The sequence below is a fragment of the Macaca fascicularis genome, chromosome 9, assembly GCF_037993035.2.
Source record: "Macaca fascicularis isolate 582-1 chromosome 9, T2T-MFA8v1.1".
Lineage (NCBI taxonomy): Eukaryota > Metazoa > Chordata > Mammalia > Primates > Cercopithecidae > Macaca > Macaca fascicularis.
In genome coordinates this window covers 93,640,097-93,712,185 of record NC_088383.1, presented here as the reverse complement: position 1 = coordinate 93,712,185, position 72,089 = coordinate 93,640,097, and positions in this window count along the sequence as shown.

Here is a 72,089-nt window from a genome sequence, read left to right as displayed (position 1 = left end):
CAGTGGTGTAATATTGGCTCACTGCAACCTCTGCCTCCTGAGTTCAAGCAACTCTCCTGCCTCAACCACCCAACTAGCTGGGATTACAGGTGTATGCCACCATGCCCACCTAATTTTTGTATTTTTAGTAGAGATGGGAATTCACCATGTTGGCCAGGCTGATCTGGAACTCTTGGCCTTAAGTGATCCACCTGCCTGGGCCTCCCAAAGTGCTGGTATTACAAGTGTGAGCCACTGAGTCCCACCAAACTTTCTTTCAAGTCTTATTATTTAAGAAATACATTTTTTAAGTCTATAGTTACCATAGATTGTGATGGATTTGGGCAAATTAAATTGAAAACCTTCTGGAAAGGATTTACCTTTCTGGACACCATTTAAGAGCATTTATGGTGCATTGAAGGAGGTCAAAATATCAACAATAATGAGACTTTGGAGGATGTTAATTCTAACCTTAATGGATAACTTTGAGGGGTCAAGACTTCAATGCAGGTATGGTGAAAATAGCAAGAAAACCATAATTAGAAGTAGAACCTGAAAATGTGACTGAATTGCTGCAGTCTCACGATAAAACTTGCATGGATGAAGAGTTACTTCTTGCGGATGAGCAAAGAAAGTAATTTCTGGAAAGGAAATCTATGCTTGGTAAGGAAGCTGCAAATATTGTTGAAATGACAACAAGGGATTTAGAATATTACATAAACTTAGTTGATAAAAGTTGTCAGGTTTGAGAGCATAGACTCCAATTTTGAAAGAAGTTCTACTGTGGGTAAAATGCTAACAAACAACATCACATGCCCAGGTGCGGTGGCTCACTTCTGTAATCCTAGCACTTTGAGAGGCCAAGGCAGGTGGATAACTTGAGCTCAGCAGTTTGAGACCAGCTGGACAACATAGAGGAACCCTGTCCTTACAAAAAATACAAAAATTATACAGGTGTGGTGGTGTGCACCTGTAGTCCCAGCTACTTGGGAGGTTGAGGTGGGAGGGTGTCTTGAGCCCAGGAGGCAGAGGTTGCATTACGCCACTGCATTCTAGCCTGGGTAACAGAGCCAGACCCTGTCTCAAAAAGACAAACAACAACAAAAAATCCAAAACAAATAAACATAAAAAGCACAGCATCACATCACATGCTACAAAGAAATCTTTCATAAAAGGAAGAGTCAATGGATGTGCCATACTTTATGTGTTTTATTTAAAGAATAATACACATTATTATTAACCTTCAGCAACCTTCAGCAACCACCATCCCGATTAATCAGCGGTTGTCGACATCAAGCCTCAGCTCCCTTTCAACATGCCAATCTCATAAAAGCTCAATCTTAAATAAATCCAGCACCATTGCTAAACTAAGCATGATGAACCCTGCTTGTGAAAATTGCGAAATTATGTTGATTTCTGTTCTGACAAATTCATAGCCTCCAACCTCAACAAGAAAAGACCCTCCACCTGCAGAAAAATCATGATTTGCTGAGGGCTCACATAATTGTTAGCACTTTCTAGTGATAAAATATTTTTAAATTATGTATATACATTGTTTTTTAAGATACAATGCTACTGCATACTTAATAGATTACAGTATAGTATAAAAATAACTTATATATGTACTGGGAAACAAAAGACATTAATGTGACTCAGTTTATTGTGATAGTTTAGAATTGAACCCACAGTGTTTCTGAGGTATGCCTGGATCTATGATTGGCTACAAGGTATTCCATTGTGGGGGACTACCAAAACATTTTGAGATATTTGTACTTATTGACCATTATATTTTCTACTATTTTCCCATATATCATCCCTTTATTGTTTTCTGTCAACAATTATTTATTGAGCATGTATTATGTTCCAGGCATTGTGGATAATGATGGAGAAATCATGGAGAACAGGACAAACAAAGACCCTATCTATGGAACTGCAGTGTAGTGGAAGAAAGTATAAATCTCTAACTCATCATATCTGAAACTTATTATCATCTCCTCCAACATACTCCCTCTGAATTCCCATGAGTCATGTAGACTTTTGAAGTCAAGCTGAACTGCTTCCCTTTCCTCACTCCTCACAGCCAAAAATTCACTAACTGTATCAATTATTATTTGTATTACAAATCTTATCTACAGATTTTGTGAAATTTTATTACCCAGTCCCTCTATTTCTATTCAGCATAGACACTGTATGTAAGTTTTTAAGCCTCAGCTCTCTTTCAGCATGCCACGCCCGTAAAAGCTCAATCTTAAATCAATCCAGCACCACTGCTAAGCTGTGATGAATCCTGCTTGTAAAAATTGCATAATTGTGTTGATTTCTGTTCTGATAAATTAATGGCTTCCAACCTCGTTTAGGACGTCCCTGCTACCAAGGTATCTCTGTCTCAGTAACCTGTTTCCTTTTCTGTTTCTCAACACAGCTATTCTAAAACAATACAACTCTTCCTTGAATGGCACTTTATTCTCCCTCAGAACAGGATAACTCTTGGGGACGCTCAACAAAATGAGAGAAGCAAAGGCAATAGAGTTCATCAAATAGAATTTGTATTCTTTATGACTTATACTCCTGTATTCTTGTACTCTTTGTAACTATTTAGACACATCTGAATTCAGATTTTTTTCCTAAGTTCTCATCTCAAGGAGTATGGGGAAATTAATAAATACTTCATAAAGTGAAATGAACAGACATATATCCCAATAACAGGGAATTTGCTTTCTTTGCAAACACTCAAGAAATAATCTTCTAAATGTTAACATTGAAACCCCATAATACTGTGTTTCCTGATAATATTGTAATAAAACTGTAAATTAATAATACAAACAAGTAAAATATAATCATTTTAAAATTTTCAAAATTATGCATTGGAAAAAATAAAATTATAAAATAGAGATAAAAGTAGTGAAAAGGCACATAGTAACATGTTTGAGATAAAGTTGAACTGGGAGGAAAACTCAGTTTTAAACATTCACAATGAAAAAGAAAGAAAGAAAGAAAGAAAGAAAGAGAAAGAAAGAAAGAAAGAAAGAAAGAAAGAAAGAAAGAAAGAAAGAGAGAGAAAGAAAGAAAGAAAGAAAGAAAGAAAGAAAGAAAGAAAGAAAGAAAGAAAGAAAGAAAGAAAGAGAAAGAAAGAAAGAAAGAAGGAAGGAAAGAGAGAGAGAGAGAGAGAAAGAAAGAAAGAAAGGAAAGAAAGAAAGAAAGAAAGAAAGAAAGAAAGAAAGAAAGAAAGAAAGAAAGAAAGAAAGAAAGAAAGAAAGGAAGGAAGGAAGGAAGGAAGGAAAGAAGGAAGGAAAGAAGGAAGGAAGGAAGGGGGAGAGAGAGAGAGAGAAAGAAAGAGAGAGAGAGAGAGAGAAAGAAAGGAAGGAAAAGAAAGGAAAAGAAAAGAAAAGAGAGAAAACAAAATAATGAGGAAAAAATAAACATTCTAACAGAAGGTTGGAAAAAGAATAACAGATGTCAGCTGGGCAATGGGTTGATTGTAAGTGACCACACATTTAAGCATACAGTTTTACTTATTTGGTGTGAGTAGTCAGTTATACCTAATGCAACATGCTTGAGGTGGGTACATAGATCAAGAAGAAAAGCAGCACACTTTGATCAATTTTTTCTTGTCCCTAGTTTTTGTACAAGGTTTTTACACTGGTGATACTTTTTATGCGGTCAACAACTTTAAAGGGTTGAGAAAAACAGCTAAATTTTTGCTGAGTTCCCTCCTTTATATCCTCAGGTCTTCATATCCATCCTGGAAGTGCTTGTACAACCAGTATAAGTGCTTCTGCTTGGAGGAATGTTTAAAAGTATCGGGATAACTCAGTCATGTCCTGATAGGTAAAGACAGCTGTACATATCTTAAGTATCCCTGATTAACAAGTCTAATAATAGGCCTGGAGCCACCTCGTTAGTGTTCATAAAAGCTGCTCTCCCTATAATTGCAAGAAAATCAGGAAACAATAGCAATAAACCTGAAAATTAATTACTTAACAAATAGAAAACTAAAATTGATAATTGGATTTTTAAAAGCGCCAATAAAACAGTGTAGCCTAATCAAGAAAAAAGAAAACTGGGAAATAAAGACAGTGGAGAAAACATAATATCTGAAATGTTTAAATAGGGTTATGGCTGTAACTAAGAATTGTGAAGTTTAATTTTTTTTTCTTCTGCTTTATTGTCCAACTCCCTCCACTTTCTGGATACCCATACTTTGCCAGTATTTGCTTTCTCAGCTTCTCAAGAGTTTATTTTCCGTAAGTAGGTTGTATCTATGTATTAGCTCAGATAAGAAGTTATCTTGTGCTCAGTAAATCTGTGCAATGAGGTGCTGTCGCTGGGCTTCCCTCAGTTACCTGGTCAGAGAGGAGCATGGTGAAAATAATTGTCCTTCCAACTTAATGCTCCAGGCTACTTCTACCACATTGGGCCTAAGAGCTGGTTACAGGTGTTCATTGTGCTTGTTCAGACTATGTCCTGTGGCTGAAGTCATGTACAGAACAAGAACCTCAAATTATGGCAGCATTGTCCATTTGCTTGCTTTTGATTTCCTTTTCTCCCAAGACCTGAGAAAGAGTGGAGTTGAAGAGAATTAATGCAGATTTTCTGGTGGCAAAGTTTACTCATTTCTGTCATCTTCATATGTCTTCCCCCATTTAACAATTTATATGGTTTTATGAAATCCATTATGTATCCCTAATTTTAGCACCGAGAAATTAAATCTCCTGACTTATAGCCCATTGCTTTTTTATTTATATTTTAGAGAATTAGGACTGAAGATGAGAGAAAATCTTTGTATTCCTTGGCAGGACCTAAATGTATTAAGAATATTATTTTAAAAGCAGATCGTTATTAAAGTGTGCAAAACTCTGTAAGACAGGAATAATTCAAAAGTTTTGGAAGACATCTGTTTTATCTCTTCTTAATGATAACATTAATCAATAATCTGCCATAACCTTCACTGCTCTTTCAGCTTTTGGTTGTTGAAGTCCTTTTCACTGAAATATTTTAAGCATCAGAGCAGGGGAGACTATGCACCTGAATTAGGAAGAACAGATAGTCTGCGGGTCTTCATAGTCCACCTCTATGAGCATGGCCATAGATGACTCACCAATGTCCAGATGACCTCCTCTTGAAAAGTCAATCTAGTTGAAAATGATGGCATCAAGTGGAAACATTTTTTTTGCATTTACAAATAAAAATATTCCAGTGTGGAAAGCAGGCAAAATCCTTATGATGTCAAATAGAGCTGAATAGATTGAAGTGACTCCTATGTTTCTGTTTCCTTCCATTATTTTAATTTATGTAAATTGGCTCATGAACATTGAATACCTGAACTTTGTGGCACCATGATTTCCTACTGATATTAGATCGTTCATGAATTCCTAGATGAAGGAAGCCTTGTCACACAATTAATGGCCAAGATATTATTGGGCTGAAGAAAGACTATCCAAAATTTTCCTGATACACCACTGTAAGATGCTATCTTCTGGCCTAATTTAATGTAGCTCAACAAACAATGATAGGGCAGAGTATTTGAGCCTAATGCTGAGCCTAATGCTGGCTAATCCAGAATAATAGCCATGATGTCATTTAGGTGTCAGAGCAAGTGTAACACAGAAAAGATCATGTTTTCACACAATTGGGTAATTCGTTATCAGTTGGATTCCAAAAAGAAAGTAGGTGCTCTCATACCAGAGAACATAGGCAGAAAAGGGCTGCAATTTCAAACAAGAGAAAATATGTGTCATTCTAGTACTCGCAAGTAAGTAGGCAGTTTACTTTTAAAGGCATAGTAGGGGGATAAAAATCACTGTAGGAGCTAAGGCAAAATAGAGCTTTGTTTATTTGTAGTACATGGACAAACAGTAGTAGGGACTAAACAAACAAATATTCTCCACATATGAAATACCACTGAAAAAAAGAAATACAATGGAACACAATGATAATTAGAGTGAGATAGGAAAGAGCAAATATTCAGACCAGGTTGGAGCAGATCTACACTGATAATCTTCATTGAAAAGAAGCTCAAGGTTGATGTCATTGTCATAGTCATTACCACACATTATCATCATTTTACAGTATTAAATGCTTTTAGTATGAGTTAGTTCTATGCTATTTTATTTTACTTAGCTTTTCCAATAAGAGTATGAAATAAGTACTCTTATTTCCATTCTATAGATGAGAAAGTTAGAAAGGCAAACTGCTTTGCTCAAGCTCATGCTAATGTGTGTTACTCAATAAACCTCTGTTTGAATTCATTTATCTTAATCTCCACACTATGTGGCATTACCCATCTAATGCTCATCTACTCAATATTTCCTTGCAATTATATACATTTATGTTTAATTACACACAATTCTGATGTCACATTAGATTCAGCTCTTCCCAAAATGATTCTGAGTTAAAATAAACTTCATAAAATTCAGAGTTAAAAGCTATCTATCCAGGTATAGTTATGAATAGACATCCATACTGAATGGAGTCTTTCTGTCTATTTTGGTTAAAATGTTGATATTTACATGTAGTACAAACCATTCCTTTGCAAAAACTTCTGTTAAGAACACTTCATTCTTTCTGAGTATACTTCTCCTATCATATTTAATATCATAATTTGAAATCTCTCTTCAGTCACACAAAAATCCTTCTAGTGCAAGCATATAAACTCAGTCACTGAGAAATCTGTCCTGTTGAAGCAATGCAAAAGACTTTTAAGGTGAAAATACATTTAACATCTTCAGTCCTTTTCTTTTTGCTGGTTCTTTCAAACTGATATGAATTGTCCTTTGTGCTCTGGGTTCTCTGAAAAGAAAAACTGGTTTTATTAAAATCAATGTGATGACATGGTTAGTGGCACATCAGCTATGACATAGCTAGCCTGCTGTTCTTCTGTATAGAATGCTGCCGCTAGGTTTTTGGTCATAATTTTCTTCCAAAGATTTCTCTCCCACTGAGTCAGAAAAATGAATTCTTACTGTTTGCTTTGTTGGAAAGAAAGAAAAGTCCCAAATGATTGTCAGATGCCAAGTACATCATTCACATGTGGCTTTATTTGAATGCTTATTGCTGGACCTTTATATGGAACCTGGAGATGGCTCTCTGATGAAGTAGGTCTTCTCCTCCTTTTGTGATTTTTTTGTGCTTTGCAGCCAAAGATCATTAAAAACATTTTTCTTTAAGTCCAAAGATTTTTTTTCTTTTAAACTTTGGATTCCTATGAAAATTGAGGAACAAAATTATTTACCGATTTCTTTTTTTAAAATTATACTTTAGGTTCTGGGATACATGTGCAGAACGTGCAGGTTTGTTACATATTTATGCATGTGCCATGGTGGTTTGCTGCACCCATCAACCCATCATCTAGGTTTTAAGCCCCACATGCATTGGGCATTTGTCCTAATGCTATCCCTCCCATTGCCCCCCACCCCCTGACAGATCCCAGTGTGTGATGTTCCCTTCCCTGTGTCCATGTGTTCTCATTTTTCAACTCCCACTTATGAGTGAGAATATGCTGTGGTTGGTTTTATGTTCTTGTGTTAGTTTGCTGAGAATTATGATTTCCAGCTTCATCCATGTCTCTGCAAAGGACATGAATTCATCCTTTTTATGGATGCAAGGTATTCCAAAGTATATATTTGCCATATTTTCTTTATCCAGTCCTATCATTGATAGGCATTTGTGTTGGTTCCAAGTCTTTGCTATTGTAAATAGTGCTGCAGTAAACATACATGTGCATGTGTCTTTATAGTAGAATGATTTACAATTCTTTGGGTATATACCCAGTAATGAGATTGCTGGGTCAAATGTTAATTTTGGTTCTAGATCCTGAGGAATCACCACATTGTCTTCCACAATGGTAGAATTAATTTACATTCCCACCAACAGTGTAAAAGCTTTCCTATTTCTCCACATCTTCTCCAGCATCTGTTGTTTCCTAACTTTTCAATGATCACCATTCTAACTGGCATGAGATGTTGTCTCATTGTGGTTTTGATTTGCATTTCTCTAATGACCAGTGATGATGAGCTTTCATATGTTTGTTGACCACATAAATGCCTTCTTTTGAGAAGTGTCTGTTCATATCCTTTGCCCACTTTTTCATGAGGTTGTTTTTTTCTTGTAAATTTGTTTAAGTTCCTTATAGATTCCGGATATTAGACCATTGTCAGATCTTTTTCAAAAATCTATGTGATTTTTTTTAAGGGCAAAATATCACTTGTTCTAATCACAGCTTTAAGGTTCCTTGACTCATTTATATTCAAGACCTTTCAATATCATTAAAAGCAGTTGCCTAGGACACTTACTTTTCTGCTAACTCTAGTCTTATAATATTTTTCCCTTCTGCCTGGCACTTGGCCATAAATATTTGTCTCCCATAGATAGCATTTGGCCTCATATTGGATCTCAGTCTTCTTGGCTGAAGGTTCTGTTCGTCTGACTTTTCCTCCTTCTCATGCCTCTGGTAGAATGCCTTGTTCTAGCTTAGGTTCTAAGAACCATACGTCAGTACTAGATCCGTTGGTATCTTGGCTCTTTTCAATATTCCAAACCTTGTTTAGAATATGCATTCATGTGACTATGCATGTTCAATTTATTTTTTTTTTTGTAATTCTCCAGTTTCTTTCTAAAAAGAGCTAATGAGATGTCTTAATGGTAGAGGCAATAGTTTTCTATTAGTTTGTTGGCTGTTTCCTAAAAACTAGGAGAAATTTTGCTTTCATATTTATGTTCTGAATTATACAAATGAAAACTACATCTGCATTTATTAGGTAGGTAACAGATGTGACAATTACAGTGAAAAATCTGAGACAGCAAAACCTTTTGGTTGAAAGGACATTTTAACTAGAATGATATTCTTTTGGGGCTAATAACATCAGTTTAATTCTTATGAATTTCACATTTCTGATTTTTGACATCCTTTGAAGCTGAATGAAACTCTAGAAAAAAAAGCAGTCACTTCAAAGCTTTCTTGTTGGCTCTTGATAGTTTCACTATTTGTCTTTCCATCTAAAGAATATTTAATAATATATCTGAGCCTTTTACCAGCAATATCAAAGCACTGAATGCTCTTCTAGTCCAACCCTTAATGAGAACCTAACTCAGGATACTGCATCATATTATCTTCCCAGTTTACTAGGACGTTGGGATTTTTGAAGTTTAGTTACCCAGGAGACTGGCTTATTTGGACTAATTGACATGAAAAACAACTTTATGACACAGAGTAGTAAACAAGCAGTAAGCTGTCTTTTCCCCTAAACATTATCTACCTTCCTCCTTGTGAATAGTTACAGTATTGTATATCTTTCAGCATTGTAATTTCAAGGTTTATAAAATCTTTGAAAGTGAATTCCTTTGAATTGGGTTTGCCTTGCAACTGAAGGCATACTGAAGTGCATGCCTGTAGTAATGACATTTCTAAGCTTCTGTTGGCCAGAGGTTACTTCAATGGTGTAGACCACAGATCCAGACTGAGAAGTCACCATAGGGCAATCTATGGCAATAGACACCTCATATCCTGGTTGTCTAGATAGCCACTATTTCCATAATAAATTCATTAAATATACACAGTTAAATGTGATTAATTTTTTTAACTATATAATACTTTTCCTATGAGTAAACTCAGAAATCAAGGGAAAAAATCCTTTACCGGTCTATCCTGACTTTTATTTTAAAAATAGTGTCCTTGCAGCTAACGTGCATTCGTAAATACATGCTAGACAGTAATTTCAATAGTTTGTAAACTCATTCACAGCTCTCATTTCAGCAGCCTAAGGAAAAGAGATGATTAAGATCCTATGAAGCTTGGAGTTAGCCTTATTTTTACTTGCTGCAATCTGATGGAACATTTCATTTTTATTCATTTTCTTCTTCCTCCATTTTTATGCACTGGCACCCTAGTGCTATCTGGAAGTGAATTCAATGGCTCAGAAGCTGTGATTCTGTAGCTATTAAAATGTGAGAAGCTGGAGTTGTTTATAGAAGGAGCTCTCCAATGCACCCTTGGCCATTTAAACCTAAGAAGTATGCAGGCAGCTTGTTAATATCTTTAAATGTTTACTGTTTCTTTGCTAAATGACTTAGGGCTTATTCACTTCGGGAATCACAACTGCCATGGATCCAGGGGCAAAGCAACACATGCGGTTGTGCTCACATTCCTGCATAGCTAGACAGGACCTGCAACAGCATGCTCCTCCTGAGCTGCTGGGCTGCAGCTGTGGTGGACTGAAAGGAAGTCACATGGCATCGCCTCCCAAGGTCAGAACTGCAAGAGCAAGTCAGCAGCATTGGCACCCTTTGATATCTCAGTTCCATTTTTGCTGCTGAAAGACTTGGCTTTTCAGTCTGACTCTAGCCTTATGTGGCAGTGTGTCTGTAAGGCCAGTGGATCAGGCCCTTCTGTGCAGGGCCAGAGGAAAAGCAGGCCCAGGGCTTTGGTGAGAGTGGGGCAGGAGACCGGCCCTCCACATGGGTCAGAAGCATGGCTGAGAAGGACCAACTTCCCCTTCCCCTTGAGAAGCAAGTATCTGCTGACCAAGGCAAGGGCAGGAGCCCCGCTGTCAACAGCAAAGTTGGAAATCTGTTATCTCCCCAAGAGAAGCAACATTGCTGGGGCATTGTGTTCCTGGCGCCTTCTACCCAGACCACACAGGTGAGAAACACCATGGTGGAGAAGGGAAGTGTGAATGCTGACTTCTGTGTGCTAAGAGAGCAGAAAGGCCTAACTCTGTGCCACTGCCCTTCCGAAAGGCTCACAGTGCATCCGGAGTCTCACAGGGACCAGCCTGGTACTTCGGCCCTGCTTCTGTCTTGAATGTTGTCTCCCAAATAGATGCCTCGATTTGAGTGCTGTCTCCTAAGCAGCATGCAGTCACCACTGCCAGTGATACAGACATGCATGGGCCAGGGAGATGGAGCTCAAGCCCAGCACCACCTTGGACAGCGGTCCCGGCCCAGCGACTGCCTTGTGGTATTGCTGTCCTTGTTCTGCCACAGGAAGACAGACCCCAAGGATCACTTGCCCAAGGCCTCACTGACTAAAGAGTAGAGCTGGGATTTGGACCCAGTAGTTGGGCTTCAGAACTATGCTTTCAACTATGGGGTGGCTGCAGGAATGAGAAGGATACTGTTCTAAAGCTCAGTATGTGCTGCCTTTATTACCTGGTTTCCCACTGAGAAAACACTTATCTTAAGTGGAAAGTGGTATCTATTCCTGCAGCCATCTGAAAGTGCTGCATTTGTAACAGCATAGGTGCTGTAGCTTCCTAGCCATCCTGCTCTTACCCATCCCTCTACAACGTAAAAGGCATCCACTGCTGTGTAAATACACAATTGCTTTCCAAAAAAAAAAAAAAAAATTTTACTGTTTCTACCTATGTACTTTCTGAATCAATGAATAATTGTTATTTAATAGAATTATAATAAAGGCAAACATGATAGAGAAGAAATAACATATTTCAAATAAAATACACAAAACTTCATCTCCAAGTAACTAGAACGTGAATGCAATTCCCCATTCATTGTACCATTGTACCATTGTTCCATTTCAAGCTGGAAAATTGTTATCTCCCCAGGAGAAGCAACATTACTTGGGCATTGTGTTTCTAGTACCTTCTACCCAGACCACATAGGAGAGAAACACCGTGGTGGAGAAGGAAGTGTGAACGCTGACTTCTGTGTGTAAAGAGCAGAAAATGTGTGTCCTTTAAGGTCTGTCCCAATATGAAGAAGCTACTTCAGAGTACTTTGAGATAGTACTACTTCGTTTTGTAAACATTTTCTGGAATTGGTTGCAGGGTGGAAGTGAATCATTTTTGTATGGGACATAATTTGTAACTGTTTCTGTTATTTTCATAAAAACCTATGCTTATTCTTGACTGTAATGTCTCTAATGTTACAAAAAGAGATGGAAAGTCACTAAAGTATTTTTGTCATTAGCATCTATTTTAAATAAGGCTTTTATTCTTATTATTTCCACCCCACAGTGATCTGAAACTTGGGTAGTTTTCTTCTCTAAAGCCAGCACCAAACCACCCTTTTTTCTCTCTTCCCTCTCTTCTTCTCCCCTTCCCTTGTCCACTTGCCCCTTAACATCTCCTGCTTTTCTCCTCTCCCTCCCACCCTTTTCTTTTTTTCCCCACCTCTCACTTCACACTTTTTGATCTCAAACACCTATTAAGCTCTTGTGTGGTAAACATGGAAGAGGTTGTAGAGACACAAGAACAAATAAGATGTTATCGCTGACTTTGAATTGTACATACTGTAAAAAAAAGTTTTCAAACTTTTTTGACTGGGCCCAGAGTAAGAAACACATTTTACCTTGCAACTCAGTATACACCTGCACACATGTATTAGTTTCCTAGGGTTGCCATCACAAAGTTCCACAAACTGGATGGCTTAAAATACAGAAATCTACTGCCTCACAGTTTGGGAGGCTAGAATCCAAAGTCAAGGGTTGGTAGGTAGTACCATACTCCTTCTGAAACCTTTAGGGAAGAGTCCTTCTTTGAATCTTCCTAGCTTCTGGTGGTTTGCTGGCCATCTTGGTATTCTTTGGCTTGCATCTATAGCATTTCAGTCTCTGCCTTGGCCGTCACAAGGCATTCTCACCTCCTGTGTCTTTCTGTGTCTGTGCCTTGTCTCTTCTTATAAGGGCACCAGGCATATTAAATTAAAGGCCTACCCTACTCCAATATAATCACGTTTTAACTTCATTAGTCACATCAGTCATGATCCTATTTTCAAATAAGATCACATTCTGAGTAAAGGATTTGATGTCGTTTTGCTGTGTCCCCACCCAAAATCTAATCTTCAATTGTAATCTCCATAATCTCCATGTGTCAAGGGTGGGAACAGATGAAAGTAATTGAATCGTAGGGACACTTTCCTCCATGCTGTTCTTGTGATAGTGAGTATCACGAGATCTGATGGTTGTATAAGTTTCTGCCATTTTCCCTGCTTGCACTCACTCCTTCCTACCACCCTGTGAACAAGGTTCCTGCTTCTCCTTTGCCTTCTGCCATAATTGTAAGTTTACTGAGGCCTCCCAACCCTGCAGAACTGTGAGTCAATTATACCTCTTTCCTTTACAGATTACCCAGTATTAGTTATTTTTTTGTAGCAGTATGAGAATGAACTCATACAGTAATTGGTACTGAGATAGTGGGGCACTGCTGTAAAGATACCTGAAAATGTGGAAGTGACTTTGGAACTGGGTAACAGGAAGAGGCTGGGAACAGTTTGAAGGGATCAGAAGAAGACAGGAATATGGGGGAAAGTTTAGAACCTCCTGGAGACTTTAATGGCTTTGACCAAAATGCTGATAGTGATGTGGACAATGAATTCCAGGCTGAGATGTGTCAGATGGAGATGAGGAACTTGTTGGGAACTGGAATAAAGGTCACTCTTGCTATGCTTTAGCAAAGAGACTGGCAGCATTTTGCTTTTGTCCTAGAGATCTGTGGAACTTTGAACTTGAGAGAGATGATTTAGGGTATCTGGCTTCAAGAGGAAGCAGAACATAAAAATTTGGAAAATTTGCAGCCTGACGATGTGATAGAAAAGAAAAACCCATTTTCTGGGGAGAAATTCAAGCCAGCTGCAGAAATTTGCATAAGTAACAAGGAGTCAAATGTTAATCACCAAGACAATGGAGAAAATATCTCCAGGGCACGTTAGAGACCTTCACAGATGCCCCTGCCATCACAGGCCTGGAGGCTTAAGAGGGAAAAATGGTTCTGTGGGCTGGGCCTAGGACCCCCATTGCTGCTCTGTGCAACCTCAGGACTTGGTGCCCTGCATTCCAGCTGTGACTAAAAGGGGCCAACATACAGCTTGGGCCATTGCTTCAGAGGGTGCAAGCCCCAAGCCTTGGTGGCTTGCATGTGGTACGGGACCTGCAGGTACACAGAGGTCAGAAATTCAGGTTTGGGAACCTCCACTCAGATTTCAGAAGATATATGGAAGTGCCTGGATTTCTAGGCAGAAGTTTGCTGCAGGGATGGAGCCCTTATGAAGGATGTCTGCTATGGCAATGTAGAAGGGAAATGTGGAGTTGGAGCCCCACACATAGTCCCCATTGTGGCACTTTCTAGTGGAGCTACGAGAAGAGGGACACCATCCTCCAGATCCCAGAATGGTAGATCTGACAGTTTGCAACATGCACCTGGAAAAGACACAGGCACTCAATACCAGCCTGTGAAAGCAGCCAGGAGTGGGACTGTACTCTGAAAAGCCACAGGGGCAGAACTGCCCAACACTGTGGGGGCCCACCCCTTGCATCAGCATGACCTGGATGTGAGACATAGAGTCAAAGGACATCATTATGGAACTTAAAGTTTTAATGACTGCCCTATTGGATTTAGGACTTGCATGGGTCCTGTAGCTCCTTTATTTTGGCCAATTTCTCCCATTTGGAACAGGTGTATTTACACAATGCCTGTACCGCTATTGTATCTGTGAAGTAACTATCTTACTTTCAATTTTACAGGCTCATAGGCAGAAGGGACTTGCCTTGTCTCAGATGAAATTTTGGACTTGAACTTTCAAGTTAATGCTGGAATGAGCTAAGACTTTGAAAGACTGTTGGAAAGGATGATTGTGTTTTAAAATGTGAGGACATGAGATTTGGGAGCGGTGATGGGTGGAATGATATGGTTTGGCAATGTCCTCACCCAAAATCTCACCTTGAATTGTAATCCCCATAATCCCTATAGGTCAAGGGCAGGACCAAGTGGAGGTAATCAGATAATGGGGCCAATTCCACCATGCTGTTCTCGCGATAGTAATTGAGTCTCACAAGATCTGTTGGTTTTATAAGTGTCTGGCATTTCCCTTCCTTGTACTGACTTCGTTCTGTTGTCCTGTGAAGAAAGTTCCTACTCTCCTTTGCTTCTGCCATGATTGTAAGTTTCCTGAGGCCTCCCCAGCAATGCAGAACTGTAAGTCAATTAAACCTCTTTCCTTTATAAATTACCCGGTCTTGGATATTTTTTCATAGCAGTGTGAGAATGCACTAATACAGGATTTAATATATATTTCGGGAAAGATGCAGTCCAACCCATAATAACACACAAACATGTATGTACAATGAAACAATAGTTCCATGAATCATCATTCATTTTTAATTGCGTGATTTTTCTACTCTCTTTTACTATGGTAAAGACTGGTTTTGATCCCTGTAAGTTGATTTCACCATCCACTAATAGATATAAGCCCCAGCTGGAAAAACACTGTTCTAGAAAGGGAGATAAGCATGCAGAGGAATATGTACCATATAGTATTATGGGTGCTAAGAGAAGAATGCATAACATGAATATTCTAGCATGGGGAAAACTTTGTTCATACAAGTAATGTAAATCTACATAAGAGGTAACATTGGTTGAGTCTTAAAAGATAAATAAGAATCACTAGTGGTGGGAATGGGGACTTGGGGGAAATATAAAGGAAGACGATGAATGTAGGTGTGTAGGGATGATTTGATGCTTGGAGGATAAATAGGAGTTTATGGAAAAAATGAGGTCAGTTTATAATAGGTCTTATATACCATGCTAAAAAGTTTGGCTTTTATTTTGTAATAACGAAGAATTGTGGGCAATAATAATAGAATGGTTAAGAACATGGGTGAGAATTACTTGGGTTTAAATCCCAATGTGATCTTTGAGTAAGTCACTTCTTTCTTCGCCTTGGTTTTCTGACGTGTAACTGAGAATGCCACCTGCTTCACTGAGTTGTAGAAGTAAATAAGCCATTATCTGAAAAAAAAAAAAAAAAAAAAAAAAAAAGTTCCTCATCTACGGTGAGCCCACACTTAGGGTTAGTTATTGCTTTTGTAATTTGTACTGAAGGCTTTTAAGCAAGGAAATTAAAGAAGGTCAGCAAGTGTGACTGGAGAGTTTGAAGATCATTGTAGATAAATACATAGACTAAGGTCATTAGGTGAGAAAAAATAATAATCAACCAGTGCTATACAACAGTTCCAAAGTCCACCCCTCTTAAATATTTTGTTCTGCTCCCCCGACTTCCAGGTTGACTGGAATAATTGGTTGTTTAGCTGTCTTGTAGATAAGATCAATCAAGTCTCTCTCTCTAGACAGTTTTATTCACAAGAGTATATTTGTCATCAGTTTTATAGTTCAAGTCCAAACATGAGGGCATTGCCTTTCTACTTTATGAAAATACTCCCCAAAGGCAGTCCTTGGGGATTTGTAAATACCTTTGGAGCTTCAAAACTTAATTTTTTAAATAAGCCAAGTTTCAAATGGACAAATTAAAGTGATCTGTCATTGTTATATCATTATGTCATTCTATTTTGTATGATAAACTGAATGTAATGTATTTTACATAATATGATGAAATAGTTCAGAATATTTAGCTAAGACTTTGCTCAAAGTCAAAAATATTTTGTTAAAGTTTTATCACCATTTTGGGTTAATGTTGGCACTAGCTCCAAAAGTTTATCACAATTAGACATTTCCTTTTGTTTCAACAACCTTAATTTAGTCTTTAGCCCACTCGGCTTGGCTTTAATGAGAACTGACAACTCTAAAGTGGTATTAGTAGCAGTTACTGCATTTGCACTGCGTGTGGTGAATGTATCTGTGAAGAAATCTGTCTCAACCCCACTCGGGGCAGCTGCCTTCAAATGGAGCCAAAATTGGAGCCAGCCAAATGAACCGCAGCGAAGAATTGATATCAAAGGGAAAGGTAGAGGAAATCTCATCTTAGGAACCCGGCGATGAGCCCAGTCGGACAAGGGCCTCGTGAGCAGGCAAGGGAGTGGCCCCGCCGCAGGAAGTGTCTCCGAACCGGGGTTTCCTAAGATAGCGCAAAGCCCGCCATATACCCACACGCTGGCGTGAACATACCCACTCCTGCTGCACTGCGCGGGGAGGCGCCCGTTTCTTCTCTGTCCTCTAGTGGTCGCAAGGCTGGGTGATGCACTGACGGAGCAGCAAAGATTCTGCAAACGATTGTCTTCTGTTTTGGCTAAAGGCAGCCCTGAGGATTATAGCAGTGAAGGTCACTTGCAAATACATTTCAAGGCTCTAGCTTTGAAGAAATTTTACTTTCAGGGCTTGAAAACTAAGGTTCAGAGAACTCACCAGGCAGTATGAAGATTTTGTAGACAGCTCCCCTGGCAGAGAGAAGCGGACTAGTTGTCAACAGACCTTGGCAAGAGCCCAGCAAAGCGGGGCTATGGTGGGAGGGGGAAAAAGGAGGGTATTGGGGGACTGGACTTTCATTTTTCGTAAAACAGCCCTACATGTTAATACAACTTCTGTATATGAAAACAACTGTGAACCAGCATAAAAGGATTTTTGTTGTTGTTACGATCTCCTTTCTTAGTGATTGTAAAGATAAGTGCCCCCATTTAATCCCCTAACACTTTCCAAGGGTTTTGCAAACTAAACTTAATTCTTCGAGATTTCCATGGATTCTTAAAGCACACCATTACTGAAAGCAACCATGTACAATAATACCTACCTGCAGTTTAGTCACAGGTATGGCAGGATACATTTTCTGATTTATATACAAAACACATAGGGAAAGACAAAACAATTTTAGGTTCTTGCGCTTTAAAAAATAACTTTTGTTTCATTTTATCAGAAACTGATTTATATATTTTATTGAAAACTTAGAAAACACAGAAAGATAAACTGAGGACAAATAAACACCACCTAACCCTACTGTTCTGAGATAACCAAAATGTAATTTGTGTGTTCTTTGGAGGCAGGAACCACGCATTATTTCCCTCTGAATCTTCACAGTGTTCAGAGCCTCACATAGAGGATGTCATTGGTTTTATAGAGGTCAAGGGAAAACTTCCCCTTGGCCCTCTGAAGGTTTGCTCAAACATCGACTCAAAAAAGGCAGAAATGGCATACAAAATTATTAACATGCACAGAGGAGAATCACAGTATATATCCCAATGGATTACAGATGATTATATATCCTTTTCCTTGGGGGAAAAGGAGATAGAGAGGGATGGATGATTTGAGGGAGCATAATAATGTATCTTTAGGAAAATTCAATGGGCTTCAAGAACAATCAATGGCCTAGGACAAAGTCTGTTGGGCCCTTAGAGCAGACAATGGTTTGCGACAAAAGTCTGTCCAAGTGTGTTGACAGATTTCAGTCTTTCTTTCTGCAAGATGAGGTCAGTTAATAAAAACTTAGAAAAGGCACCCAAGGTAACTGTTTTCTTCTTTGGCATGTCTGAAATTTGGGCAGATAAAGAAACTTCAGAGAACAACGTATATTCTGTGCTTTGGAAACGTCAAAGGATTGATAGACAGGAGGAACAGGGCAAGGTCAGAGACCTAAAGCCTTCTTCTTCAGTTCCGCAGGTCAAAGTGCTAGATTTTGGGATAATGGTTTCTGAGCTCCCACAGTCTCAGCCTTGAAGGAGCATCTGTGATATCTGTAGAATGAAAAATAAGTACATAAACAAAATGCTTATGCCTGCGCTCCACCTCAAACTTACTGCCTCAGATTTTGTTTAGTGGTGGCCTAGATTGTAGTATTGCAAGAAACTCCACAGTGATTTTGTCACAGTGGCCAAGTAATTGATTTAATACTGAAAAACAATTTTTAAATCAAATGAAAAGTTTTGGGTTTTGTTGTAAAATAGTGTTTTCATCATACTATCAAAATTTTAATGTATTCCTTTGAACTATACATTTAAAACTTCTAAGAGCCTAATTTTATTTAGGTAGCAAAGTTTAGTGGAGGCCAATCCAGAGAGGGGTTGCAGATAGTTGTCAACTCTGCTTTTTTCAATGGAAGTTGCAAATTAATATCAACTAATCAAGGCAATGGCACCCTTTCTAGAATTTTGCTTGTCAGCTATGATTTTAGCAATTCCATTGTGCTCATTGTTTCATGGTTACATTCACATTTGTACTCCTATAAATGGCATAAAGCCTTCTTAACCTAATGAATTTTATATTCTTTTGGGAGGAAGTAAATGGAATTTTTTATGGAAAAAATTAAATTTAAGTTAAGCCAGAGCTCTACAGATCAAAACCAATTTTCAGATATTATGATCTGAAAACCAGACTATACTTTCACTGATCTAGTGGAATTATGTGATTTATCAGGTTACTGTTGTTTTATCAATAAGAGCAGATTCCAACCATTTATACACACTGGTGACTCTAGAATACCTAATCTCAAAGATGACCTTGGTAATAGAAGTTTCTGTTTCTCAAAACACAACCCAGACTTCACTTGTGCACTGTGGAGGTTTCACATCAAATAGCTGAATATGGGAAGGAATGAGCTGAAAACTTCCAAGCATAACAGAAAAATGTTAGTCCTTATTGAAATTCTTAAGGAAAATCGAATATGACCACTTATAGACCACCTTTCCTTTTTTAGGAAGGTTGATAATATATTCATAATGGAAATGGAATGGCATGGACTTAACTGAAATTAAGAAAAGTCTCCCTTCTTCATAAATTTATGAATTATGCCCTTAATTGTAATTTATGACTAGCTAACTCCACAGAGATATTGTTTCATTAATGAACTGTTTTGGAATTGTTTAAAAAATTTTTTTATGTGTGCATGTCTGCATGTCTGCATGTGTATGTACCTTGGGAGGGCTGGGCATGGATTCCAGAGTGGTCAGTGAAGCAGAAGCAGAGAGAGTTGTTGGTCTGTCACGGGATCTCATTTGGGACATACTTATCCCAGGCCAATGAACTGGTAAACCACTGGCGTGTTTGGACACTGATGATAACACCCTACAGGCAGAGCTAGCCAGATGGACAAACTCAATTACTGTCACACCATTGCTCATTTATCCTTAGAGTTTTTATCTCTATTTCAAAGAACTACTCCTGGCAATCCATGTGGTTTCATTTAGAAGACTATTTATAACATTCCCGATGCTTGAACAGGACATCAATATGATCACATTCTTATAGCTCAGGGAAAGAAAGTCGAGCCAATGTCTAGGTATCTGTGAATAATGTGTTTGTCTCCAGCTCTCCAGGCTTCTGCAAAGCCCATTTTTCTGCAAGCACTTACATATCTGTTATAATTACATTTTGGTTCCACTATCCTATTCACCTTGGAACTCACTGACAACAAATAGAAAAATATGAAAATGACTCATGTAAGCTGTGAACTACTAAAGAGTCATAAATTTAAATTTAAGTTAAACTTAAGATTGGAAGATTGCCTCTTAAATGGTAAATAAAAGCTATTTTAATAAGGTGCTTTCTAAGAAGTAGATTTTGTTTTAACATCTTGATAAACAAATGCCAGTCTCAGAACTGAACCAGACTACTTCTAAACTGTGATCTTATTAGTTTGGGGAGCAATTGGCCCAGCATCATACAGAAGTTTCACAAGGCTCATAAAATAACCTCTTCCCTGAGCCTCTGGCATCCAGGCATTCAAGTGCATGCAACTTCGTAATGTTTTCACAGCAGGATCCTGCAGGCTTTGAGTGATGTTGCCATTTTCTGGAGTTCTCAGCAGTGCAGCTCTTCTACCCAGTTGCAAACAATTTCACTGATCAGTAGTTCTGGCTTAGCTTCCCCCTCATAAATTTAATAATTCATTTGGCAGGTGCAAAGCAGACAAATCTCAAAAAAATGTGCAGATTCTTGGACGAGCCAGAAAAAAGACTCACCAATTCTTTAGTTCCTTTTGGAGCTCAACATTTAATATGGTTATGGGGATTATTCAGTAGTTCCAGCATGTTCAGCCACCAGAGATATAATTTTTAATTCTTTAAATGGTGTTCTCCTTTCTTCTGTAAGATGACTTCTATCTGTGGAATCCATATAAAAGCCACGGATATCAATAGGTTGCTAAATGTGGCCATAGAGATGGGCCAGTGAAGCATGGGAACAGAGCATTAACTTAGTGTCTGTCTGGCACATTGCTGCAGGCACATCCAACTGCGATCATACAGAGACTCTGTGTGTGTGTGTGTGTGTGTGTGTGTGTGTGTGTGTGTGTAGCCACACAGGGCCAGACTGTCTGGCTCTAGTCCTGCTACTTACCAGCCAGGTAAGTAATCTTGGGTGTATTTTTAAGCCTCCTCGAGTCTCATCTTTAATTTGCAGAAACTCACCATCTCTCATTGTATGTGAGGAATGAACAAGTTAACACATGTAAATAGTTGTTTTTTTTTTTTTTTTTTAACGTGCCAGGCATAAAAGAAGTTCTCAGGAAATGTAAACTCTTATCATTATGTTGTTATTCTTCACTCTTATGAAGAAATCTATCATCTATAATTTTTTTCTTATTGCTAACAAATTGCTCTTTCTGTCTTTATTTTTCTTGAACAGGTAAGATAGTCATATGGTAAAATTTCACATAAAAGTAAAATATATACAATGAGAAGTACATCTTTTTTCATCTCTACCTCTTGCCTCGCATTCAGCCTCCCAGAGGTAACCATGGTTCCATCTCTTAGATATCTATCAGAGATAACCCATATGGTGAAATATATTTACTTAAATCCCCCACGTACAAATTTTGAAATATATTTTCAATACAAATAGAAGATAATTTTCCTTAAGGAAAAATTTTGTCTCATTAGTATCATTACCAGTGAAAATAACAGTAATCATAATGTGAATAATGACAGCTGTCTTCGCTGTGTAGAAAGAACTCTGCTAAATTCCAAACTGACAGAACCTTATTCAGTGCCTACAACAGCCCTCTGAGATGAGTATTATTATCTCCCCCACTTGACGCATGAAGATACTGTGGTCAAGAGAGGCTAAGCCACTCTCTGAGGGTCACTCAGCTAACAGGTGGCAGTGCTGAATTTCGAACCCTGTGCATTTGAGACTCAAGAAAGTTTTCAGTAGAAGAAAGACACCTCCCAATCTTGGATTTCTCTTTTGGAGATGCTTCATGAGTCTTCACTTTGATTTTTATTTCCCTTTAAATGCCTTGGCCTGTGAGAAAACATTCACAATTTGGACTCTTCACATGTCCCCCACTTCAGTTCATCCTGCCTTTGTAAAACTCCACCTGTACCAAGCCTGTAGTCGTTGGCAGTTATTCCCATAACTATCACATTTAGCCCTGTTCATCTTTGGGTTTTGAGGTATGAGAACAGTCTGAATTCCTAGAAGGCAGGGGCTATGTATCCATTTCCTTGTCACTAGGGTGGAAGATATTTCCTGGCTCATACTTTGGGCTGAGGAAGTGTTGGCTGAATGAACAAATGGGTACAGGCAGTGTTTGACTATAAAGAGGACTTTGGAAATCAATTAGATTAATTGCATGTGGGCCCTAGAGTGCAAGTTCAAATTCCCTGGTGGTAGAGAATCTTTGTAAAATGAACAATTCTGGCCTTCAACAAATCTCAGAGACCTAAAGGTCTAGATATAATTACTTCCAAGGCATCCTGGTGAGGTAATGCATGTGCATGTGAGAACATCTTTTTTAAGCCAAAAATTTCTTCTAACATGTCATGGGACAGTCCTTAGAAGGACTAAGGAGAAGGTGCTAAAACTTGTCATGCTTACTTTGATTTGTAGTGTCCTTGGGTTGTTTTGTCTTTGACTACTTAAAAACTGATCTCACCAGTCAAATTGAGTCAGAGCAGCTTTTTAGATGTGTTGTTTGTTTTTGAGGAAGAGGCTTGAGTATTCAGAACTAGAGGAAAGATAGAGATGGTTAGAGTTGGAAGGAGTTTAAATGAGTCCAGAATAAATTAACAAAACGAAGCAAAACGATGGAATAGAAGAGAAGTTACATTCAGCCACTGACCCCTATTTCCTCTCTCTAATTGCTTATCAGCTTTAGCAAAGCCCTTTTGTACTCAAGGAAGCCCCTTGGTACTCTCACAGTCCTTTCTTCTCTCAGTGAGATCTTGCCCTCAGAAAACTGCCTGTAAATTTCTATAATGCTAAAGTGTAACTGACTAGCTGTTGCAAGGGCAAATACAAATTATGAGTCTTAATTTTTCCTGTTGAAAATAAAGGAAGAGACTTCCCTCCCTTTTCCTAGACCACTTACTTTAGAAAACTTATACTGTATGTATAAGTTCTTTTTCTTTTTGAAATGTATGTAAATCTTTTTAAAAGCAAAATAAGCCACTTGGCAAAAACATCTTTCTCAAGTACCTAGGAACCGTGTCTTTCAAATGTAATCAATTAAGGTAGGTAGCACCCCATCTCCCAGTTTCTGTGGGAGGGTAGGAACACAACTTTGGTGAGCACCGTAATCCAAGTTACAAAACTATCTTCTTTCATAAAGATATGAGAAGCTTATTTTTTCCTTTCTACAAATAAATTAACTAACACAGGTAGATACCACAATTACCAGGGGGATTTTAAGATGAACTATGTGTGAAAAATGGTGCTGTCGAGTCCTCTTACTTGAGGACTAGTTATTTTTTACCTTGAGAGCATGTATAGGATGGGTTTATCTGCTTGGCTATATCAAAGGGTAAGATTTCATTCTGTCTTTGCAGATTCTTAGCAGACTATTTGTGATAGGCATCACATTCTGGTTTAATGCTTATTCAATAACAAAATTGTTTTCTTTTTCTTCTAAGTTCATGAAGAAGTTTTCTGGGTTGTATGGGATTTTGTTTTTAATTATATTTTCCAATATAATATGCTTTAGATTCAGAGATATTTGTATTTTAACTGGCGCTAAACCTTTAAGATTAAAACACTGAAATGCTATAAACTTCCAAGCACCAGTGAACTAAAATAGGAGGTTTATCAGGAAGTCTGGGAAGAGATACGTGTAAAGAAAAATTTAAAGCAAGTTAAATTTAACAGAGTTTATTTGAGCAAGAAAAAGGCTCTAAAACAGGCAGCACTTCAGATGGAAGATAGTTCAGAATGGTGAGCTGTATTTATAAAAAAAAAAAAAAAAAGACAGGAAATTACTTATTACAGAGATTACCTGATCGTTACAATTCTTTTTTTTTTTTTTTTTTTTTTTTTTTTTTTTTTTTGAGACGGAGTCTCGCTTTGTCGCCCAGGCTGGAGTGCAGTGGCCGGATCTCAGCTCACTGCAAGCTCCGCCTCCCGGGTTTACGCCATTCTCCTGCCTCAGCCTCCCGAGTAGCTGGGACTACAGGCGCCCACCGCCTCACCCGGCTAGGTTTTGTATTTTTAGTAGAGAGGGGGTTTCACCATATTAGCCAGGATGGTCTCGATCTCCTGACCTCGTGATCCGCCCGTCTCGGCCTCCCAAAGTGCTGGGATTACAGGCTTGAGCCACCGCGCCCGGCCTACAATTCTTCATTTGCCTTATTCATGAGGAATTTGGCAACGTTCAACCTGGGATTGGCTGCTGTGGATTGATCGAGACTCCATTGCTTGGTTACAAAGGCATACTCTTAGGTTAGGTTAGAACTTGCTTTCATGCCAAGCTATGTTGCAGTTCATTACATAGAGAGAAACTTTGGCCAAAATTTTATTAACCAAATATGGAAGGTGCTTTGAGCTAAACTTGAATAAGTTTAACATATGATTCAGGGCCAGGTGTAGTGGCTCACGCCTGTAATCCAAGCACTTTGGGAGGCCAAGGTGGGTGGATTACCTGAGGTCAGGAGTTCCAGACCACCCTGGTCAACATGGCAAAACCCCATCTCTACTAAAAATACAAAAATTAGCTGGGCATTGTGAGGGCTACCTGTAGTTCCATCTACTCAGGAGGCTAAGGCAGGAGAATCGCTTGAACCCAAGAGGCAGAGGTTGCAGTGAGCTGAGATAGCACCACTGCACTCCAGCCTGGACAACAAAGCAAGACTCCCATCTCAAAAAAAAAAAAAAAATATATATATATATATATATATACACACACACACACATATATATATGATTCAGGAATACCTGAAATTCTATCCATTAGCCAGTCTCTTGGGAGTGAGGAGCACTTTTCTTGGAAGAAAACAGCTGCCCTCCAGTATTTGACTCATCTCTGGGAGATGTCCGCACACTCCAAACATTAGAAGAGAGCAAGTCTCCTTTCTTCATGGGAATTCCTCTGGCTTGCATAAATTGAAATTGCTATACCTTCTAAATTTAAGTATTTCTATTATATAACTAACCACACACTTTAAAAATAACACATATTTCCTGAGCAGCTTAAATATCTCATTCACTGTGGTTTCTTACCAGTTTCCCTGGTCAATTCTTCCTGTATTTTGATGGTGCTCAAAAAGTATCGTGTAGTTTTTCTAGCTACTGATGATGTCATCCATTAGGTTTACGTGTCCTTGAGAGCAGAGGCTTTGTCTTATTCATCTCTTTGCCCCCCAAATTCTGGGCACATTAACTGGCTCATAGCAGTTGTTCATTGAATGCTTGAGTGAGCAAATAAATGTATGGCAACCTCCGATGTTCAATGAGGTATAAAACACAATGAGGAATACACAGATAATAAAAAGTTAATAATTCCTTAGTTTTTACATAATGACGCTTGAAAAGCCTGATTCATGAGAAGCAATTTTTTAACAACTTTATTATCTCTCCCTATTGCTTTTAAATCCACTCTGTCGAGATATTTCTTCTCCTACCCCATGTTTTCCCTAGATATGATTTGGTAAAGCTGAATGCTGAGTTATAATGAACATCTCCATTCCCATATTAGAGTATAAACTTTGAACTTATTTTAACATTGAGGCTTCTTCTCCTGGAGCTCAGGTCTGAAAGAGAGGGAGACGTCTTCAACCAGTATTAATAGTAGTGGTCAGATTCTTTTCTTTTTCCTCATATGGAGGGATCCTTTTGGACTGAGTTTTCTACAATCTTGCCTGAGTTGGTGAATGGCAACTCAGTTTATATTTATTTATTTTTGTTTGTTTGTTTTTTTGCTGCTCAGGTAAACAACTTGAGAGTCACCCTTGACATCTTTCTTCCACGCCCTAGGTCCAATTTTTCAGCAAAACCTTAAAATACTTCCACATCCAGCTAGATCTCCGCAACTCCAACCTGATCCGGGTTATCTTCCCTCTCATTTGTTACAGTACAGTCACATACCTTTCCTATGTTTATATTTATTCAGATACAGAAGTACTTACCATTGTTACAATTGCCTGCAGTATTCGGCGTGGTAACAGTTTGCACAGGTTTGTTGCTTGTGGGCAATAGGCGATACCATATAGCCTAGGTATGTAATAGGGTCCTCCATCTTTGTTTGTGTAAGTACACTCTGTGATGTTTGCACAAGGATAAAATCGCCTACGGACGAATTCCTCGGGATGCGTCATTAAGCGAGGCATAGCTGTGGTTTCTTACCTGCTTTCTCTGTGACTTCCACCTTCCATCCATAAGGCTACTTTCCACAGAGTATACAGAGTCATCTTTTGAATATGCCGAATCACGTAATTCTTCTATGCTAAACCGTCCGAAGATTTCCTATTCTTCTTAGTAGGCCAGTGACGGTAGATATTGAGATCACCTGTTTGAAGAAGAGCGCATACAATGTGTTCTGTGACCCGCCTTCCTATATCCGAGATAACAAAGGTCAGTACAAATGGGAGTAGAACGTTGTAATTTCACGTGTTATCCCCTAGATGGTAGTGTGGGACCGTGCAAATTTCTACCTCTGTTGTGATTTCTATGGGGCATTGATGGTGCAGTTATTTTAAGCTGAATCTTCAAGCAGCCTGAATTAAAACCGACAGAAGTTCCTGCTTTTTCTCTTTCTTTCCTTTTCCCGCTCCCTTTCTCCTTTTCAAGAGTGCTAATTGTAGCTTCGAAAACGTTCGCGTGAGCACACACACACGCACCCCAAATGGCAAAATTCGCAAAGTGCTTGATTCTCTCAGAAAAGCACGTCTGCTGTTCCTGAACGTAGACTAAACAGGCTTTCGCGTCCAGGAGATGGGGCTTGGGGAGGGGAGCTTCCAGGGAAAGCATTCGAGCTCCCTGGAGCCACGATTCCGTTTAGTGGCTTGTGTCTGCAGTTGAGGGCTGCCTGGCTGCTTTCTTTCTTTTTCCTTTTTTTTTTTTTTTTTTTTAAAGATGGGGTCTCTGTCGCCCAGGCTGGAGTGCAGTGGCGCGATCTCGTCTTAGTGCAACCTCCGCCTCCCGGGTTCAAGCGATTCTCCTGCCTCAGCCTCCGAAGTAGCTGGGATTACAGGCGCCGGCCACCACGCCCGGCTAATTTTTTGCATTTTAGTAGAGACGGGGTTTCACCGTGTTGCCCAGGCTGGTAGCAAACTCCTGAGCTCAAGCAATCCGCCCGCCTCAGCCTCCCAAAGTGCTGGGATTACAGGCGCGAAGCACCGCGCGCCCAGCCTCCTTCTTTCTTCTGAGGGTGAACTTCTCTAAATGTAGAAACATTCAGAGAATAGGTGGTCACAGGAGAACAGGTTTGGGCTGGCAGTGAGGGTGGGGTGGCTGGTTCAGAGAACAGAACACTCCAGAGCTGTTGATCGTGTCCGAGGCAATGGAAATGGAAACAGAGTCACAGGAGTTCCTAGTTGCTGTCCTTTCTTTCAATTAGTGGTTCTTGTGGAGGCAAGAGGCTCCATTGAGCTTCCCCTGGGCATGAGGCTACATAATTTGCAGGTCCTAGAGAAAAATGAAAGTGCTAAACAACAACAAAAAAGAATTTTAATACTGGGACTGCAGAGCATTAAACCACGTTGGTCCTCCCAAGGACAGGACCCTGTGTGGCCACGGCTCTGGTCATAGCCATAAAGCCCAGGAAGCTCTGCCCCCAGCATCCACCTTTCCCCCATATTCAGTGCGATATGCTTGTATTTACCCTTGTCTTGCATCTCACTTTCTTTTTTTTTTTTTTTTTTTTTTTTTTTTTTGAGACGGAGTCTTGCTCTATCACCCAGGCTGGAGTGCAATGGCGCGATCACTGCAAGCTCCGCCTCCTGGGTTCACGCCATTCTCCTGCCTCGGCCTCCTGAGTAGCTGGGACTACAGGCGCCCGCCACCTTGCCCGGCTAGTTTTTTGTATTTTTTTAGTAGAGACGGGGTTTCACCGTGTTAGCCAGGATGGTCTCGATATCCTGACCTCGTGATCCGCCTGTCTCGGCCTCCCAAAGTGCTGGGATTACAGGCTTGAGCCACAGCGCCCGGCCGTATCTCACTTTCTTAAGCTTTAGGGAGCATTGATTGTGGTATCTTGGACCTACAAGAGAGATTTTCTCAGCCTGTGAAAGGAGCTGCTCACTTTGTAGACACCATGCTCCTAACTCCTCTTTTTATTCATGTTAATTTAATGTCTGCCTTGATATTGTTCAAAGGAGCGTCCTCAAAATTGGGTGTCTCTGAAGACTAGGAACAGAGGCCTTCTGTTTTGTTCCGAAACAGGCTTCTAAGGAGGAGAATCCTCTATTTGGAAGGGCCCAGGTGAGGCCATGGTTGAACTCAGACCCAAGAAGAGAGAGGCTTTTTATCTGCCTGAAAGCAATCTTGTTTTGGTGACAATGTGTGGGTGGGTGTTTGGCTCTTTTTTTAATGCAAGGAAAAGATGTTAAGTTTCAAAAATAATTTTTGTTTTTCTTGGTCCAAAGTTTCCCTTCTTCCTTTTGGACAGCATTCACTTAACTTTCTGCCATAAGTTAAATCAATTCATTTATTACTCTTTAACTCCAAGTGGATAAGCGTGAATTTCATTGATGTGATCCATTTTTAGTAATTACACCACCTTCACATGTGAGATTTCACTAGTCCTTACAGCATCCATGTAAATAGATCTTCTCATTGCCATTTTCCAGAGGAAAAATAGTGGTTTAAAAACATCAAGTGAATGACTCCAAGATTACACAGCTAGGATAAGGTGGGGGACTTACTCAGGTCCATGCAGACCCCCTTATTCCATATTCACACCTGCTCCACCATATCATGGTGCCATTTCCACAAATAATTTCTTGGTGTAGGGATATCAAAGTTTAACTATTAATCCTTATAAATTAGAGTCTGTACTATTGTAGACAAAAAAATGATTTTGTGGTATATTAAAATAAAATGTAGTCAGCATTGCTTTCCTCTTGAAAACAGTCTGTGAGTTCTCAAGATAGGGATAGTTTGAGCTTCAGTTTTTAGAAGAGTTTCCTACACAGGAGCACACCTTGAATAATCCAAAAACATGCTCACTGCACCTTCCTTCATCAGCCAAATTCCATTAAGTAATACACAGACAGCTTAAGTCTGGCATAATTTCTTCGTATTTCAGAGATCTAGCAATAAGTAAGATGATCTGTAAAATATCTAACACGTAAGAGACCTTCAGTTCATCTGTCCATTCGTCAATGTTTCACAATTCACAAATATTTACTCACCTCATATTATGTCTCCAAAGTGTTAGAGATGACAGTAAACAACACAGACAACATTGGGCTCACACAGCTTACATTCTAGTGAGGAAGACAGAGGATAAACCATTATTAAATGTATACATCAGAAAGTTATATTGAGGACAATGAAGAAAAAGAAGAGATAATAAGAATACACAGGCAGATGAGAGTTGAGTAGCATTTCAGCGAGGGTGTTTCCACTGTGATAACATTTGGGTAAAGACTTCAATGAACTTGGAGAATAGTAAGTAAATATTAGTTATAATAGCTTCTTTTCAAGAGCATAAAACCTTATCATTTTTGATGGTGACCTTTCTTCCCACGCACTTATTAAATCCAGTACCAATATTTGCTCTGTTACTAGTCTACTATCATATAAAGCTGCTAGAAAGCATCCAAAACCTCTGTTTGTTCGAATGCAGATTTTCCTGGCATATCAGCATCCCCCTTGTAGGCCCCTTGCCTCCTCCTGCCAAGCAGGCTGACAAACTCCAGATGCTGACTCTTGGCTTCCTTCAATTTGTCCTTCACACATGTGGCCCAGGTCCTTTCCCATGTGGTCATCTGCTTCCACGTTTTGGGTCTCAGACACAGAAGTTTCTTGGAGAGAAATAAGTACAGTGTGTATGTAGACATTTTGACTCTCCCCAGCTAGAGAAAAATATATGCATCGGATAGTTAGAAATTTGGGAACTGATTCAGATTACAATGAAAACATTAAAAGTCTCCTTATGCAAGATAGATATTTGCCAACTTTAAATCAGAAAATCATTGCATTATGAGAATTATAATTGCAGGGCAAGCAATTAATTTAATTCGGTCCTGAAGCTCTGCTTTCCAGGATGAGCTTAAAACAGTCAGGGGAAGTCTGTTTTAAGACAACTTAAGGGGAGGTGAATTTGCGCCTGTGTATTTAAAAACAAATTAAACTCCTGGATTTGGAATCTAAAATGTTAAATAGAGGGAGCAAGGTGGGAGTGAGTAGACAGGAAGAGATAAGTGATAATGCAGGGAAGCCTCTTGGAGTTTGAATCATGTGACCAGCTTTAGAGACCACCGAGTTCAACTACAAGTGGAGCCCTCAGTGACCAGCCTGCACAGATTGTTTGTATTAACAGGCTAACTTCATTGTCCTTTTCCCACGTGATTGATTTTGATATAGCTTTTTGTCTTCACACTATATTTGACCTTCAGTCAGTCCCCCCAGACTATATCACTTTATTGCTTCTCTGTTTCCCTGTGCTGCCTCCCTAGAGGTAATTTATTCATCTTTCAAATAACAGATTATCTCTTTCGAATTGTCTCACTGAGTGTTTGACCATTTTATGAACAGTTTTTCATCTCTAGAAGTTCCTTGGTTCTTTTTAAAGTTTACTCGTCCTTTTTTCATAACATTCTGCCTATCTGTTGTCCCTTCCTCTCTCTTTAGAGTGTTCAGCATGTTTTGTATTATTGGTATTTCTTTGGGTGTGAAGTCTCTTTTAGATTGCATTGGCCAGTCAGTTCTCACATTGGCAGGTTGGAAGACCAGTGTTGTCTGTTTTATGCCCACCTTCAGTGGGAGTTATCCTCTACCATTCCCTTTGGTCAAGATTTCAATATTGACTTTTCTTTTTTTCTTTTTTCTTTTTTTTTTTTTTTTTTTTGAGATGGAGTCTGGCTCTGTTGCCTAGGTTGGAGTGCAGTGGCCGTATTTCGGCTCACTGCAAACTCCGCCTCCCGGGTTCACGCCATTCTCCTGCCTCAGCCTCCAGAGTAACTGGGACTGGGACTATAGGCACCCGCCACCAAGGCCAGCTAACTTTTTGTATTTTTAGTAGAGATGGGGTTTCACCATGTTAGCCAGGATGGTCTCAATCTCCTGACTTTGGGATCCGCCCGCCTTGGCCTCCCAAAAGTGCTGGGAGTACAGGCATGAACCACCGCTCTCGGCCAACACTGATGTTTTTTATACCAGCTTCTCCTCTTGGGTTTTCATTCCACTTGAATACACAGAATGTGAGCCTCACACTTACAAACAGGGCGGGCTTGGGGTTCTGCATGCATAATAATCACTGTTTATTTACCTGAAGCTCAGGAGGGGAGTTGGTTTTCAAGGTAAGCCCTGGAGCAAGTAGGGAGAGGTTTCTGTTTGTTTGTTTGTTTGAAGTTTCTGATTTAGACAAGGATCATCCCCTGTTTTTGGCCTTTGGGTTTTTGCAGAAAGGGTAGTTCCAGCTCTCCCCCAAGAATGGCCACAAAACTAGTTGAAGATTGAGGGCTAAAATATACTTCCTCACATCTGTACTAGTTTCAATTACCTCCAAGGACTTCTGCAACTTCGCCTGATTCTCGCTGTTGTGTTTCTCAGTTGTCTGCCACACAAAGAGTTCTCCTTCTTGCTTCTGAGCTTAGCATGAGTTTGAAAGGTTTATTTTTGAATTGCACATATAATTTATAAAATGTTTGGAACCAGGGAACTGGGGATCTAACCAACCTGTCTTCTTCACTGGAAGCTTCTGAACTAATTCTTTATGTAATTATAACTGGTGGCAGTGGCAGCCCATCGGGAGCGCTGCTGCAAAGATGCCAGCTGCAGCAGGGGAGGCCCGGCCAGGGCTGCAACCTCCTCAGAACGCATGGAGAGGGGAACAGGTGGAAGCCCCGCCCTCTTCTAAGTTAGTAGGAGCGGGAGCCCTGTCCTCCCTGGTACAGCTGCAGCCACCCAGCCTCAGCTATGGACCCAAGTATCCCTGCACTCTCTGGGATTTCGGAAGCACCCCCAGGACCCAGCAGTCTCAGAAGTGCAGTTCCTGGTGTCTGCAGTTCCTGGTGTCTCCAAACTTCCAGGTGCCACCACATTTTCCTCATTCAGACGTGGGTGGCCGCAGGGGAAGTTGTGTGTGGTACATCTGGTCCAGTCACAGCCTCGCATATAACCAGCATCTGTGCAGGCACCTGGAGCTGCCCAGCCCTCTGCAGCTGACGGCATACCTGGCTGTACGCAGTGGCTTGACCCCGCGCTTGCTTACTGGCACATCCCTCACCACTCTGCGCTTGGCTCCTCCTTGGCAGGTGTGGGATCTGGGCAAGCCAAGTGCAGTCTGCCAGGCCAAATGTGTGGAATGAGCCCAGCGGGCACAAGCAATACTCAGGAAGAAGGCACCACCAGCTACAGAGGTTTCTGGCTGGTGAAGCAACACTCCAAAAATTCCATGACGTAATGAAAAACCGTATACTAGGTAGCTTACCAATCACAAAGCCTGAACCTAGAAAAGGGAATGGTAACTTATTGGTAATGAATTAATTAGCTGTTAATGTCCTCTACATAGCAGATTTATAGTCTGAAAGAAGTAATCAGAACATCTGCTGAAGCAAAGTACTTATTGAATGGTATAGAGTATCATCATTGCACTTCCCAGAGAGAAATTTCATACCTGTATATGCACCTGTTCTAACACAAATTCTTTTGTGCCTCTGTACAAGATGGGATTGAAGTCTTGGTAATAGCCCAGCATGTTTTACTTATGTGCTGGACACTCACTTTTGTTCATCATTGCTAAGTCTAAATTCTAGCAATCTCAAATTAAACAGTGATTCCTCTTTCTCATGACTTAAAAGATGGGGTATGAATTGGTTGCTTATCACACCTGTGGTACATCTGAAAGTATGAGAAAATCAATGAATCAAAAAGTTGTGAACAAATGGTAGCAGTTTAACAGACTGTATGAGATGTATTTTAATAAAACAAAGCTTAAGTATCTCTCTTTCTGTGCTTCCATACAAAACAAATATGGTTTAAGACCTTCTGATGTGTATTCTAGGGAGCACTCCAAATTCTTGAGGGAACTTGGACATATGCCAAGGAGTTAAACAGACATCTTCTGGAGTAGCTGAAACTGAGACAGCTAGAAGTCTGCAAGAGAAATGCATCTGTCTGTCCTAATAAGACACCCTGGGAAGCAAAAATAAACATGGGCTTTGTACAAAGCCCCAAATCAAGAGTCACAAGGGCATAAATTGCTAATGAAGGTATGATTATGATTTGCAATTGAGATGCTTCTCACATGGGCAACTTTATGCGTTGTCCTTCAGGATAAATATCAAAGGAATACTTTATTTAATGTTGAAGGTAATCTAAAAAAAGATACTATTTAAAGATAATAGGTAATTATTTTCTGAATATAGTTGGATATGCCACCTAGTTGAGAAAAGATTTTTCTACCAATGTTCAAAAAGAAAACATCATTGAAGAGCATATTTTGAATTCAAGTTAATTCAAATATTTTATTTTTAAAAGGCCAAACTAGTATTGAAATAATATTTTATTTAATTTTCCCAAACCAGCTTTGAAGGTTTCTGTCTATAATTATTGTTAATTTCAAAGCTCAATCTGTCAGTAGAAATACAAGTAGATATGGAAACAGTGAAGCATGACTAAGAGTTTCTGCCTTCTACTGTTAAAGGGATCTCTTTTTTAGCTTCTTGCTATTTCTTAGCTCAAAGGCAGTGCTAGGAAAGCAAAGCATTTGAGGTCAAAAGCATTTTTTCGAGCTAAAAGGAATGATCTTCTCAAAAATTGTCCTAAGTATGCAAAGTAAGGTGAGAGGGGGAATGTTTTTAAAGTGAGAGAAAATTCCTTACCTGGGGAGATTCCTCAGGGAAGTTGGTAGGTGGAGATGAAAAGGAATAAATAAATCACATTTCTCAGTGACTAATACTGGGAAGTCAGAGGATGGCTGAAATAATCTCTTGTTATCATCGCTTATACTTCTATGATTTGATTAAGGAGAGCCCCAAGGAATTACTTTTTAAAGCGTGATAACATAAAGCATCATATTTTCTAAGTAACATCAATGAAAGTTTCTTCCCTTTCTTTAACCCATTGCTTTATTCTTGTACCTTTTCTTTCTGACAGTTACTCTCTGAGCTGCTTAGTGGGTGTGAAGGCAGAAACTCCTTATCAAAAAATATTAAGTGAGTCTAAATATTAAAATTGTGAACAGATTAACTGAGGCATGAAGAAAACATATTTTCTGAAAAATAAAATGAGATGAACATTTGTTACACGGACTTGAAAATAAAAGCATTAAAATGTGTGTCAGCACACTTACATCAATTAATGTTTGATTTTAAAGGCTATATATGAAGCAGTTAGTATTTAAGAAAACTTTCCTGAACTTTAGTATTTTATGTGCCAGTACATCATTTTCTTTTTGCAGGCCTAATAAAATAGTCATAAGAGACCTGAGGGATTTCAAAGGAAATAAATATAATAAAATATTCTTAATTTATGTTAATTGATAGGAATTAATTAATAGGTATTTATTAGATATCCACTAAGTCCTATGCTTTATAATAGTCCTTGCTCAAAAATGCTTACAACCTAATTGTGATTATAAAATCAAGTGTTAATGAATATAGGGAATCATTGAAAACTAGTTGGCTGGCCCTGACTGCAAATCTATGTGGAAATTAAAAAAGAGAAAACACTGTTTTGAATCAGAATCATCTTGAGTGGCCCAGTACATCAATGTGAGTGGTTTCTTTCACACTTCCAGAAGGAAAGGAGACCTTTCCTTTTCTAGAGCTAAGTCCTCTTTTTCTCTTGATTGGCGCAAGGGAGTAAGTTATTCAGAATCATGGGAAGTTTGGGAAAGAGAAAACAAAGGAAAAGATGGAGATGTTGTGGTAGGGAATTTCTGTGTACCTGTTGATGCTCTAAATTAATTGAGTCTGAATTAGAGGAATAAGAAGAAAAAGAAAACACTGTTTCATTATTTTAAACTCAATACAAAATTCTCTTTAATTCTTATTCTCAGTAATAAGCATCAGAACCAAGCTGAGTCCTTACACATTTGCTTCAGTGTCAAGGCTTGGTTTTCTGTAGATGGTTTATTTGAACTTGGATAGTGCTTTAATATCTATAAAGAGCTTTTTTCACAATGTCATCTTTTCCTTTTAAATTTGCTTGACAATAACACTTTTTTAAAGGGTGAAAAAATAAGCATTGGCCACTTTCAAAGAAAGCGGTCACCAATTGCAGCTCTGAACTTATAATGATGCTATATTTTGTTTATGTGACTTTTTACAGGTGACTTATTTATTTATTATTCAAAGAAGAGTTTTTGAGCTTCTACTATTTGCCAGATACTGTTATTAGGTTTTAGGGATATATTGGGGAATAGAGATGGAGTGGTCAATAAGACAGCAACCACCTGCTTTCATGGAGCATGGTTAAGGAGTGAAGAGTGAGCAGAAGAAAAATCAATGAAAAGCAAGAAAGCAAACAGAATAATCTTGGGTGCAGATAAGTACTATAAAGATAAAGAAGCCAGATGATGGATCAATGTGGTGGTGAAGGGCACAGGTGGAGTTCCTTTGGAAAAAGGGAACAGGGAAGGTCTCTCTGTGGAGGTAACTTTCAAACTGAGACCTGGATAATGCCAAGGGCAAGCCAGGAACTGGGGAGAATATTCCAGGCAGAGGGAGCAGCAAGAGGAAATGCCATGAAGTAAAATTAAACTTGGTTTGTTTCAGGAACATGAAAAAGGCCAGGGTGACTGTCATACAGGGACTGATAGGGAGTGGTTTGAGATAAAAATCAAAGACGTAACATAACCTAAATCATGTGGGGTCTTGCAAACTGTAATAAAAACCTTTTCATTGTTTAATTGGAGGTACAAAGTGAAAGTACTGGAAGGTGTGAGTAGGAGAGCAAAGGGTATTTATATTTTAAAAATATTGTGACCAGGCCGGGTGCAGTAAAAATATTGCCTCCCAGCAGTTTGGGAGGTCGAGGTGAGTGGATCACAAGGTTAGGAGATCAAGACCATCCTGGCTAACACGGTGAAACCCCATTTCTACTAAAAATACAAAAAATTAGCCGGGCGTGGTGGCAGGTGCCTGTAGTCCCAGCTACTCGGGAGGCTGAGGCACGAGAATGGCGTGAACCCAGGAGGCGGAGGTGGCAGTGAGCCGAGATCGTGCCACTACACTCCAGCCTGGGCGATAGAGTGAGACTCCGTCTCCAGAAAAAAAAAAAGGTCCTGCCCACTCCTTGAAGAGTGAACTGCAGTGAAAAGAGAGGACACAGGAGGAAAGTTGAAGGACACTGCCGTGTTCCAGGGGAACATCCTCTGGCCATTCTCATTTTTGGTGGAATAAATGGGGAGTCAGATAATAGCTAAGTGAGATCTCCTGAGTCCAGTGGTCTTTTGCTTTTCTCCCAAAAAGTGTGAACACAGTGAGGCTGGGAGTCTCTGAGCCTCTGGGCCTCAATAGTAAAAGCAAAAGACTTGGTGATGGAAGATTTAGTGCAGGCCCTGACATTGCCCCCTACAAGCTGAGAGAATCTGGGGAAGCCACTTCATGTTGAGTTTCTATGGATATGAAATTTGACTCTCATGAGAAATGATAAGACATAATCATAAAAGAAATACCTATGCTAGTTAAGTTATACAAACAGAAGAGTATAAATTTCATAAAAGACTAAAATTTTAAGGTTGGAAAGGATTAAAAGTAAAGAGAGCCAGGGGCTGGTTTGCTTCCCTGAGTTTTAAAAATTGTGTAAGTTCAGGCTTTAAATGGATCAGCAAGATACTGACCCTGCTATCACTGGCTTTAGGCTGATGAAAAAGTCAGTGATCTAGAACAAAACTATCTTCACTGCTGACTCTGGGAAACTCATATCTTGCAGGAGAGAGATTTACGTACAAGGATAGGCAGACAAAAATGGAGCTTAGAAGGAGTAATGTGGCTCATTCGATAAGTGACACATGAGGGAAAGGGAACATCATAATTTGTCTTGGCATTTGTTACTATGCCATTTATTCTACAGAGGAATGACAACATGTTTTATGATTTACAGAGCTTGTTTGCACCTGAATGTCCAAACTCACACCAAACTCACAATGTAGCAGGATGAGCCACAGACAAAACTCCTCAGACACTGAGTTAAAGAAGGAAGTGGTTTATTCGGCCGGGAGCATTGGGCAAGACTCCTGAATCTTAGAGCCGAGCTCCCCGAGTGAGCAATTCCTGTCCCTTTTAAGGGCTCACAACTCTAAGGGGCTCCGCGTGAGAGGGTCGTGATCAATTGAGCAAGCACGGGGTATGTGACAGGGGCTGCATGTACTAGTGGTCAGAGTGAGACAGAACAGACGGGAAGTTTCAAAATGTCTTTTCTATACAATATCTGGAATGTATGGATAACATAACCGGTTAGGTCAGGGGTCGATCTTTAACTACCAGGCTTAGGTCAGGCAGGCCCAGGCCTGGTTTCGGGTCTGGTTCCTTGGTTTCGGGTCTGTTTCCTAGGTGCCAGGCTACCTGCCTTGTGTTTGACTTTTCTTTTCTTTTCTTTTTTTTCTGAGTATAAAACAATATAAAACAATATGAGAGGGTCTGTCTCTTTCCTCATTTACGCCCTTTGAGACTCTCACTTTTTATTAGTGGGAGTTCTCTTATTTTTGCTACTTATGTCTTCTTGTGCAATGGATTGATTGGGATTCATACAGTACACTTGTGCTGAAGCATTTTGGTGAACTAAGGTAGCGATGAAGCATTTTATCATTTGAAGAAGTACAGGTAGCAAACAAGGGAGCGGTAAGCAGGTTTCTCTTACTATTATAACTCCTATTATAAGAGTTTTAACTCCTCCTAGTACTGGGAACCACCTTCTAAACATGCCTTCAGGGTCGAATCCGTGCTGTACTTGTATGGGCACATGTGCCAGTTTTGTCATATTTCTAACTATGTCTTTAACTACTTGCCTTTGATTGTCTATGTGTAGACAGTAATTAGTAAGGTTAAATTCCCTACAGGCTTCTCTTTCAGCTGCTAGCAAGTAGTCGAGAGCCAATCTATTTTGATAGATAGCATTTCTTATCTGAGTGTCTTGCCAGGCCAGAATAGTCAAGGCTTGACTGGTTTTATTAGTGATGATTTCTAAAACAGCTTGCAACCGTACGCTTTGGTTGAGCATGTAAGTGGGGGTCCGGTATCCCTATGAGCTGTCTTGTGCCTAAGTGGCAGCCCTATAGTATTGTATAATTTTTTAGGAGGCCAGTCATCATTTTTTAAAAATTATTTATGGCTATGTTTCTCTTTTCGTGGGAAGTGTAGACAGAGAAGCCCAGGAACTCGCCTGTCTTTATGGGCAGTAGGAAGAAAGATGGTTTGCTAGTGCCAATAACACAACTACCTGCTTACTTGTTGGGTAATTTGGCATAAGCTTTATGCCCACATATCCAGTATAACCTAGTGGGGGCTGTCCACCGGTGGGACTCCAGGTGGGTTCACACAGTTTGCAACTTTGGGAATTTACTGAATGAGTTTTTCTTAGTGTGGTTTGAACTCCACTAGGTGGCTGTTTTTGTGGTATTATTACACAGTTTTTGCCTAAGGCAGCTGAGTCTTCCTACAGGAAGGGTGAAGTCCTTCCTATACAGTATCGTCCAATGGTTGAGGCTTTTAGAACCTAGAAATTATCAAGGTGATTCTTTTGGGCCAGGAATTTATTAGGAACTGGGTCTGCAGGGACTAATTCTCGGGCTTCTTATGGCTATTGATCTCTTATTGCAACTCCTCCACAAACATAACATGAAGTGACAGTTAGAGATTGGGCTACATGCTCAGCTAATTGCAAAAACAAACTTCCAGTTTTTCCTGAAATTTCGGGTACTGGCACATTCAGTTCATTATAGAAGATTTGAAATACTGGCTCAGGAGAGCATTTATAAACTTCTCTTCAAACTACAATATTTACTTGAGGATCTAGTCCAGCTTCACTGATTTTTTTAGAGAGGATCAAGGGGGTTGGTTATTACTAGTTCTAAGAGGTTACACTGACCACTGGTACAGGAAGGGCCACTTTTCCCTTTTTGAAGGTGGACAAGATTTTTGTTTGTTTGTTTAAGTAGCCTAAATGACACAAAACCAGTGTCTACATTTATTTTCACATGGTCTTAATTTATGACAAATGTACTTATTTGTCACATAGCCTTTTTCTTAATTAAGAGAACCACATCTTATTCCTAACTTATTAATGAAAGCACAGGCATTAAACTTCAAGGTGACTTGTTTGGGCACCTTTTTTTTTTTTTTCTTTCTGTTTTGGCTAACACTTTATTCATATCACTTATGAGCCTTTACCAGTCCTCAGTCCTTAATCTTATTTTAAAAACTGTGGTCATGGGAGGCTTAGATGGGTCATAACATATATCAGGTTGGTCATTTCCTGGGCTACATGCTTTGCATAGAATAGTATTATACAAACAAGTTTTTCGTTTGTTTGTTTTTGTTTTTAGAGTCCTGGTACACTTATAAATACTATAAAATACTAGGACTGTAGCAACTTTTTGTCCTACCTCAGTGACTTGATGAATACACTGGGAACAGTCCTCAGTCTGAGGAAGGTCAGTTAAAGTCCTTACTGTACAAGTCCAAATTTTAAGGAAAATGAGTCCCTTGATGAATTTTCTCATGCTTCGGCCGTGCATGGACCAGTCAACTTCGGGGTGTGACTAGAGCAGGGCTTGTCATCTTCTTCAGAGTCACTTGCAGGGGTTGGCGAAGCTGCTCCCATCCACTTACAGCTCTTAGTCTACTGATGTTTAAGGATGGTCTTGGAGGTTGGGTCCTCCAAGACTCTAGAATAAACTGAGTCTAATACCACTACACAGTTATGTTTAGCTGGGCTCTCTGATACCAGGAGCAAAGTCGAGGGGTTTAGGGTGTTGCAAAGTTCAATGGTTATGCAGGGATTTTAACAGAGCAAACTTTGGTATCTAGTTAATCTAGCATTCGTTAGTTAATGATATCCTTTGGTATTTATTAAAGTCACCACAGCATGGGGGGATTTTATGTTTAGGTTTTACCTAAGAGTTAGCTTATCTGCTTCTTGCGCTAACAGGACGTTGCTGCCATGGCCCTTAGACATGGGGGCCAGTCTTTGGAAACCCTGTCTAGTTGTTTTTAGAGATTGTCCACTGGCCTTGGCCAGGGTTCTACAGTCTGGGTTAAAACTCTAACTGCCATTTTTTTTTCTTTCTGACACATAGGGTGTAAAGGGTTTTGTCAGGTCAGGTAGCCCAGGGCTGGGGCTGACATGAGATTTTCTTTTAACTCATGAAAAGCTCGTTGCTGTTGGTTGTAATAGGTGTAGTTTATCTCACCTACATTTTTATTAACTGTCATCTACTAAAATATTGACTTAAATCCTGTAACTATTTGATTTCAAGCTTTAAATTGATCTGACATTCTTTGCAGGGCTCCAATTGCATCTAAATAGATGTGAGAGTTGAAAGAACTATAAGGGGCTTCTCTCCCTTTACGATATCTTATTTGTTTCTTCCTCTGGTTGATTAAATGCCAGGGTGAAAGGGATAGCCAATTGGACTAACGTATAAGTGCCACTCCAGTTATTTGGCAGAGTGCCTAGTAAAGGTCCACCACAATACCACCACACATCTGCTCGATGATGAACAAGGGCTGACTGATAAGCTCTTGAAAATTCTTAAGCTCCTTGCATCCCTTCAGGTCTCCAAGGAATGCTAAATTTCCTCCCTGTCATGAGAGACACGAAGTGAACTTAGTGTTGGGAGACAGAGGCTGGATGGCCCTCGTGGGCTGACCCACAGGGTGTCGGACTTTGGGATATAGCAGAGAGAGCTTGGCATGACTTACTACTCCAGTCTGTAGAATCCTGGAAAAGGGTTACCATGCAGCCTATGCCTAGTCAACTGAAGGACCACCTCAGTGGAAGGGGGACCATCAGGGCCTCTGGCCTGCCATGTGCACAAGCATAACAATTGCTTTTGTTTAACGTGCAGACGGAATATTTGATCCATTTCAACCAGGCATTTGCATCTTGGTATGCTGTCTTAATTGCCAAAGTTTGTTTTAAGTCTTTAACTTCTATGATCCTCTAGTAAAATGAATTATTTCCTTTAGCACCTATTTTTATTAGTTCTTAGACCAAAGAAAGCTAAACACTATTTTATATTTAATAATGCTTCTTGTATGATTTTTATACCAGATAAGCTAAATTTTACCTTTATATTAGTGTGTTATTAATGTTAAACTTAATTTTAATAAAACATTGTAGACATATTTATCCAATTTTTTATGTTTGTCCATAAGGTAAGATTTTATAGACTCTTTTTAACCTTTTATAATCTTTGTTAAAGAGTAGGCTAGTGCTTTAAGAAAAACCTGTAACTTTTTTACTTTAATGTCCAGTTCACAGAAAAACTGGATACCTTTTTTTTTTTTTCTTATTATACTTTGAGTTCTAGGGTACATGTGCATAATGTGCAGGTTTGTTACATATGTATACTTGTGCCATGTTGGTGTGCTGCACCTATCAACTCGTCAGCACCCATCAACTCGTCATTTACATCAGGTGTAACTCCCAATGCAATCCCTCCCCCCTCCCCCCTCCCCATGATAGGCCCCAGTGTGTGATGTTCCCCTTCCCGAGTCCAAGTGATCTCATTGTTCAGTTCCCACCTATGAGTGAGAACATGCGGTGTTTGGTTTTCTGTTCTTGTGATAGTTTGCTAAGAATGATGGTTTCCAGCTGCATCCATGTCCCTACAAAGGACACAAACTCATCCTTTTTTATGGCTGCATAGTATTCCCTTTTTAACTTTAGTTAATGTTTACACACAGAATTTTCTTTACAATTAACATTTTAAAACTTGCTCAAACTTTCAAAACAATAATTTTTTAAAAACTTTTTAATGTAGGTAAAAATCTATATTCTTATGCCTCCTTATAATTCTTTTACTAAAGGTATATTTTACTTTCCTTATACACCTTGCACATAAACTGTTTCTTCAATAGTACTCAGAAGGCCTTATTTACTTTTAAATTATACAACATTTTTTGCATAACTTTTTTTTAACATTTTTTCTTTCATGACTTTCACAGACAATTCGTCAACTTGTCTCAACTTTCTGACTTAATACAAAAAACATTTCTTTCTTTAAACAACCAGTTAATTTATTTCAGGACAAGAATTTACCATATAACACTCTTTTTACATAAATTCTGCCTCCCCTCTTTTTTTTTCCATTTTTTTCTGTTAGCAAAGCAGCTACTGCTACAGACTGACTGCATCTGGGCCATCCACGGTTACTGGGTTAAGGATTTTTGATAGAATGGCCTCGGTGCTTTCGGCATATGCCCTTGTTTACACTGACAACAAAGTGGTATTAGAGTGTTACAAGGTTACGGAGAATACCTTTAATTATCAATTATAGGTTTTAAATTTACCTTGGCTTTTAAAGGAATAGGGTATACTGTTTTTTTCTTAAGTACTTGCATATTCTATCTTTCTGTTTTTTTTCTCTCTTTGACTTTCTGTCTCTCTCTCTCTCTTTGACTTTCCTTTTGCCTCTGTCTCTTTCTCTCTTTCTGCCTCTCTCTTTCTCTGTCTCTCTCTCTCTCTTTTCTTGACGCCTTATTTGACTCTCTGTTTCTTCCTGTCTCTCTGCTGGTCTTTCCTTGCCTCTGCCAGCTGCTTATGCTGCTGTTCTCTTAACTACTGTTGGGGAGAAGGGGGTCTAAAACCAGCTGTAACTGTCTATGTATGGAAACTGGTCTCGGTGTCTTGGCTTACAGGTTACTTTGTGTCATACCGTTTTAACCTGTTCTTTGTTTTGTGGTGTGCGTGTGGTGTGAGCATGGTGTTTTGTCTCAAAGAAGCATAGGTCAGGCACAAATAAGCCCACCCCATTAGGAACTATGTTGAAAAATTTCAAGAAAGGATTTAAGGAGATTATGGTGTTACTATGACACCAGGAAAACTTAGAACTTTGTGTGAAATAGACTGGCCAGCATTAGAGGTGGGTTGGCGATCAGAAGGAAGCCTGCACAGGTCCCTTGTTTCAAAGGTATGGCACAAAGTAACGTGTAAGCCATAATTGATAATAAAGGTATTCTCCGTAACCTTGTAACACTGTAAAACCACTTTGTTGTCAGTGTACTGGTACAGGCACACCATGGGTGATCAGGCCACACTTCCACTCAAATGGAGTAGGCAAGTTCCTAAGACCAGTCCTGTCAAGCAATTCAAACCAAGTCAAGCCCAAAACCAAAACCAAAGTGCTGATAAAGGCACACCATGGGTGATCACGCCACGCTTCCATTCAAATGGAGTGGGCAAGTTCCAAAGACTAGTCTTACTAAGTTTTAGATGTCCGGACTCCAAGTGCCAGTTCCTTCCCAGTGTTCAGCCACTATGTTGATCCTCCATGGGGGCCTGCCACACACTGCTCTGGTGAGGCATCCCATTGGGGCAAATGTCTACCCGGGAGCGCTCTCAGGATCCGCATAGCTCTGGCTGGTTGGAGTCCCCCACAGGGATGTTCCACAGGGCAGGCTAAAGCCGCCTAAGGAGCTGCCTTGACCGTCCGTTAATCACCTTGCTTCCCGGTCAGGGAACCAAGAAACGTAGAAGAATGAGCCACAGACAAAACTCCTCAGACACTGAGTTAAAGAAGGAAGTGGTTTATTCGGCCGGGAGCATTGGGCAAGACTCCTGTCTCAAGAGCGGAGCTCCCTGAGTGAGCAATTCCTGTCCCTTTTAAGGGCTCATAACCCTAAGAGAGTCCACATGAGAGGGTCGTGATCGATTGAGCAAACAGGGGGTACGAAACAGAGGCTGCATGCACCAGTGGTCAGAGTGAAACAGAACAGACCGGAAAGTTTCAAAATGTATTTTCTATACAATATCTGGAATCTATAGATAACATAACCGGTTAGGTCAGGGGTTGATTGTTAATTACCAGGTTTAGGTCAGGCAGGCCCAGGCCTGGTTTCGGGTCTGGTTCCTTGGTTTCAGGTCTGGTTCCCAGGTGCTGGGCTACCTGCCTTCTGTTTCACTTTTCTTTTTTTTTTTTTCTGAGTATAAAACAATATAAAACAATATGAGAGGTTCTGTCTCTTCCCTCAACAAGGCTGCATTTACTTAAGTCATAGTGAGAGGTGACAACATGCTAGCAGCCCTTGCTCTCGGCACCTCCTCAGCCTCTGTGCCCACTCTGGCCGTGCTTGAGGAGCTCTTCAGCCTGCCGCTGCACTGCGGGAGCCTCTCTCTGGGTTGGCTGAGGCCAGAGCCAGCTCCCTCTGCTTGCAGGGAGGTGTGGAGGGAGAGAGGTGGGTGGGAACCAAGGCTGAGCATGGTGCTGGCAGGCCAGCGTGAGTTCTGGGTGGGTGTGGGCTCAGCAGGCCCCACACTCTGAGTGGCCGGCAGGTGCCACCAGTCCTTGGCAGTGAGGGGCTTAACACCCGGGCCAGCAGCTGTGGAGGGTGCGCCAGATCCCCCAGCACTGCAGGCCCACCTGTGCCATGCTCACATTCTCACCGGGCCTCATGGGCCTCATCTGCTTCCCTGCGGGGCAGGGCTTGGGACCTGCAGCCCGACATGCCAGAGCCCCAGCACCAGTGGGCTTCCACACGTGGCCGGAGCCTCCCCGATGGGTGCCGCCTCCTGCTCTGCAGCGCCCAGTCCCATTGACCACCCAAGGGCTGAGGAGTGTGGCCACACAGCACCGGACTGACAGGCAGCTCCGCCCATGGCCCTGGCATGGCATCCACTAGGCGAAGTCAGCTGGGCTCCTGAGTCTGGTGGGGATTTGGAGAACTTTTATGTCTAGCTGGAGGATTGTAAATGTACCAATCATCACTCTGTGTCTAGCTCAGGGTTCGTGGATGCACCAATCAGCACTCTGTATCTAGCTAATCTGGTGGGGACTTGGAGAACCTTTATGTCTAGCTGGAGGATTGTAAACTCACCACTCAGCACTCTGTGTCTAGCCCAGGGATTGTAAACACACCAATCAGCACCCTGTCAAAACAGACCAATCAGGTCTCTGTAAAATGGACCAATCAGCAGGATGTGGGTGGAGCCAGATAAGGGATAAAAGCAGGCTTCCAGAGCCAGCCAGCAGCAACCCGCTTGGGTCTCTTTCCACACTGTGGGATATTTGTTCTTTCTCTTTTTACAATAAATCTTTCTGTTGGTCATTTTTTGGGTCCATGCTGTCTTTGTGAGCTGTAACACTCACCACAAAGGTCTGCAGCTTCACTCATGAAGCCAGGGAGGCCACAAACCCACCGGAAGGAACAAACAACTCCAGACGCGCTGCCTTTAAGAGCTGTGACACTCACTGCGATGGTCTGCGGCTTCATTCTTGAAGTCTGCGAGACCAAGAACTCTCCTATTCTGGACAACATAGGAGCTAGACAATGCCATGAGCGACTAGCAGGCTGGTATGGAGACAATCGCACTGGTTACTTGGTATCATGTTGACCAAAACCCTGTGGTTTTGGGTTGAATGTTTTGCTTTGCATCCAGGGTACATTTGTGCTCTGTTGGCATAGCTTAATGCTGATGAGCTGAATCTGGAAAAGGAAGACTGTTGTCTCACCAGTTGGCTGTGGACCATTTTGATGCTTAAAGAAATATTGATCTTGGAACTTCTGAATGCAAGCTGAGAGTGGACACAGGGAGCAGGTATTGACTTCTTTGACAATTTAAATAGATGGCTCTGGAAAAATATAAACTATTTGAAGTCCAACCCATTTTAAAAATTGTTGAATTTAGGTTTAGAATCAGAATACCTATGATGGGGAATAATTGCATGAATTGCTTTGCTTACATGAAGAAAAAATCTGTTAGTTACCTTCCAGATGTTCAACCTTACCTAAATAATTTCTTCTCTTTGAACCTTAGTATTCTCCCTAAAGAGAAGGAGAGTGATAAGATACTTTCTCTGGCTTGCTATGATGGATAAATGCAATAATATATCTGTAAGCACTGAGTGTCTGACACATAGTAGGCATTATATGTATGTGAATTTCTGACCAGGTCAAAACAGTGTGTTAATGCTGAGGCCTTTGGCAGGGAAGAGTTGGATTTTTGGTTTGAATATTTAAGATAATAAGAATATTGACCTTTGGCTACATTGTATATGGGTTTTAAATTTACTAATACTAAGTTACTGAGCTGGGGTGTAGATTTAAAGTGAGAGATGGAATGTTTTTTCAATGGTCAGTTATCTGAGTAGATTCCTAGAAGTTGGAAGGAGCCTGAAACAGTGCAACGAGCATGTCCTTTCATGTCAGTCATTCCTTGTTTTGAATCCTGGCTGTGCCACTTACTAGTGCAGCTCTGTGTCCATAGTATGTGGGAGAAGTTGTGAAGTTTGGAGCTTTCAGCTATTTAAGACAGTTTTCTTTCTGTCTCTGACACATTGTTTGATTCAATGTGTAGGATGAAAAATGGCCTTTGTTAATGCTATCTTTTATTATATCCCAGGACCCTGAAGCCACATATTTAGGAAGGGGAGGGCCCTAGTAGCCAGAATACTTAACTCCTTACTTTAAAACGTATCAGTCCCAGGTCATGTTGTCACATGACTGCTAGATACCCATTAACTATTCTGATGAATTTCAACGAAGGTGAGCATGGTTGATGGTGACTACGTATATGACCTCTCTGAAGGAATATTTGTAAAAGTTGCAAAATTTTAAAGCAAAAGCAGTTAATATTAGAGAAATGTTTAGGCCTATCTCAAGATAACTTTTGTAAATATTTTTATGTAGGAGATGTTAGCAATTTTCAAATTGCATAGTTTAGATACGGGGATTATGTTAAATCCAAAGTTGTTTCAGCATAAAGCCAGTCAATGATGCCAAAATTATTTCAGTCTGATTTTTATAACAAATTCTACCCACCTTCAGCCACAGCAGAGTGTTTATGTATTAAAAGAAAGATTTATTCTTTCTACCAACATTTGTTGAACACCTATCATGCTTCTAGTATTGGAGATAGTAGATGCAGAGATGTAGCTGTCCTCACTCCCTGCACCTTCTCGAGACTAAATTTAAACGTAAAAGGAAAAGACAGCTAATTGAAAAGACCAATTAAGTGATAGGATAGAGAGGTACAATCTCCAAAGAAGGGGACCTAATGGCTCTTTCTTTGGTACAATCTCCGTATAACAGAGGGCCTAATGGCCTCTGGCTGGTCAGGATGGGATTCTTAGAGGCTGCTTAAGCTGAAGCTGACAGGGGGAGTGAGGGGATTCACTAGGCAGAGAAGAATTAGGAGCACAGGGAGCAAGTGTCCTAGGAGTTTGCTCTAAATTCTATACTACTCACCAATTAAAGTGATGCAGCCTATAATTGTGAAAATTAACTGTATTTTCTTCTTTTCATGAATCTTCCTCCAAGTCTGAGATGATAACAAATGTTGTTAAAACTTTTAAGCACTTTACTGTCCTCATTACTGGATAATTAAGCAGCACCAGAGTTGAACATTTTGCAATACTTTTTCTCTTTGTTTCCACAACACTATTCTCTATTTTTTCTTCCCTCGTATCTTATTGGCTACTCTTTCTCATTAACTTTTGTTTGACTTATAAATTTTAAAGCCTGTCAGGACTTGATCCCAGACGACCTCATTTCTATGTTTATATTCCTTCCCTGAGGCATCTTGTGAATTCCACACACTGCCACGGCTTCAACCACCATCCATAAGCTTATGACTCCCAAATGTGTCTTTCCTTCCTGATCTCTCTTTGGCTCCGTATCTGTGTATTAAAATGTCTACTGACCTCTCTCTCTCTCTCTCTCTTTTTTAAAAACAGGATCTTGCTTTGTCACCCAGGCTTGAGTGCGGCATCACGGCACACTGCAGCCTTGACCTCCCAGGCTCAAGTAATCCTCCTGCCTCAGCCTCCCAAGTAGCTGGGACTCTAGCCATGTGCCACCATGTCTGGCTAATTTTTAAAACTTTTTTGTTCGGACTAAGTCTCCCTATGTTGCTCAGGCTGGTCCCAAACTCCAAGGTTCAAGTGATCCTCACACCTCAGCCTCCCAAAGTGTTGGGATTACAGGCATAAGCCGCCCTTCCCAGCCTGACATGTCTATTTTGATACAGACAAATCAAACTTTTAATAGCCAAAGTAGAATTTATGATTCCTCCCCAGGCATTCCTCCACTCATCTCTATCCCTCACCCTCACCCTATCCTTACCCTCCCTCATGTAATCCATGAAGAAGTTTTGTTGATTACACTTTTAAATCATTAACTTGCATCGTTACTACAGTCGTGGCACAATTACTGTAGGATCCTTTCTTTCCTAGAGAAAAAGCCTCCAAACTTTCCTTCCTCTGTCTACTTCTGCCACCTTACAGCCTATTCACTACAGATCAACCAAAGTTATCTCTTAAAATTATAAATCAATTCATATTCTCCCACCACTTAAACACCTCCAAATAATTTTCAGTGCATTTCGCATAAAAATCTACCTTTTTCATTCTGGATTTCACGGGTGCAGGACTGTCTCTGCCTCTCTTCCTTAACTCTTCTCTTATGCCCCCCAACACCATGCTCACTAAGCCCCATGATCTTCTTTGTGTTCTTCCACATTTCAAATTTCTTCCCATCTTTGTTTCTATAAGTTATTGTCATCTATGTTTGGAATGCTTGTGCCTCTGTTTATTGTATGCAGAGAAGGGTTTTAATTTCTTCTCAATTCAGGTCTCACCTTAAATGTTATTTCGGAGAGCCCTTCTCTGATCAGTCTATCTACAGGAGACTCCAGCTCTTTCTGTGAATGGATTATAGAGATATCATGGCACCCATACAATATATTCTGTAGCATCGTTATCTGGGTCTAGAGCAATAACCCACAATCAAACTTATCAATATTTCAGGGAAATTTTAGAATGTTCATATTGAGTGGGATAAGGACTTTGTGTCAGTTCAGTCACATTTTGCTGGACACACAGGAGAACACTTTAGATTTGCCCAAACTCTCCTTTTGGATGTGGCAATTCTAAAACTAATAGAATGGTAGAATTGAAGAGGAGAAAGACCAATGAATTGCAGGTTCTCGTTAAGCTTGATTAGATTTTTGCTTCGGTAGGCTGTCTTTTTTGTTGAGTTTCTGAGTGGGTGAGCTGAGCACTTTCATACCTTATCATTTATTGTTGCAATCTGAGTCTCATTCAACAGAAGATTACCATGAGAAAAATAATTGCACAAAAGTAGAAGATAAAAGGTTGAGAGTGATTATATTTGACAGTGTTTATTCATATGGTTATTCAATGTAGACCAGTTTGGATTTATAATAAATCAGATATCCAGTTTGTATTTTTCTTCAGTTTCTGAAAAACGGTTTAAATCTCATTTAAAATTTTAATCAAGTTCCAGAAGATAAACTTTTTCTTTGTGTTTAATTTTATAAAAACAATTGATACAATGCAGTGACATAATAATCTTTGATCTAACACCAAATGTGTAGGGTTACTTAATAAAATATTCTGTTATGCTATTTGCATGATACATTTTTCAGTTAAACCACTTCATGTTTTTCATGTGTCACTATGTAGATCCTGAAATGATTGAATAGGAATAGAGTTGTTGAGCTTTGGATGTCTTTGGAATCATTTCATTTCTAGTCTTACTCTACATTAAATGATATGTGCTTTATTTATTTGTTTTTAAATGATAGGAATTCAACTTTGGATGTTGAAATAAAGTCCCCTGGAAGCTAAGTGAATTTCCTATAGAAATGTGATTTCTATGCCCATTTGTCATGAACTGACTGGCCTCAGAGTGGGGTACAAAATTTTGTACACACATTAATGTCTGGTTTCTCCACAATTGAGAGGTTAACTCTGAAATTACTAAAATCAATTAAGATGATTCCAAATGCCCAGTAGATTATGCCACAGTAGAAAGTGTTAAAGTGAAAAAATCAGGTCTTACACTATTAGCAAAATTGTGCTGAGACACCAGAATACCAGAGCATAACTCATTGAAACTCGACTTTTTTCCTATTTGCACAGAAAATGAAAAAAAAAAACAAAAAACAAAAAACAAAAAACAAAAAACAGTCTTTTAGAAAGCTCTATTCATGCAGAGGCAGTCATTACTGATTTTGAATTCTGAGTTTTTGCTGTTTGTCCTGCCTGCCAGGTATTTCACAGGACTAATTTTTTTCCACCATTAGGATATATTGGCAAGCAATGACAGAACAATAGAGTTTCTTCTGTTTTATCTCTTTAAATTCTTAATGTATTCGCATCCCCGAACCCCAACAAAAAGAGCCTCTGTGAGAAGCAAATTTCTCTATGTAAAGCCTTTCCTATCATAAAAGCCTTCCTATGATGATCAATCACAATCATTTGTAGTCATGGTAATGTGAAGAATTAAGAATCATCCATTTAAGCCAGCAACTCCTTGCTGTGTCACTTTCCAAATTAGTAAATTATCAAATTAAGTTTGTGTTTGAAGAGGAGTTATGCTTCAATATTTAATTTATTGGTAAAACTTAATAAGACAGTTATAAGATCACCTAATTTTGCCTAATGTACTTTTGTATATTTAATGGATATAAGAAATAGCTTGTCATTTGGCACTGAAGTCTATGAGGCACATACTTTGTAATACAATAAGTTCTCACTTAACATAATTCATAGGTTCTTGGATAATATGACTTTAAATGAAATAATGTAGGATGAAACCAATTTTACCATAGGCTCATTGATATAAACAATAGTTCTTATGGCATATTCCTGGTCACAAAAACACCACCAAATATCTAAATAAAGATCCAAAGCATGTCTAATATTAAACATTGAAATTGATGTGAGTTATTGTTACCAGAATATCAGGCTCACCACACAGAATGCCAGTTACAGAGATAACGAGTATTATCAGGGAAGGTTTTAATCGGGTGCTGTAGCTGAGGAGAAAGGGAGATAATGTCTCAAATTCATCCCCCAAACCAGCTCAAACTGGGGGGGTTATATAGTGGGGAAGGTGGGAAAGCAGGAATTAGGGAGGGGTAAGAAAGCAGTCCTGACATATGAGGGGTCTGGTGGCTCACGGAATGTAATCTGGTAAATTTCAATTTCTTGCCTGAGAGTGACTTTTGAGGAAGAAACTCAGGTGAGACAAATACAAGTTTCATGTTTTAGGGTCAGGGAGGGTCCGTTTCTATGTTTATTTTTAGAAACCCATAAATATTAGTTCTGTGAGACAATCTGTTTCACTATACATTTCACTATACATTTAAGAAAGGTTAATAAAAACAAACAAGATCATTATATAACTTGCGGGCAGTTTTTGATGAATCAGTGAGTGATGGTGGTCGTGGTGGTGGTGGGTTAAATCAAATAATAAATGTTTGCAAAATGAAAACTGCAGGGAAACTCTCCTCCCACTATGCAGTTCAAAAGCAAACAAGAAGAAATACTGCTGTAGGAGACCCAGAGATCACCTCTCTTTTTCTCTTATGTGGGTTGTATGGCTGAATCAAGAAACCAAATTGACACCAGGCAGATTAACAAGGGGAAAGCATACAAACTTTATTAGTTTTACATGTATATGTAAACTTCATATATGAAGATATGGAATCTTCACAAGTGAGTGAAGTCCAAAGATGGCCAAAGGAAGATGCTTTTATGCTTTTTAGACAAAGAACAATAAATTTGAGAAGAAATGAAAGGAAAAAAAGAGATCTGTCTAGAAGCAGTAAATTTTTAGGGAGGTTACTAGGAGAGATATATGAGGGAGGGGTGTAGTGGAAGGTGTTACTTTATTAAGTGTATTTATTCAGGTCTACTACATCTTCCAATTCCCAGTTTCTAGTAGGGCTATTTTCACACCTGCTAAGGGCTATTTTTACACCCTTGTGGGTAAGGGCATCTCTCCCAAAGGATTCTTTATGGCTTGCTACATGCAGGAAGAGACAAGTTACCTCCCCTTTCCAAAACTGTAATTTCTCCAATGTTTTCAACTCAGAATAATCAATATACCAATTCAGCATATTCTGGGATGGCAAGTCCTTCACTACTTCAGTAGGTGAGCTGAACACTTTCATACCTTATTTATTGTTGCACATTTACATGATTATCAAGACTTAATGAATTTTGATTTGACAATAATTTGTATTCATTTCTTCCTTCATTCATTTTCCAGCCTGCTTACTCCAGCTCAGGATCGTGAGGCTCTGGCAGTTCAGGGTCAAAGCAGGAACAAAAGCTGGACAGAATGCCATCCCATCACAGGGTGCACTCACATACACAGTCAGACTGGAACCACGTAGACATGCCAGTGAACCTAACGGGCACATCTTTGGAATTTGGAAGGAAACTGGAGTATTCAGAGAAAACCCATGAAGACGTAAGGAGAATGTGTAAACTCCACACAGACAGTGGCTCCTGCTATCAGTCAATTTTTTTCCTCCTCATTATTATATCAAAATGATCTTGAATGAAACATTATTTGAGGAACTGCTGTACATTATTGATTATCTGACTATAAAATCATATTATAACATTAATATGTTTATTTTATCAAGTCTTAGCATGAATGCAAAATTAATTTTGTTCACCATCTCAGTAAGGAAATAAAAAGCATCCTGATATTATAATAAGAGTGCTTAATTTTACTATAATTGTTCTAGACTTGTTTTTATGAATATTTATTTGCAAGGACTCTCTTGTTGTACAAGTAATAGCAGATATTACTTGTCTAACCAGGAAGAGGAGTAAAGTGATCTGTTGCAAACCAAAATCAATCTTCTGAAGCACAACACTTTTCATTTAAGGTCTTTCCTTTGAGAAAATATATTTCAAACCTGATACCTTGCAGAAGAAGCATTTACTGGAAGCACATTCGTAGAGCAGGCCATTCACAACTGCAGTTAAGTTTGAGTTCTATAGGATTCCAGAGGGGAAATAGGGTTCTACTCATTGCACCTTTCCACTTCTTCCACTAATGAGTTCACATTCTCTTGTAATAAACACTGATCATATTAAGTATTAGGATAAGCAGTTTGCAATTGCTCCAAAATACTTAGAACATTTATTCCCTCCATCTCATTTTTCCTATGTGATAGAACATACCCTTCCAAAGAAATCATCTACAGACAATCCTCTAGGAGCCGAATAACTTTGGTATGGGTAAAGATGTGAATGAAAGTATTTCTCGCTCCCATTCTTTTCCTCTCTGCTTTCCCTGTTCTATATTCGTAAATCAATGAACAAGTTGATGCATTAGAAAGTACAATACATACTAAAATGTCCTTCTTATTTAAACTAGCTTTTCATTTACTTTGTACGTGAAGGTATTATAGAGCAATAGAATAAAATAAATTTTCTCCTTTAAAAGTAAATTCTTTTACTGGACATTAAGATTGAATGTACTAGCTGGGTGCAGTGGCTCATGCCTATAATCCCAGCACATTGGGAAGCCAAGGAGGGTGGATCACTTGAAGTCAGGAATTTGAGACCAGCCTGGACAACATGGTGAAATCCTGTCTTTACTAAAAATACAAAAATTATTAGCCAGCATGTTGGCGCGTGCCTTTAATCCCAGCTACTCGGGAATTCGAGACAGGAGAATCACTTACACCTAGGAGGCAGAGGTTGCAGTGAGCCAAGTGGGTGCCACTGCACTCCAGCCTGGGCAACCAAGCAAGACAAAAAGAGAGAGAAGAAAATAAAGAGAGAGAGACAGAGAGAGAGAAAGAAAGAGAAAAGAAAAGATTGAATGTACTTGGGTAAATAGGGAAATAATGTTTTGTGTCTCTTTGTTAAAGTGGTTATAAAAACTGATTTTTAATTTGAGGAGAATTTATTAAAATTGCAGATTACAAAGTCAGAGATGTAAGACGTGGAAGGTGGGGTCAGGTATTTATAGTTGAGAAAATCAGCACAGGTGATTCTGAGGCAGGTAATTTTCAGACATCTAATAGAAGAACACTATGCCTGTACTTAGTTACTTCATAGTAGTTATTGTATATTTGCTAATGTTTACTTTTGTTATTTGCTAGCTTTAATAACTTGTTATGCTTTCATTAAGTCAGGTCAAATCATTTGTAGTTTTTGTTAGAGTCATACTTTTTAAAAAAATATTTGGATTATCCAACTTAGACCCTAATAATTCTGTTTACCTACATTTTTGCAAAAATGAAAGTCTACTTAGTAATAATAAAATGAGCTAAATCTGCTTAAGGCCAAGATCAAAAATTTTACTAAGGTAATTTTTTTCTTAAGTTTTAATCTACTTCTTGGAGTGGGGGAGCAATCTGTCAATTATGTATTAAGTTTGAATCTCATATACACAGTACACATGAAGCATTAAAGCTCTGAACTAAAATAATTTCTTATTAACATTTAACTAAGATGTTTATCTAATCTTGTCACAGCTAGAAGCAGAAACCAAAGGAGTTTAAATATGTACCTCATCATTGAATGTCAAGCCACTAACAGAGCCCTTAATTAGCATGTGAAACATCTTAATTCTGTGCCAAGTGGTTTCTTTGTCCCACTCACTCCTGCGGGTGGAAGACAGCATTAAACAACTTGTTGCTGAAACTCAACTCACATTTGTTTTCTAAAATATTTATGTGTTTTCTGTGTTCATGGCTTTACTGCTGACTGAATTGTGTCCTGGAGGAAGGGACAAAAGAGGAGCAAACATTTTCGGGAAATTGAAGAAAATTTCAGATTTCACTGGGAATTTGGATACCAATATAATTTACAGGCATTTCATTAGGTTTTGGCTCATTAAGTGGAACAAACATATTGGGGATTATAAGCAATGCCTTCAAATTTTAGGGTCATTTTAAAACTCATTGTAACAACAGAGCGTAACTCCTTCTTTTTTAAGATCCTTAGTTGCTCGAGATTGACTTGTACTCTCAGTGTTATTTGGAGAGTTCTGAAATTGGTGTGATGTTGGCATTTCACAAGCCCCATCCATAGGGCTTGAAATCTGATAACATTTTTAATTAAAGTTCTTCCTATTAGAAAAGCAGTTTAATGAAGAATTGTTACGTTAGGTCAGGGATAGAGATGGAAAGTGGCCTATTCACCATACGCAACAGAATTTATCACATTGCCTAATGAGTAATCATTCATTATTTCACAGGTATTTATGAATAGATTTTCCTTTGGTGGGTTTGGTAATAACTGTTGAATATTAAGCCATTTATGTAACTTCAATGGCCTTCTTTTGTTAAAAATCTGTACAACAATTGAATTGGATTAAATGATCCTGTGCACTTTCAGATCAAGATTTCAAAGGATCATATGTTTCCAATTTTTAAAAACTTGTGTCTTATATCTAACTCTTTAAGTTGAAGCTGGAACCAATTATCTGTGGGAACAATTGGATTAATGCAATTCAAAATACAGATTTTTATGAAGAGCCTACTCTGTGTTGAATACAATAAATAAATATTCTTACAGGTCTGGTCAATGTTCTGTATCACTGAGAAGATGGAGGGGCTGTCCTAAAGCAAGCAGCAGGGCTTGGCTCCTTCTTGCAGAAGCAAAAGAGAAAAAAAACAGGAGCTAAGGAGAAGTTTGAGGAGGCAGTAGTGGGGCAGGTGAATGGGCAGGAAAGGCGAGAGACCAAAGGAGAAGCCACCTCCTTCAGTAGTGTGAGCAGGAAGTAAAGAGGCTAATACAGCCCATCTCTTGCTCTGGGGCTCAGGAGTCTGTTTATATATAAAGGTCACATGAAGGTAAAAACTTCTGTTTCAGTCTGAACCGTGTCAATTCCAAGTCAACACCAGGCTCAAAACTGTATCTGAGAGGTCCTGCCAAAACATCTCCAGGTAATGATAGTGATGCCCAAATATTTCTTTAGGACTTTAGTTCATTCTTAAAATTGAATATATCCTTATTCATCTGAGTCCCTAGTGCTTGGGTAGTCAATTAAATGCTGCCAATGCAAACCAGAGAGATGGGGACTTTGGCTAAACTGGAGGAGCCAGTCCTTCACCGTCAGCTCTGCTGGGTAGAAAAATAGGACATATAGGGGTATTCTGAGAAGGAGAATAGCAAACTTGGCAAATAAGGGAATAAGATGCTTTTCTGTGAGGACTGATTGGAGTGAGAATGATGGTGAAGGAAGGGAAATTTAATATGGTTTTTTGGATAATTTTTTTTATTCTTCTCCCCGGAGATTTCACTATCATTTGTAGTTGTTTGGCAATTAATGTATGTAATTTCACATAGTTTAATAAAGAAATTAACATGATTTGTGGGCATACCCTGTGCATTTCTGTATCACAGCTATCAATGGACTTTAATTTTGCTCACTGCAAATCATATTAAGGAAATAAGATTATTCTTGAAGCAATAAGATCATCAAGCATTTATTTATTTTCCTTACCCCAGCTTCATTTTAAATAGATCATTAACTTGAAGTGAATCCTGTTCTAAGATGTTATGAACTGAAACTGTGAACATCTATACCTTTGTACTTCGCTGAGTTGCCATTGAAGAAGCCAAACATGGCTTGCTCAAAGGTCCATGCTACCTCTGAATGGAGGCCAGGTCTCAGTCTTTCCCATGAATATTTTTAGCTGAGGGGATTCAATAATGACCTTACTGTATATTGCTTCCAATGCTCAAAGTAGTTAATCATCAGGAGGGGAAAATAGTACATTTCACTAGAGGGCAATGAGTGAAATGCATTTTGGAGCATTTGTGAGCAGAAGCTTCAAACCAAGTTTGTCACAGGCTTTGAAATGGGATATGCCGTGAAATTCACATCTGCTGTCAAGGGAGGGAGATGATAACTTGACAAATGGAGGTACACCATTTATTTCGTAAGGAGGGTACTGGGGACCATTCTGGCCTGAAATGATGCCTTTTGTTCAAGTGAATCTCTGTTCAAATTGAAGAGCTGCATAGACAAACTGAAAGCTGCAGCTTCCATCTAAGATTTTCCATTTCAGCCTTTTTCTTAAAAATAACAATGGCTGGCCTGCTTCCTGAGTGTTTGGACTAGATGGCTTTTAATTTCCCATCCCAAGGAGATGATCTAAAACTGCAACAAAATTGGTACAATCAATTATTCCCAGACTTAGACCCTCTCTTCAAGCTTCCCACTCGAAATAGGGCATAAAACTTTTAACAAATTGGATACTTAAGTTATTTTCTCATTTCTCTTCTCAAGACATCTTTGTGCTACCTGTAAAAAAAAGATAAGGAAATTAACAATGTGGAGGACATTAAAATGCAAAATATATAACAATTTAAAAAAATAAATTTTAAATAATGTATCCCATCCCAGACTTCTGAATATATACTACATATCAGGGTATTGTGCAGTCAGATAGTGTCGGGAGTTAAGAAAGCCTAACATCCACTCAAGATCTTTCCTAATTCTCTGCAGCATACTGAAAAGCAACAGAGTGTGGTGGTTAGCCTCAAGAGTCAGACATTCTATCTTCCTAGCTCTTCCGCTTTCTAGCAGTTTGAGTTAGGGCAAGCCATTTAACCTCTTTAAGCCTCTGTAAAATTAGGATATAATAAAGCCTAAATCAAAGTACCATTACGAGAATTGTGAAACAATGCGTCTAAAGTCTGCATTTCAGTTTCTGACACAAAGCTAATACTTAATAAATGGTAGTGGCTATGATTACAGTAATAGTTGCATTTATTTTTCTAGTAGTATCAGTATGCTGCCGTATAGCCACCACTCTGAACAGGAAATAGAAATTGGATGGCAAAATATCACTAATTCTTATTAATGGGAGATGTGACCCTATTTGGAAATAGGGTTATGGCAGATATAATTCATTGATATGAGGGGTGAGCCCCTAATCTGATGACTGGTGTCTGCATAAAAAGTGGCAGTTTGAATCTAGAAACACACACAAAGAATAATTTTCTTATGCAAAACTAAAAAATGATTAGAGGTGGTTTTATCTTTTATCGCTTTATTTTATTCCTTCCAAAAGAAATTTGAAATTATTTAAATAAAAATATTAGCTCTTGGTTAATGGGCACTTATTTTGTGGTTGGAATCCTCTACTAAAGAAATCCCACTGGGCATTTTTATAAACCATTCAACAATATCATGAGGTAGGTATGCTAGCAGCCCCTTTTATTTTATGTATGGAAATATTGACATTCGGAGGATTTTGTGGCTTGCAGAAGGCTTCACAATTGGCCTAGAATATATTAATAGACAAATCTAAGACAGCCTGAAACTTTGTGCTTTACAAGAGCTATTGCCCATATGTCTAAAGGCTGTGCGATGTTCTGAGTGTGTGGGTCGAGGGGAGGAGGCACTCATCCCTATTCTCATGACTCACTTGATCAGGGTGGCTGGATGTTGGGAAAGAAACCTTTGGGCCCCAGTTGCTCTTAGTACAAGGATGAACATGATTTTGCCTCAGATCTCAGCTCCACTCTGGAACCACATTTGGGTGAAGCGTCTGGAGATTTGGATTTGCCTGGATGATTTTTGGTTCCAGGTAAAAAGCATTTTCAGAGAAGTCAAGGAACTTCAGCTGCAATAGCATCAATGTTCATGAATAAAACTCTATGAAATAATTCTGAAAACAAGAAGGCTTAGGTGGCCATTTTAAAAGGAGGCAAATTAGAGGGCTCAGTCTGAGTCCTGCTGTTTTTTCTTAGTAAAACTTAATGTCTCCTATAAAAACATAGGCTCTACATTTCTCTCTTATTATCCAGTTCACATTTTAGCTACTCAATACAATCATATTCTCATTTGTTCATGCATTGATTCACTCATTAAATAGATTTTGATTGCTGACTAAGTGCCAAGATTCACATTAGAACATGACCTCAGGAATGATAGATACCCAGCCTAGATTGGTTGTGAGAGTGCGTGAGAGAGATCACTCTGGAGGAAGTGATCTGAGGTAGTAGGTGGTTCCTAGCTTGTAAGTAGGAATTAGCCATGAGAAGAAGTAGGAGAGAGAATATTCCAGGCATAGCAAAAGGCAGGGAAAGAAGAATGCTAGAGGAAAGTGATGACAGATGAGTCCGGGAGGTACAATGGAGGCAAATAGTCACAAAAAACTCATATGACAAACAAGGAGTTTGAATTTTACTTGGTTAAGTAATGATGAAATACTGAGAGTTTTAAAACAATTTGTTGTACTGATAACAGTGGGCTCTGGAAAGTTCCCAAAGGCCAGTAGGACCTCGATTCCAACGGGTGTCCAGGCTCTTGACATCATCTTGAGCAGGAATTCATGGATGATTCAGAAAATTGTGAAAATACAGATTTCTTGCAACATGAAAAGTACACACTCAAGAAAGAGGAGTATTGGTGTACTCAAGAGAGTTGCACACAAGGGGGATTGGGGATGCTACTTTCATGACTTTCTTTAACAAAGAGGTGGAATATTCATGATTCCTGAAAAAAGGTGATTTTCTTAGCACAATTAGAAGTTCTGTACTCATATCTCTATGGGCCTGATAAATTTTGAATACCTCACAGAGCTCAGAATGCTCTCAGCTAGACTAGGATTTCTTGGAAAAGTGGTGTCACCCAATTTTTTCTTTTCTTTTCTTTTTCTTTTTCTTTTTTTTTTTTTGGGGGGGGGGGACAGTCTCGCTTTGTCGCCCAGGCTAGAGGAGTGCAGTGACATGATCTCAGCTCACTGCAACCTCCGCCTCCCCGATTCAAGAAATTCTTCCTGCCTCAGCCTCCCGAGTAGCTGGGATTACAGGTACCAGCCATCACGCCTGGCTAATTTTTGTATTTTTTAGTAGGGACGGGGTTTCACCATGTTGGCCAGGCTGGTCTTGAACTCCTGAGCTCAGGTGATCCACCCACCTCAGCCTCCCAAAGTGCTGGAATTACAGGTGTGATCGACCTCTATGGCCCTGATAAATTCTGAATACCTCACAGACGTCAGAATGCTCTCAGCTATTTTTCTTTCCTCATATGTTATAAGCAGGGCATCTTTACCTTTTAGGAGTGTTGAAAGCTGTTAAACATAGTTTTCTAGGCTGCACTGCTTAATATGACTTGAATTTTCACTTACTATTAAATATGCAGAATGAAAAAGTCACTTGGTAGATACTTTGTATAATGTGGGTAGATTAAAATCCTCATTAAATTAATTTACATTTACATTTTATGTACTTCTTTTTTTCTTTTCTTTTTTTTTTTTTTTGAGACAGAGTCTCGCTTTGTTGCCCAGGCTGGTGTGCAGTGGCATGATCTCAGCTCACTGTAACATCTGCCTCCTGGGTTCAAATGATTCTCCTGCCTCAGCTTCCCGAGTAGCTGGGATTACAGGTGCGCACCAGCACCCCGACTAATTTATGTATTTTTAGTAGAGACAGAGTTTTGCTATGTTGGCCAGTTTGGTCTTGAACTCCTGACTTCAGGTGATCTGCCTGCCTCGGGCTCCCAAAGTGCTGGGATTACAGGTGTGAGCCACCGTGCCCAGCCGTATGTACTTTTTGATACAATATAAAATGCAGCTTTTTTATTTGTCTACTTTGGGTAAATGGCTGTTCCAAAGTGCCAAGTATCTCATAATCTCTACTATGGTAGGGGCTGGGAAAGCTCTTAGGTATCAGGTTAGCTTTATTAGATGGAAAGCACTATGATTTTGACAGCTGCTCCAGCTGCAGAGTTTCTGGGATGCTCTTCTTGTTAAGGACAGACCTTGTTTGCTATTCAATAAACGAATGCTTTTAAACCATATCAACAATAGCACCTAAGGAGAGCAATTCTGTATTTTACACAAGAATTTCCACAAAGTAGCTGTTAATATCAGGAGGAAATACTTATTATGTTTAATACTATCCTTAATTCTAAATAAAGAGAAATTGGACTGTATCCTTGGAGCATAGAAATTTGTGCCTTATTTACAACAAGAGAAAGAACTGACTTCCTTTTCTTGAAATCTTCCAGCAGGTTTATTTGTTATTCAAAAGTATTCACAGAAAAATGATCTCTTAGCATAATAGGAGGAATATGGAAAATAAGGAATAGAGTATTTTTTCCTTCTACTGCTTCATAGCAGGCACAGATAATTACAAAGGTTGGCATTGCTTTTGGACAAGTTGTGTCAACTGTTTGTGGTGATCTGTAGTACAGAAGAATCGGGCAATTCTTCAGGTTGGCACTCATGGGAGAACTTGAAATAAGAGAACAAGACAACTTCCTTACCAATCTGAAGCATGACCATTCTCTCTCTCCATTCCTACTTCTCTCCATTTGCTGATTCAGGCATTAGATAAAAGGAAACAGATCGCATTTCCCAAAGTGCAAGATGCTGGGTGAGAAAAACAATTGCTGGTGTCAGATTATTTCAGGAAAGCTGGATGGACAAAACCAAACAGGTTTATTTACTACAGAGTTTTTTAGAGTCTTTAGATGCTAATGTTACAGCCATCAAAATAAGAATGAAAATTCACTGAGTGCCTACTGTGCCTCAGGTACAGGGCTTAGCTTGTGTTACCTTGTTTAATATTCATGAGGAACTCTGCCAGGGGGGCACTAATATTACCCTCATTGTACACATGAGGAAACCGAGGCCAGATAACTTGTGAAGCTTACAGAGTGTATTAGGCCATTCTTTCATTGCTATAAAAAAATACCTGAGACTGGGTAATTTATACAGAAAAAGATTTAATTGGCTCACAGTTCTGTATGCTTTACAGGAAGCATGTAATAGCATCTTCTTGGCTTCTAGGGAGGCTTCAGGAAGCTTACAATTATGGCAAAAGCAGGTGTAAGAAGGGCGGGGGAGGTGCTGGGCACTTTTTAAAGACCACATCTCATGAGAACTCACTGTCAAGAGGACAGTACCAAGGGGGATGGTGCTAGACCATTCATGAGAAATCTGCCCCCATGATTCAATCACCTCCCACCGGGCCCCACCTCCAACACTGGGAATTAAATTTCAACATGAGATTTGGGCAGAGCAAAACATTCAGACTGTATCACACAGGTAACCAGTTGTTCTTTGAGGGCAGGATTCGGTATGCAGTATTTTACACATTTATTAAACCACATTTTCTTCTTCCATCCCTTTTTCCTTCCCGTTATCTATTGAAATTAAAATTCTATGAGATCCAGTTTAGGAAATGTTGTAGCAGAGGAAATATGAAAGAATGTTGGGAAGAATCCTGCAGAGTGGTTGCATTTTCTCAGACATAAGAGATGTGTGTTACACTAGCACAAGACCAGGGAATCTTTGCCTCCTTTTTGGGTTTGAACAAAATACTACAGGCCCGTGACTTCATATTTCAAAATCTATGGAGCCTAGTCTTTCCTTCAAAATAAATTATTTCCATTTCTGGTAGATAAATCTTTGTTGGGGTACTACTTAAAATATTTTAATTAAGGAGAAGGAATAAATTCTGGCACATGCTATGTCAAGCACAATCCCTATGTCCAGAATCCTTTTACTTTACATAGCTTATGGCCTTAGCTACACTAGCTAAACCTCAAATCTGACTTTTATCAGACAGAAAGAATTTTAACAGTTTGGCTCACTTCTCAGATTATACTAAAATATGATTCTTTGTCAGTTACCTGAATAGGCAGTACATAAATTATGAAAAAGAAATGTTCAATAAGCATAAAATATCCAACTTCTCTCCTAATCAAAAAAGAAAAATACGAATGATGAAATTTTTTTATTAATCAGATTGTCAACACTTAAGAAGTTTGATAATGACATTGTTGGAAAGGCCTTATATGCATTTCTGGTGGGAAAGTAAATTATTACATTTTTACAGGACAATTTGGGAATATCTACCAGGTTAGGGGGAGAAAAGTTCATATCTTTGGACCTAGAGATGCCTGTTGTATATATTGTCAGTTAGTTCTCCTTTGTTCTTTCCACAACTCATCCTTTAAAATGGTGTACTATATGTAATATCCAGGTTTTATCTGTCCTCGTAATAGGATTATACATCCTCACTCATTGACATGTGTTTTGCAGTGCCTCTCCCAGAGGCAGCATAAACTTCTCATCCCATTGACATCACTCCTGGCTACATGATTTGCTTCGGCCGTGGAAAGTGAGTGGATATGATATATGCCACAACTGAGCAGAAGTTTGAAAGCATAGATTGGTTTTGCCATTTCTTTTTTTCCTCTGCCATGAGATAGAAAAAGAAGTTGCCTCTTCAGCCTCAGCCCTAGAATATAAATGACATGGATTCAACCTGAAGTCAAATATCAGCTGACATACATGTAAACAATTGTCGAATATTGTCATCGTAAGCCTGAAATATTGCTGTTGTGTTTTTTTTAACCCCAGCAAAACCTGGTATCAGCTAATAGAAAACCAATATTCACTATCTCTATACTCAATATAAACTCTGATTATAGTTGGCTTTCCTCTTTTCCAAACTGTACAAATGTTTGACATTTCTAATATATTTTAAAGTATATATTTTCTTATGTTGTTTGCCAACCATATTACATGGTCCTCTCTCAAGATGTACTTTAAACAGTTTTATGCCATATCATATATATTTTTAAAAATTGGGGTAAAATTTATATGAAAAATTAACCAATTTACCCTGTACAATTCTGTCTAGTTCCAAAGAATTCTCATCAATTCCATTCCCAGTTGATAATCAATATTGTGAAACTACTACCTCTGTCTAGCTCCAAAGAATTCTCATCAATTCTATTCCCAGTTTCCTTTGGGAATTCTCATCATTCCCAATGGAAACCTCATATCCACTAAGTAATCATGCCCTGTTCCCCCCAACTACCCCTTTCACTTGGAAACCACTAATCTGCTTTCTGTCTCTACGGTTTTATCTTCTTTAGATGTCATATAAATACAATTGTGCAATATTTGATTTTTTGTGGCCTCTTTCAGGTAGCATTTTTTGAGATACATCCACATTGTAGCATGTATCAGAACTTTATTTTTCATTGCTGAATAATATTCCATTTTATAGATACACCTTATTTTGCCCATTTGAGTTGTTTTCACCTTTTATCTGTTGTGAATAGTGCTACTATGAACATTTGTGTACAAATGTGTGAGAACCTGTTTTCTATTCTTTTGATTATAAACTGGGAATATAATTGCTGAGTCGTGTGGCAATTCTGTGGCTTTTTGAGAAACCACCTAACTGTCTTCTACAATGGTTGTACCACTTTACATTTCTACCCACAATGTATGAAGGTTCCAGTTTCCCCACATCCTTGCCAACACTCACTGTTTACCTTTTATTTTTTTAATTGTAGACTTTCCAGTGGGTGTGATATAGCATCTCATTGTGATTTCGGTTTGCACTTTTCTAACGACTAACAAGGTTAAACATCTTTGTATGTGCTTGTGTGCCATTTATATGCCTTCTTTAGGAAAATATCTATTCCAGTTATTTGCCTGTATTTAATTAACTTATTATTCTTTTATAGAGACAGGAGGGTCTTGCTATGCTGCCCAGCTTGGTCTCAAACTCCTGAGCTCAAGGAATTCACCCACCTGGCCTCCCAAAGTGCTGGGATTACAGGCATGAACCACCACGTCTGGCTTCTTTGCCCATTTCCTAACAGAACTCTTTTTTGCTCCAACTGTCGTCTGTTTACACAGTTAGCAGTGGCTTATTTGCCTTTCAATGTTATTGAGAAATGTCCTCAGCATAGCCAGTTTTCTACCTTGAGAAAGTTCTGAAATAGGCAAAACAAAAGAGAGTGTTTTACCCTAGTCCCTCAGGGAGCGCCCTGACAGGTCAATACAGAAAAACGTAATTACATTAGACAAAGTTCTGCTCTGCTCCCTCTGGAGTCTTGAACCCACAGTGAGAATGTAAGCTTTTGTTTTAAGACCACCACAAATCCATGGAGGGTGCTGGAACTTGGCCAAACAAAATGCAGTCAAGTTCTGCCACGGTTAAGTCACTTTTGGTTACTGTACGCTTTGGGCTATTTTTCATAGTTCTAACACAGTTCTTTCTGAGAGTTTGGCTTTTTTTCCTGATATCCCATGATATATATGTGTGTGTGTGTGTGTGTGTGTGTGTGTGTGTGTGTGTGTGTGTGTATATATATATATATATAAAATAGAAAAGAGAACACTGAAAGCATGCTGATGAATGCAGTTACATCTTCTCGGAGAGAACTTTCATTCGTATGTTCTAAGGTTTGTCCCTTAGCACTGAGCTGGTCCAGTGTTTGTGTAGATGATTGATATAACAATGCAGATGGTATGCAGAAGCCCAAAATTGAATGGAAAAGCTAGCTAATACGCTTTTTGTTAGAGTTGATATTTAGAAATATGGAAACCTTGAGCCCCTGAATACAATAGTGAATAGCTTTGAATGCTGTTTAAAAATACAATAAAAAGTAAAGCTACCATAAATCGTTTGGCTGAAAAAGAGCAAAATTTGTCAGCAGTACAAGTAGTATACACTTTGCTTGATCAATAAGCTCAGTGTAAGGCAGCAGTCTATCAAAAGATTGAATATGCATTTTTGTTATTTTATACTAGTCTTTAAAAATATATCCAGAATCGGTGATAGAATGATGCTATTCAAATCTTAACCAGAATGTTGTGCCTACTGGGTATCATATTGAAAGAAAATCAGAAGAGACTGGAGTAATGGCCCCTGACCTCCTTTAAGAATCTATTGAAAGCTCTATCTTTTTTTTTTTTTCCTGAAATAAACATGGTTATCAAATCCTGCCAATGAATTCAAAGAGTTCACATATCAGTGTTGAAAATCTTTAAAGTAGAACAGCAAGTAGAAGTAAGCCAGGAGAAGAGAAATTAAAACTATACCATTTGAAGAATATGTGAATTAGGAGTGTTTAGATTGGAGAATAAAAAGTCTGATAGGACCTGAGTTGTAATGTGATAGGCCTTACCAGTGTTTATCAATATAAAGTTGGCTTCTTTTCCTGGCACATTTCCATGAGATTGCCTCTGATCAGTGGCATAAGGGGAAGGGTGTGCATTATTCCTGGGTAATGACATCTATTTGCTGCTGTGAGATATACCAGTGATCATTCCCCCTGCAATGTATATCAAGCAGGCAGCATATTCATGATAATGCAGTTAAAAATGGGAAGTTTTCCATCACTTTATGCTTCTCAGTAACTATGCTAACTCATGATATATATGTCCAGTGAAATGTCTTCATTGAATTAAGCAGCTGGGATTTGGGGACTGCAGCACAATTTATCACATTTAGATAACTGTTTTCATTTTCTAAGACAGACAATATTTTTTATTATTTTGGTTGTAATGAAATTTCAAGACAGTAAGAACAGAGATTTGGCAAAATATTTTATTGTTTACTTTTTAAAATCAGATATTATGGCTAGCAAAAAATAGTGATCACCCAATCTTGTCATGACTACTGCATGAAGGTGACATTCTCCAACTGTCTAACCTTTCTTGAGTCCCAGAGATGGCATAGCTCAAGGTACAGATAGATGACTTACCGTGGGATCACTAATTACAGCTAGTCCTTTGACGGTATTAGTCAGTCAATCAGTCCTGGAAGGGTGGGAGTGGAAGGCACTGAAGCCTTGAATTGCTTCTCTCTGGGTAGAAATTGTGCCCATGTGGCCATATTTAAGCCCAACTTAATTCATCACTGGGGATGCTGAAATCTAAAAATAAAGCACACATGATCTCTAAACAAACAGGTTTGAAGCATGAATTTTTCAAACATTCTGCCTCCCTCTCCCTAGTTGTATATATCTGGTTTATGCTCTGGAAAGGGGCGCATACATTTTTATGTGTCTTTATTTTAACCCCAACATAATAATCTTGGTCTAGTTTCCATAAAAACTAAATATATTCCTTGCTATCAGGTAAGTCATAAAGAAGATATTCCCAAAGATTCCCTATCATAATAAGAAAAAACGTTGCTAATAAGTAGGGCTAATGAGCAATTAGATATAGCAGGTTTCTCCTGGTTCAAATATTCAAATGGTGAGTATATAGAAGGCACCTGGCACCAGGTAAGGGCTTGGACACAATGACCTCTAAATTACAATTAAAAGCTGAGAGCCTGTAGTTGTTTTGGCCTGAATATTTCCTGTCTCTTCTATTTTCATAGGCACTTTTTATCACAAGCTATTGACAACACAGATTTTTATCTAATGTATATAAATGAATGTTTATGAGAAATTCCAGAATGTTTTCTAAGACACTGCTTTTTAATAATAAAAGGCTGTAAGGGTAAAAGTCTAAATTGTAAAGATAATAACCAAATTTGCATATAGCTGGTCTATGCAAAGGCAAAATGGAATTGAAAAATTCAAGAAAATGCCAGGCAGCCTTTCTTAAGTGGTTGGAGTCAGTACCAACTCAAGGGCCACCGTCTTTTAACATTTTTATATCCAGGATACTCAACCATGTCTCTTGACATTCAAAAGAATAATTCTTCGTGACTTAACCTTAGCATCAAGAAGTGATTTCACAGCATTCCCTCCATTTTGACCTCTGGTCAGCATCCTCTGACCATTTTATGGCTTGCTTTATTTGTCTTTAAATTAAATATGAATTAACATCCCCAAGACAATGAATCTTGCACTACTGAATGGCATTCCTAAGGAAGTGAATTTAGCATTACTGAATGTTGGCTATCACCACTGTTAAGACTTTTAGGGGATTTTAGTTGTCGTCGTTTCAGATTTAGATAGGAACATGCATTATTGATTTATGAAACAATTTGTAGCTGTTTGCTTTTATGTCAAACACCTTGTACCACACAGTACTGAATTCCTTTGTCTGCTACTTATAAGCAATGTGCTCATGTTTAAAAAAAAAGAAAAAAGAAAAGAAAAAAATACAAAAAAAAAAAAAAACCCTTAGCAAAATTAGTTTATATGACTCTAAATTTTATGTTGTTTATATCTGGAAGTGATTCCAAGGGAATCAGAATATCACTTGCTGATTGAAATAGTACAATTCCTGAGAAGTAATTAGATCATATTCTGATAGTGGGTGTGTAAGCTACTGTAGATGAACGATAAGGAGAGAATGTTTTCAAGAAAGAAATATCAGTGATCATACAATGGTCAGAAGCACAGATTGTTCTCCCAAAACAGTTAATTTTCTCAAAGTGTACCCTTGAGTATTTTTCTTTTTTCTTTGTATAATTCATATAGATTCAATATCTTATCTCAGCCTAAGTTTTCTCCGTTTAATTAATACTGTTTTTGTACATATTAAGTGACAATAATACATGCAAAACATGTAACAGGTTGTATTAGTATACAGTAAGTGCTTATTACTATTTTTATTGTTACTGTTAACTCCTATTGTAATGAATTCTCTTGATGTAGGTAAGGATGTCTATCTAGCTTAGAAAAGGACTATACTGGTGGAAACAGTAGGAGATTGTACACCAGCAACCTTGCCTTCTAGTCCTTGTTTTTCTGCTAACAAATTGTGTGATGATCACCAATCCCTTATCTCTTTGACCTAAATTTAAGACACTTGTTTGTATTTTGTTTTTTTCCAGCTGCAAGAACCCCCAACATTTTCAAGTTAAAAATTTCTTTGAATTTATGTAAGACAGCATCATGACTGACAAAATATCTTACTACAAACATCTTATTAATGATAAATGCTGAAAACTACACATTATGGATATCAAGTGACCCAGAGTATTTTCTTCCTTTGGTTATAGACAATGCCCCGTTTACTGAATGCCCTGCCAGCAGATCTCCTTTCCATCCTCCTATTTCACACACTGGTGGCTCTCTTATCTCTTACTGAACACTTTGAGAACACTATTTTTAATGGGAGAATCAACTTGAACTTACTGAAGAAACCTCTTATATCGTCTTCAGATCCGAGAGTGGGTAGGTGAAATGTGGACTGGGCATTATGTTCTGTTACCTTTCTAAAGATAGCTTTTTAAATAAATTTTTAAGGCTGCAAGTGGGGCTTTGGTAATTGTTTCTCTAAATTCGGAGACAAAAATTCCCTCTGGGCCACCAGTCAGTTCAATCTGTTCAAAAAACAATGACTCATCATCCTCCTCATTCTTCTTATAATCTTTTCAATAATTTCTTTCAGGAAGAAATGCCTATTCCATGCCAAGCACAGGGATACATGTTTTAAATATTGTCTCATTTTATCTTTATAACAAACCAACAGGTAGGTCCCGTTATCTCTGTTTTTACTGGTAAAGTCACACGGCTTGTGAAGAGGGTGTCTCTGTTGGAATGCTGCTCTCTTTAAATCCAAAGTCTGTGCTTTCTGCTTCTTCCCCATCAGATTAGATCAAAGTTTAATCTTCCTTTCTCATTTCAAAACCTGACTTTGTTGGAGGAGAGCCTGTAAGAGAGGAAGTGTGACTAGATCGTATCAAGAGCTTCTCCTGAAGGATGACATTACTTCTGGGCTAATTCCTTATTGAAGGAACTATGGGAGAAAATTATTACGGTGTTTGTCTCTTTGAAGGTGTTTTTCTTAAGTCAAGGCAGCCCCAAGGAGTCCTCAAAGGAGTTGTAATTGAATTGTTCTTCCTTTTACTCATCACTGTTGAGACAGGTATGCAAATAACACTGAGGCATTTAGGAAGGTTATTTGAGTCCTGATGTTTGTTCAAGCAACATTTGAGAAACACTATTAGGAAAATGTGTGCATATTCTACATCATTTGAGATATAATGAATCTTGATTATTAGATTAATCGTATCATATGTGTCAACTAGGAAAACGTGCCTTATTTGGGGGTGAGATTTTGTCTGCAGGTACTAGTGAGGATGTTTTTTGGTAATCTATTGAAAGATGAAGTCACAGAATTTTTTTTTTTTTTTAAAGGAGGTTTTAGCTTATATTTGACTGAGGTTGAAGTAAGAAGCCAATTTGGAAGGTAGCTACTTGTGAAGCTCTCTAGATATTAAGTGTTATTTCTAAAACAAACAATCACTCCAGGAAACTGTCAAGACCATGATCCCAGGAAAACCACAGGGGACAGTAGAGCACAGAAGGAAGAACAATGAACTAGGAATAAGAACCTGCTACGCCAGGAACTAACTCTATGTGTGTCTTAGGACAAGTTACTTAACCAGTGTCAAGCTCACGTTCTGTGTTTGCAAAGTAAATGTGGTTGCGTGTTTGACCAAGCAGTTTCTAATGTTCCATTGAACTACATATACCATGATTTGAAGTGTATGCAGAATTAACGATTTGCTATCAGTAAGGATGTTTATTTTATATTTGTTGCCTTAGATGTCCTTTTAACACAATGAAAGATGACCTTAAATAGTTGAATAAAAATAGTATTCATCTTTCTAAAAATCAAAACCTGTCCATGTGTTAACCCTTTATTGTCACATTAGCCTTTGCACTGTATGCATATTCCTGTCAATGTATACAGCTAAGAAAAGGTAATAGATGGCCAAATAATACTGACTTTACTGGTGTAAGATACAGATATTAAAATTTAGAGGCTTCCCAATTTCTAGGCAATTGATTTATCTTTTCATGACCTTAACTCTGAAAGGCAACTACTATGAACTGAATTGTGCACGCCCCTCCCCACTCAGATATTGAAGTTCTAACCCCCAGTATCTCAAAATGTGACTGTATGTATTTGGAGATAGAGCTGTGAAAGAGGTGGTGAAAGTAAAATGAGGTCATAGGTGAACCCTAATCTAATATGACTGGTGTTCTTATAAGAAGAGGAGATTAGGACACAGACAACACAGACTAACACGCTCATGTGAGGACATAGAGAAAAGGAGTCTGTCTGCAAGCCAAGAAGAGAGGACTCAGAAGAATCTGTTGACACCCCGATCTTGGACTTCTAACTTCCAGAACTGTGAGAAAATAAATATTTAAGTCATCGCCCTGTCTATTGTATTTTGTTATGACATACCTAGAAAACTAATACAGCATTATTATTCTCAGTTTTTGATTTAGAAAATGTGACTCAGAGAGGTTAGTTAACTGGCCAAAGATCGAGGTTAGTTAACTGGCCAAAGATCACATGGCAGAAGTTGGATTCAAACTTGTTTTTCTGTCCATGCACTTTCCATGTCACCATATAGTTGCCTTATTAAGCAGAACAGGTGACCTTCACCCTTTCATGGAGCATCACTATGTCCCATGTAAGAGTCTATGAAAGGGTAACTGCTTGCAGAGACTTTACAAGGACTTTGCAAGCATGACACTTTCAGGAAGAAGCAAAGCCTGTTGCTCAGGAGCCTGAGTTCCTTCACTGGACTGTTCGGGACCTGGCACTAGCCCTTGGTCTTTGAACTTGAATAAGCTACATAAACTTTCTGTGCCTTTTTCCTCCTTATATGATGAAATCGAAATAAAAATACCTACCTTATATGTTTGTTGGGAGGATTAAATGAGATACTGCATATACAGCCTTTAGTGTAGCCCTTGGCATGTTTTAGGAGTCAATATATGTTAGCTGTTAATAATGCTACAGTTGCTATTATTTTTATTCCTTCATTTGATCTGACAACTATTCTGTAAGATGAATAACTTGAGGGACTTTTGCAATTTTTATGATGGACACTTTTATGCTAAAGAGAAGAAACAAAGTCCCTGAAATTATAACAGATTATTTTGAATGAGCTCAGTTTGTTTTATTTTAATTTCACTTTCACTTTTTAAACTAAATTAGCTTATTATAACTTTGTTTTTTATTTATAATAACCATATGACTATGACTCGAATTTTCATGTACTTTTTGAATTAACGGGATGCTGGGTATCAGTCTAGGGACAGGTCTGTTGAGCTAACCTGTAATTGTTTCTTTACACTTTTAAGGGACTATCCTCAATATAAAAATAACCATTTTTTTGTAGTGATCTTTTATGACTGAGAGTATTTTTGTCATGCCAGAAAACTACAATTTTCTCCGCTTAAACATTGGAGTTTTGAAAGCTCTTAGGGTTTGAACCAGGTCAAGTCATGTTTTGCAATTACTTCTCCTTTCTCAAATAGTTTCCAATATGTTACAAAATGCAGTGTAAAAAAAAAAGGATTTAGTAAACATTGCTATATGGGAAATGTTTTTAGGGATATGTTGTTAAATGTCCTCAATATTTATTAAATGCTTTTAAGCAAAAACAAACAAAATAAAATTTCTCTTCAG